The sequence below is a fragment of the Natator depressus genome, chromosome 4, assembly GCF_965152275.1.
Source record: "Natator depressus isolate rNatDep1 chromosome 4, rNatDep2.hap1, whole genome shotgun sequence".
NCBI lineage: Eukaryota > Metazoa > Chordata > Testudines > Cheloniidae > Natator > Natator depressus.
The window spans coordinates 50,959,072-51,015,502 of record NC_134237.1 but is presented as its reverse complement, the minus strand read 5'-3'; the positions used below and the strand labels follow the sequence as shown (position 1 = coordinate 51,015,502).

The window sequence follows — 56,431 nt, the reverse complement described above, 5'->3', positions numbered from 1 at the left end:
CTCACTCTTGTTGCATTTTTACTTTTTGACTCTTGAAGTCCTGATTAAATAATCTTCACCATAATAAAGACTTTTTCCCTTTCTCCTCCTTGTGATGATTAGATCTAATACACAGTGTGATGATATATGTAGGGAAGTGGTGGAAGACCCATTGCTTAGGACTTCTAAAGTGAGACAGCTGATTGAGTAAAATATAGTAGGGTACAATCCTATATTCCCAGAGGGATGGAAATAGGTAATTTAGTTGGAATTGTGTTATCGTTGTTGCTGCTCATCCTTCCCTTGATGAATCCCTGTGCTCAATGAATGATCTTTGCAGAAATGGGTGAAATGAGAGGGCTGAAAAACCATTTACACTGGTAATATAGTTTTTCAGAGAATCTTTTATAATACAGATCAGACAGGACTGTCATGAATTGGTTTGATAATCTAATAGACTTGACAGAAACTAATGTGTGTGTGTGAAATTCCTATATTTTAGCATTGACTCGTTCTGCATTCATTGCAAGAAAACCTGACCATACTAAACCAAACTGGGGAAAGGTTGGACTGACTTTTGGCACTGCTGCAGCTCTGTGGGTCCTAGTAAGTATTCTCACATTGTTACACTATACTTAACTAGTCACTAGAGAAATCTTAAGACAGGGGCTACTGTTAAGAGAAGGTTTCAGAGTAGCAGCTGTGTTAGTCTGTATTCGCAAACAGAAAAGGTGTACTTGTAGTCTCTAGGGTGCCACAAGTACTCCTTTTCTTTTTGTTAAGAGAAGGTTGTATATGAATACCGATTCATTTGCTGTAATGGATAAGATAACCGAAGGAAATGTCGAGATTTCAGAAATACACGTAGATCAGATATGTCTCTCTGAAGCCCCAGGTAGTTTGTAATATTCCTTTATAAACTAGAAATTCATGAAGCTATTCCTCTTTGCTACAACTTCCCAGACAACCATACACTGAAGATTTGATTTTCTACAGATCTACCAACTTCTTTCCCAGACAAGGGGTGGGCATGTATATATTTGTGTAGATGTGTTTAACAGCATTTTCTTTTCTGCTCCAAGAAAAACTAGACATGCTTTAGGGAGGGGCCGTAATAAAACCTTATTTTTCTTTTAAATATATTAGGAAAATCATAATTTTATGACTGGATCAGACACTCCTATTTTTTGCTACTTTAAAGCTTTGTCCTGTCAACTATCAGGGCAGCATTGTGCAAGGCACTGCGCAAATTCTTAAATAAAATTTCTTTCCTGAGAGGCATCATGGTCCAGGATAGTGACAAGACATAGCAGGTGGAGGGAGAATGTAGTAACGGTAAAATGAACATGTTATGCAGAATAAGCAGCAGTCAGAGAAATGTTTCACTGTTACCAATTTGTCCAGTATCCGGTGTCTTGTCTATCAGTGACCAGCACAAGATGATGCTGTGGAAGGTGTAAGAAACCTCCCTGTGGGTAGTAGTGGGATAATCTTTCATCCCAGGGAGTCTCCTCCTATCTTTCGATTGTCAAATACCTACTTACATCCTGAATCAGGAGATTTTATCTCTTCTAAAACTTACTTTTATTTATTTTTACAATAATGCTGGTTCCAGCTTGCTGCTTCCCCGTATGGCTTTTTTAATCATATTGTCACCTTCTAGCTCTTCAAGCAACATAATGAAGATGTAATGGAATATGAAAGGAGAAGAGAAGAGAGGGAGAAACATGATGCATGTACAGGATGTTCATAGTAAGTATACAAATACAGACTGGTAATACATAGACTGATATCTCTTTTTAGACAAGCCTACCTCCTGCAAGGTGCTTACTGGCCTGTCTTGCCAATTAAACAATGAGAGTTGTCTGTTCCTCTTCTTTCCTTGTTTCCTACCCGTTACTCACTATCCCCCATTCTCTAACTCAACCCCTCATTAAGAATTTTAAAAAAGAAAAAAAGTCCAACACAATAACTAAGATACCTGTGCCAATTCATCTGTGTTTGGCTTTTAGACTGTAAGCCCACCAAGTCCTGAATTCTCTTTGTGCATGTATGTGTGTGAGCGTTTGTATGATGGTCAGGACAATGGGGCCTCAGTCCTTATTGAGCCCTATGGCCAGTACCATAATATAAATGTTTTGATAATAAGGTGTCCGAAGGAGCTGTTCAGCTTATTGTAGGATCAGGCCCATAATAGAAATCAATATTTTCTTAATTTCACATATCAGAGAATTTTCCTGTGCCTTGTATTTTATATAGCCTGGTACATAGAGGATACCAAAACTCTAAATCAATGCATATTAATTGGGCCATTTGATTTTTTTTAAATATAAAGGTAATAGCCCTCATAATGCTGATCAGAATATTTCACTCATAATCTGTGTTGAAATGTAATTTATTTACTTTACTGTTACAAAACACATAATTAACTGACAGCTATGGGTTCAGAGCAGTTAATATGCAGCTTTAAAAGAACATTTTTTGTTGGGAAACCCCACAGCTGATGGTCACTTTTTCAATTTTCTATAAATGCCTCTACTGTACAGCTAAAAATGGAATGAACATAGAGAAAACGTTTCATCACACTTACTGAACGTATTTAATTTTTCATGTCAACCTTACAAGTATGTTTTTTTCCTAGGTTGACAATATGCTCTAAGAAGCGATTGAGCGATAATTGTAATCCACAAGGAAATGATGAACAGGGTATCAGAAAATATCTGGATATTTATCTGTTCTCAATGTTTTGTACAGAGCACTGTGAAATAAACAGCAATTAATATGGAAGAAAGTGGTTGAATCTCTTTTCTTGCTGTATGTGTTTTATTCTGAAGACTAGCAGAAAGTGTGTTCAACTGATATTTCACCTTTGCATAAAATCAGTGTTACTGTTTCAGAGTTAATGATTTTTAATTTTTAAGAAATCATTGTGCTTTTGAGATTATCTCAGTTATTCTGAAAGGTGGAGTTCAAATAGCACTCTCTCTGAATTTTTATATGTAGCAAATTGCTGAAGTCATTAACTAAATCATTTCAGTCAATAACCTTTAAAAGTATAGAAATAAACCATATGACTTTCATAAGTGTCAGGGATTCACTTAGAAAAAGTGAATCATGCTTCATGAAAGAAGAGCACTAACAAAGTTGCAATCTGTATATAAATGCTAAAATGTGCATTTCAGGGTTTTTACCTTGTGAATATTGTACATTGAAAATAATTTCTTCTTATAAGTCTTGTTTGAAATTCCAGTTGGCCTTGGAAGAGTTGCTTCAGGAGCTACTGCAGCTCACATTTACACATCTGCATACAAGCTTGAAGTCATTCTTAGAGTACTAGTGTGCTTCTCCAATCTTGTCTGCTCTGCAAGATGCACACTGGGTTCATTGCCCTATAGCAAAGATGTAGACCTTCATTTAGCTAGGAGAGAAAAACCAGAGGTGTAGTCAGCCTTGGGATTTGGTGTGGTGGATGTTTGGAGCTTTTGCTTTCTAGGGCTTTTTGAGAAATGCTATGTAAATTACAGAAATGCTATGTAGTGTCTCTTTTGAAGGTCAGGAAATATGGAATGAAGGGTTAGTCTTAACTTTGAAGTTAGTCTGATCTGCTCTACATCCCCTGTTTTAGAAGTGCTCCTTTGAGAATCACGAAAGCAGAATTAGCCTTCAACAATTCTGTAGGGGAGGAAAGGGAGTTGATGATTTTTTTTACACTAATTTTTTGGAGACTGATTATAAATAATATTTATCTTGAATCATAAAATTTGAAACACACACTAAATCAAGCTCTTAAATTAAAAGTTTAATAGTGCAAAGAGAAACATACTTCCATGTTTTTCCCTTTCATGAGTGTATATAGCACAGGGGTGGGCAAACTTTTTGGCCCGAGGGCTGCATCTGGGAATAGAAATTGTATGGCGGGCCATGAATGCTACAGTATTGGGGCTGGGGTGTGTGAGGGGGGTCAGAATTGGGGCTGGGGTGTGGGAGGTTGTGGGTGTGGACTCCGGGGTGGGGCCAGAAATGAGTTTAGGATGCAGGAGGAAGCTCTGGGCTGGGGCGGAGGAGTGGGGTGTGGGAAGGGGTGCAGGCTCCGGTTGGGAGTGCGGGCTCTGGGGTGGGGCTGGAGATGAGGAGTTTGGGGTGCAGGAGGGTGCTCCAGGCTGGGACCAAGGGGTTTGGAGGGCGGGAGGGGGATCAGGGCTGTGTGGGGGGGTGGCTCAGGGGTGTAGGCTCTGAACAGCGATTACCTCAAGCGGCTCCCAGAAGCAGCAGCATGTCCCTTCTCCAGCTCCCACACCGAGGTGTGGCCAAGCAGCTCAGCAGGCTGCCCTGTCCGCAGGAACCGCCCCTGCCGCTCTCATTGACTGCAGTTCTCGGCCAATGGGAGCTGCAGGGGAGGCGCTTGGGGCGGGGGCAGCATATGGAGTCCCAGACCCTTTAAATTGCCCCCTGGGGAAGCCGGGCTGCCCCAGTATGGCGCACTGGCTCTTGCCGGTACGCCGTACTGGCTTACTTTCACCTCTGCATACCAGTCCACCCCTAAAGATATCACATGTTCTCTGAGATAGGATGGTGACTCAGAAGTCTTAAACTGATATTTGGTGGTCTGTAATTGTTAACATGTTCTTGCATTAAATGATAAAACATTTCAAGACCTCTAAATATTTATGTAAGAGAATGGTTTCCTCCTATTTAAAGGCTGCTTAGGGTAAAAATGGGTTTGTGAGGGTTTTTTTATTTTAAAAAACTTATTTTGATGTAGAGAAAGTGTGACATGCTTTTTTCATTTAAAAGAGAAAAAAGGAATGGGGTTATGGTTTCTACTTGATTTTTCTTTACTGTATTAGGTCTTCCCTCCCTTTGATGACTAAGGGATTGTCTTTCTTTGAAAAATTACAGTAGGGTAACTACATCAATTTTTAATTTATCTATTAGACTGGGGTGCAAATGGTTAGTATACCTAGACGTTTTGCTTTACACAGTATCATTATCCGCATTTTTCAGATGGGGAAACTGGGGCTGAGAGGTGAAGTAATTTGCCCAAGATCACCTAGGCCAGAGGCAGAGTAGGGAATAGAACCCAGCTCCAGGGTCCTAGTCCAGCACCTAATCCAGTGGATCATGCTGCCTGTAGATGCATGTAACCATTTGAAATCAATGAATCTGTTTAAGCATGATTTAAACTGGTTAAGTGCATCAACATTATTAAGGGTTTGGACCAATGTAACTAGATAGATTTTAAATCTATCTGGTTACACCAGTGCATACATCTAATCTAGTCCAGTCTTAAAAGAATTGCAGTGGAAGCCCTTGAAGGAGCAAGGATGCCAAGTCTCAGAGAAAGCTGTTATTCTAGCTGTTTGAGTTAAATAGATGCTAACATTAAGAAATTAGACTGAATTAAAATAATTTCCTGTTTCAACTAATCCAGTTATTTCCTTTAAACCTGTGTTGTCATAAACCTACTATTTTTGCAGTCAGCCACCAAGCCTTTTATGAAATTAAGGTCAGACAAAACCTGAATTTCTGTAAGTGGAACAAACCTTTTTGGGGATATGGAAAGGGCTTTAAGTTTGCTTGATTAATCACAGAGCAACAAAGGGTACAGAGCTATTTTGTTTCCTTTTCAGGTCATAGTTAACGACCTTATTTGTGTGAGAAGCTCTATTGCCTTAAATGAAGACTACTCAACCCTACTGAAAATTCCAGCAACTCCTTTGTGATTAGCTGGATAATCTCTTTCTTCTGTGCCCTGTTTCTTTCAATCAGATACGGGTGTAGAAATCAGCAGCTGTTACCTTGTTCCTAACATACCTCTGAACCTGCCAAGACCCAAACTTGGGACACTATGTGACAAAGACTTGCAATATAATACTTATGCATGAAATTTAAAATGCTGTGGGATTTTTTTCTTTACTAAAACAACCTTTATTTTAATGTAAATTTTCTACAAATAAAGAGGACACCAAATCTGTGTGAAATATAGGAAATTGGGACTAAAATGAGTGCTATCACTCAAAATGAGGGACACTGGGGAAAGATGATTCTCCAGTGAAAAATCTTCAAGGGACCTTCCTATTTGGGCCATTCGCAAGGGCTGCTGGATCAACCCCTAAAACTGATCATCACATGTCTTTCAGCATTCACTGAAGCCTGGCCTAGCAGAGATTAATCTTCTATGCATTTGGGAGTTATAGATCTAGATCATGTTCTATTCCTTTTAACTACAGGTCAGTGTTCATGAAGCAGCATTGGTCCCTACACTAAAGTTATAGAAAATTTTTCAGATATTTGACTTCTCCAGAAGGTGTGGAGTTCTCAGAGGGTGACAATAAAAGTTTGACCACGAGAGTTGAGAATTGGCAGTATAGGGCCCAGCTTGAAGTTCTGCTGTGACAATATTTAGCTCAAAGGTGGTTAAGAAGAAGATTGGGGGCCAAATCTGGATGGACGGATGCTTTTGAATGGACCATGAAATCTTTTAATTTTTCTGAGTCTGGACCTTGACAAAAAATAGATTACCCTTGATTTAGCTGATGGAACATAGTACTGCTCAACCTAGTGTGGCATAAATAGCAATCATAGTGTGGGAAAATTTCAAACTATATTTTGTTTCTCTAGCACTGACTGCAACAAATTGCAGCAGAGGATTAAAATAAAGTAAGATAGGAAACTGGAAAGACCACAAAACCCTTATTCACAATAAGTGAACCTATGGTCTTCAAAAATCTTGCATTCCTGGCTTTTAAATCAGCTAGACCTGACTAGCAAAATCCTACATCACAAACGTGAGAGATCCCTTGTGTGCTGGAGGATTTGTGTGTGTGTGTGCGCGCATTATTCAGATTACAACTTTTTAAAAAACCTCTAATCACCCCAGCCCTTTAGTTATATAAAGGACTCCCAATGGGAGAGCTCCCGATCCCCCAGGGACTGGTAGGTCCGCACAGTCCGTGCGTGGCTCGTGACTCAGCCGTCTTGGGGTCATTTCACGGACAGCAGAGAGAAGGAAAGAAGCCGAGGTCCCGGTCAGAAGGAAGGGAGAGGTGACGCCCTGCCCCGGGAGGAGGAGAGTGGCCCGGGTCTGCTCTCTCCCCTCCCACCTGCTCCCTCCCACTCGCGCGGAACCGCTGCCTCCTTCCCTCGCTCAATCCCGCAGCTTCGCTCTGCCCAGTCGCTCCGTGCAGCCGCCGCAGTGCCGCCACCATGTACGTCTGCAGGGCTGCCTGGCAGGCGCTAGCCGCTCGCTTGGCCAGCGTGTCCTCCACGGCCACCCTTCTCAGGAAGCATGGTAAGAGCGCCAGGCAGCCGGGGAGCCGCGCGCATGGGGACGGGGCGCGGACGGGCTGAGCTGCGGGGCAGGTTGGGGTAGCGGTCAGACAGCAGCGATTCATGGTCACGGCTCCGTTCGGTCATCTGCAGCCCCGGCTGGGCGAGGAGGTGAAATCGTGCTGGTGAAGGGCGCCCCGCGCGTGCCTGTTGGTGAAATGCCCGGGGAGAGGAGAAGTGAAGGTCACAGGTGGGGAATGGAGCCCAGCCGGGGGTAAGTTACAGCTCAGCCCCGCCATCCTCCTGCCAGGTCCTGCAGAGGAGGAATGCCAGGCAGAGGTAGGAACGAAACAACCGGCTCCAGGCCTGGAAGCTGCTCCTTTGACATATCTAGGTGTCGCCCGCCTCTCCCTGTACCGTTGCTATTTGCCTGACCGAGAGGTGTCGTTCAGTCTTGAGCTACCGGATCCTTCTGCGCTGATTTTAATTTCTATGTCGTGCTGAACACTGAGGGTAGGGTGGGTTGGGCTATTTTTTGCTGAAGAAGAAAAGGGGGGACACGAGTCTATAAACATGCCAACTGAGCATTGTGAGGGTGTTGTGCAATTGAAGCCAGACGTCCTCAGTCTGCGCCCTATAGGGATCCTCAGTGTGACCAGCTGACACAAATACAGGAGATTGCAAACAAGGTCCAACGATTTTGTGAATAATTTGGAGCTCTGAATGTGGCTGGGTTGGAATAATGAGCAAGAACAGAATTTTCATGTGGTTCAGCACCAAAACCTGTTGCCTCCAGCCAGTGTTGATCCATTTCATTTGTTGTTCCTGAAAATTTAGATGCATTGCAATAAGCTGTGTGTTTATCTGAGTGTATGCACTTGCTATGTTAGGTTATATTTTGGCCTTATAACCTTATCTTTCCCCCATATGTCTCTAAAGTCCATGTAAGGTTATCTTGGAAGAACAAAACTTGTTTTAATTTTTTAAAGGTAACGATTAGCAACTCAGTGATGACACCTCAGTGCTTGCTTAGGGAAGGAGAATAAGTGATAAGGATAGAAATTTAAGATTCAGGTAGCCAAAGGTGATAGCAAAAGTTTGCTTTGAAAAATACATTCCCCTAGTCTTCTCTAGTAATGACAAATATTTTGTGTAGAGTAACTGCTGTGTTTAAAAACAACTGGTCTGTTGAAGATGACCAAGTCTTCATAAAAAACAAAACAAAACTCAGTTTATTCTTGACTTTTTTTCTATAGTGCACTTCGCTGTTTGATCTTCTGAGTCAGTGGTTCAAATGTGTATTCCTCCTCTTCACTCAAAAGAAAATGCATTTATATATTTAGATTAGAATGGTTTTTGTTTGTTTTGTTGTAATTTGAATGAAAATAGTCAAGAAGAGGCTCTGAGTAGTGTCCAAACTTCAGCTTTTCTCTCTGAATATGACAATACAATTCAGTCTGGTACATAGCAGTGATACTTTTTGACACTTCCGGAAGTGTATAACCCGTAGCAGTGCCTCTCAACGATACTGACTATTTTCATCCTAACTGTATACTTTCATACAAATAACACACAAGCCACACTGAGAATCCCTACCCACAGAACACTGCAGCAACCGCTTGCAACAGAGCTTCATCAATATTTATGCACCAGATTCCTGCACCAAGAGAAGAGTCAGAATAGCATGTGATGAGACAAATGCTGCTAGACATAATCTGGTACATGATGGTAATAGTTTATTATAGAATGAGGCTATTGATTCTTCTTCCAGCCACTGGCGAGTATACAGCTGCAGAAATGACTGGACAATATACATACATTTTGAATTGCAATAGACCCTGTGAATATATGATTAAATTGCTTGAGTCCATTTTGCGGCTTGAGTCCATTTTGCCTCCCTAAATACCCTAGTTACAACTCTGACGACAGAACAGCTTTATATTTATTGAAAGATCGTTAAGGAACATAACACTTAATATATATTATTAATTTGGGGTGCAGTTACTGAGTGCAGTTAAAATCTTCATTAGGTCACACTAGTATGTATGGTTTTTTCTAAGCTCTATCTGACATTTAAACTGATGTGCAATAGAATTCCTTGGCGGTGCCTGTTGGATCTACATCTGGGTGAGCATCAAACCACCAGAACCAGACAAAAACAAACCCAGCTAACAACGCTACTGTTCCCCCATAACAAAATAAATTTCAACCACTACTGATAACATGGTGTAATACCCCACCCTTTCTTAACTCTTCCCAAACGCCTGAGAGACAAGGCCTTGCGGGATGTCCCAGACTAGGACTCTTGGAGTGACCTCCAAGTTTGAGCTATTGGGACCAGGAATATGTAAATCTAAAGCCAAGGACTCCTCCCAGAGAATGCCCAGCCAGTAATCCTTCCTCTTTAAAGTGACAGGGCCAACTGCCTCTGTTGATTACAACTATGGCAGAGTCACAAAGGGACAGTCATTCTCACACATAGGTATGTTCCATTTAGGGCTTTATAGCTTAAATTAAGCCAGTGCACATCATGGACCACACGTGTAATGTTCTCATAGTGAGATACTCCTCTTAGCAAGTGTGAAGCTACATTTAGTTAAAGTACTTGCTTAATTTTCTTTGTTTTTGCCAGCTGACTTTGTTTCAACTTTCTACAGATTCATCACTCTGCATCTCAGATTAGATATTTTCTGTTATTTTATTAGCACTTTATTTTAACATTATTTTAATGTTTTATACAGCACCTCTTCGCCAGATGTCATCTGGCAGCGTCCCTGGCTCTTCTGGAGAGAACCTGATTTACTATCTGTTTGCTGGTGTGGCGTGCACTGCTGGTGGATATTATGTAAGTGCCTTGTGTTTTAGGAGTATATGAAAGACGCAGTTAACATCAGTGGCATGTGGGGGAGATGTGGCATGATCACGTAATCAAACATGGACTTAAAATATGAAAACAGAGCTCCTTGGTGAATCAAGTGCCTCTTCTCTTTCCATACCAGGGAAATGAGATGATGGGTTCTGGATAATTAAATTTCAAGTTGGCGGGGGGAAGGGAGGGAAATCCCTTGTCCCAAAGTAAAGCTGAATTTCTCTTTTGGAGATTCTTGAAGTGGGAATTTCATACCAAATGATGCTGTTCTACATCGGCAGTGAGATAATGTAAAAGAGGTGTACAGAAACAGAGAGACCAAGCTTTTTCCTCTTTCTGTGTTCTTGGCTAATAAGAAAACAGGTATAAAGATTACAGGCATGTCTGAATGAACCATGTTTGGGCCCAGTTCAAGATCCATTCTCCTTTGAATAGATTGCTCCCTGAGGACATATTTTTTTTGAAGCACCGATGTCAGACTATAACAGTCTTCTAAATACTTCAGTTCTGTGAATGTGTAGCATTTTCATGGTGGAGTGATGCATTTTTTTATTCCCCCTTTTGCAAAGTCAGTCTCCTCCCTCCCCCTCAGTCTTTCACGCTTTTTTTCTTCCACTTCATCTCGCTAAATCCTTCATTTCTCAGTTTCTTCAGCCACTAATTGCTGCCACCAAATATAACAGCTTCTGGTGGGTGAATGGAATCTATCACTCAATGAGTATTCAAAAATATACTCATTTTATTATTTTCATTAGGCTTAATTTTCTACTTCAAGTGGTTTGTAATGATTTCTACTGCTGATTGACAAGTATTTTTTATTAAATGAAGACTGAGTCAATTTTGACCCCCACATTTAGCGTTTTTATAAAGCATAAAGATTAACAGAAATATTTCCTTGTTTTTAAATAGTCACCTCCAATTCCTAAACAATGCAGTATTGTGTGAACGTGAGACTGACTAGTTTGGTTCCACTTTGCAAGGGGAGAGAAATGCAAAATTTAAAACTAAAAGTTTGTATGATTAACTATTTAAAGCCGATTTACTTTTTTTAAAAAATAATCTAAGGTGGCCTTTCAACATAGGGAAGAACACTTGGTTAAAGTATGATATATTTTTTTTAACTTAGTAGTAGAGCTGTGGAAATAAGTGCAGGTATGTAATTTTATTTTCAGGCCTACAGAACAATCAAGTCAGACAAAAAGAGGTACAACGAACGTATTCATGCTATTCAGCAGAGTAATACAGCTGAGTGGAAACCAAAACCCTGGCCACCCCAGTGTAAGTTGTCATGTTTTTGTTTTGTTTTAGTTTTTACCATGTTTCTTTCAGCACACAAGAATTCTGCAAGAAATGGAGCTTATTTCTAGACTAGACAGTCAGACCTCTACCATACTCTGTCTCCTCCACAGTCCGTAGCTTTTTACTTGCTTTATCAGTTTAAATCATTCTGCTGCTGTTTAAATTGCAGAGAAAAAAAACTTAATGAGAAGACAGTGAATCTGGTAGGTACCCCATTAGAAGAAATCCATTTGAAAGGAAATGGTTAACAGAGGAACCAGTAATAGCAGACTGGGTGATAGAACTTGATGACTGAAAGCTTAATTAAAGTCGACTAAATGAATAATGCTGTCAAAACCAGTTCTGTCCTTTTGTTTGTTTGTGAAGCAAAATTATATCTTTGTCCTGGTCAACAGTTTGGCTCCAGGCCATACATTAGTGAACACAATTGCTGTACAGTCCAATCTCAGCAGGCTGGGGGGAGGGAAATTTGTTTAAGTTTTCAAAATACTATGTATAAAACCCATTTCTTCCTCCTGCCTTCTTGCCTCCCAAGCATTGGCTTAATCTTAACATTAAACTAACTGACATAATTTAAATTTACAGCCAATTTAAGTGAACTAGAGGATTACAGAGGTCTGTTAGGTTGAGCAGAGACATCATTCTTCTTGTTCTTTAACATTATTATTGTACAGAGCTTTACAGTCTTTTTTCATTAATCAGTTAGCCTAATATAGATGGAAAACTATGTTTTTCCCCTGGTGTGTACTTTGCCCATATTTATATGTGCTGTTTCAGATATTGGCCTATTTGTACATGCCAGGGTTCACACAATGTATATTGCAACCTAACACTACTAAAATTAAAAAAAAAAAAAGATGGTGGGGAGGGAAATTAGGCTAAAAATGACCCGAGGGTTTTAAATGCAGTTCCATTATGAAAAGTAACTGTAAAATGGTATTGTAGGGATCCATATATATATTGCTTCAATTGCCAAATGGGCTCAGTTCACAAATAGAGAGATGGCACTTAGCTGGTATATGTGATTTTTGTGGCTAAAGTTTGCTGAATACAACTGAATACATACAGGGAGCAGATTTCTGGAGTAAGAAAGCACCATCTTGAAAGTCCCATTTCAGAACAGAGGCATTCTTGAAACTGATTGCTTCTGTAAAGGTTGATTCCCTTCTTGAATTGTACTGGATTGCTATTACTTTGCGAGGGAAAGTTATATCCTACTTCCTTCACTAGTTCTAAAGTTTAAGAGTAAAGGATTTTAACACTACTCTTATAAATGATCAAATATGTATATTTCTTTCCTATTGTTAAACAACTGGAAATGGTAAGTTTTTAAATTTCCTCTCTAGGTGTTAGGACTTGTTAGTTTAAATACAAAAAGCAAACAAACATTGACGGGCTCTTCCCAAAATGTAAGTCTTTATTTGATAAATGTGTGAGAATTTAAAATACTTCTGTGATGAGACCAAAAAAGATGTTGCCTTTTCCTGACAATATTGGGATGGTCTTAGAGTAATTTTATCCTGAAAAGCCTGATATCTCTACAGAGGGGTAGACAGTCTAGCAGTGGCAAGTAGAACTTCATAAGGTAGTTAACTGGATTCTTTCTCTGAGGATTTGATTTTACAAGGTGCTGAGGTTTGTGGTCCTAATCCAGCAGAGCATGCATGTGCTTAACTTTCACCTTGAGTGTGATCCCACTAAAGTGAATGGGCCCACTTCCATGCTTAAAGTTAAGCATGTATTTATATATGTATTATGTATTTTTGGATTGGGGTCAGAGTACTTTATACCATATAGGATCAAGCCTTGATTTTGTAACTATCTTCAAGATCCTTTGCCACAGCTTTAAATCTGTACTATATAATACCTAATATCTTTCATCTCCTGGATGTATTTCACAAAGATCTGATGAAGTGGTAAAGTGACCATCAATGGAGGATGCTCAGATACTTCTCTTCTATTTTTTGTCAGTTCACAACTGTCCTCTTCTTTAATGACCATGCCCATTAATAAATTAACTTACATTCTGAAACCTCTCTCCAACCTCCTTCCCAGGATCACACTCCTGACTCTGAATGTCAGCCTTGGGATTTTCACTTTTAATTCAGCACTCAAATAGCGGTAACCTCAATTTATAACACAAATCCACCGTTGAATCAGCTCTCGCATTTCTATCCTTTCTATAGCTTTTAAAATTGTTCCTCCTCTTCCATTCTCCATGCCCCCCAAATTCTTCTCCCATGTTCCCTAAACTGGCTTCTGTTCCCTTCTATCTTAGAATCCCCTAGATTAACATTTTTCATTTTCTCAAATGTCTTTGCTCTTTCTTATTTTTTTCTTCTACGTGTAGTCCTAATCCTGTAGTTAGCATGTGTCTCATCACAGAGCAGTGCTACATGGCTTCCCCTCCCTGCCTCCACAGAATCAGCGCCCACAACTTCGCCACCCTCACCTCCTTTGAGTGCAGTTAGTCATACTTATTTTTCACAGTGCTTGTTGTGGAAATAACTAATTAGAGAACTGGTGAATCTGCCACTCAGAAGAACATAAAATCTAACCCTTTAAAGCTAGATGATGCTACGGGTACTGACTTATTTGAGAAATTTCTGCTTTTTTTGGGATGTTGGGGAACTGTACAAAACAGTGGACAGAGGTAAACACATCCCGGTACACTCTCTTAGCATGATACAAATAATAGTTATATTTACTTACTATTATTAATATAACATGGAGAGGGCAACCATGTGGCTAGAAGGACTGGAATTTACAACCAGAGAATGGATGGGTTAGGTTAGAGGGAGAATTTTCTTCACTTTCTCCCAGGCATTTGTCTTTTCTTTTCCATAAAGTAACCAATGGCATTTTCCCTGTTAAATGTTTTTTTTCCCAAAAATACTCAATTTTCAGACGGCACGCAGCCCTCCCAAAAAGAATTTGTACAAAAAAACTACAAAATGGTCAAAAATATCAAATGCTTTTTTCAAGTTCATTTTTAATTTGGTTATTTGAAAACTTGAGAAATTGCAACCAGCTCTAATAACAAACCTTTTAAACTCCTATTGATCTATAAACCAAACTTTAACAAACACAGAATGTAATAGTGGGTTTTAAAGTCTCTGGGAGGAGCATGAATAGAAATAGTGGTGGAAAATCTTAGGGAATTAACTTATTGTGAAATGAATGTTTGCTGCAACGGAGTACACTTCATTTTTTATCCTCTGAGTGCATGTATTTGCTTATGTGTCCTCCTTTCTTGTTCTAATGTGCCCCCCTCTTCAAACTTGTTTCTGATCTGCTTTTTAGTGGTAATTTTCTCTTAATTTAACTTTTAATTGTAAAAGCTGATTCAGCCTTTCTAATCATTACTCTACTTTTACACTTTCCAGAATAAAATACAAGGGAAATCTGTCTTTCCAAACCTGAGGATGTAAAATACAAACAAAGAGATAATCCTTCACCATTGCATACCTCGCAGCCTACCTGGGGATGACTTTATGCCTTCTACTGTAAAACTTCACACTTGTGAGACTTAAAAAATACTATCTTTACATTTGCAAGGCCAAACCATATTGAGCTACTGAATATATCCTGTAGAAGGCAACTTTGAGATTGTTAAAGAGCTGGCTGTTTTGAATGAATGCACTTGTATATTTGACTGTCCAATAAAGTGTTGAGCTTGCCTGTTACTCTGGTCTTTGTGTGATAAAGCTTAGTTTGTTGGAAAGATACTGAGGGACACTTAAAGGGACACAGTCAGGTAACTTGATCCTATTTAGTGTGAAGGGGTTTTTTTTGTCTTGTTTTTTAACCAATGGAATCAAATTTTGTTTGAATTTAAACCCAAACAATGCATCCCTGTGCAAGTGCATGAGAACCAGGGAATGAAACTGACTGGTCAGTTTCATTCACCCCTTCCCCCGCACCTGTTCTCATTCTCCTAACTGAGTGAAATGCAAAGAGTAAGTAAATAGCATATGGTCCTCCCTTTTACTCCAAAGTACTAACATTTTTAAAAACAGGATTATTTTTTTAGCCTGACAATGTCTCTTTAAGCTTTTTTATTTTTTCTCTCTCTTCCTGCTTGTAACTATTATACAACTCTTTCCAGTTCTGTTCTGCACCTGATGAATTTGGTGTGAGGGTTAACTAACAACGAACACATGGCATACTTTTTCATTTTGCCAACTTGTGTGATGTGTATGCATGTTTGTGTGGTTTTTGTGCATGTACGTGTGTGTGTTCTCCTTTGCATGCCCTCCTACCTTGGACTGTATTCATTTTAATTATTTTTTTTAATCCCATTTGAGGCTGAACTAGTTCATTCTATGAGACAACATGGGGTTTCACTGCTTCTGAACAATTTTATATGCAGAGATGCTGGCAAACCTCAAACAGAGAGAGCTCAGGTTTGCAAACAAGAAAATGATCAGTTGTAAGTAGCTGCATGCATCTCCAGTGTCTCTGGATGATCAACTATGGTTTAGTGTTTACAAACTTTTCTCTATTTTACACACCTAGTTTTTTAATAAGTGTCTTTTGTTGTTTTTGTTTGTCCCATATATATAGAGTGGGCTTTACTTTCCTTAATTATTTATGAATGCCATTCCTCTTGAACTGAAACTCTGAATGGTGCTAAACTGCATAAGAGCTTCTAAGCAGGAAAGTTAATGTGTTGTATTCCATGTTTAGATAATTTCATCACTGGGTTCAACTGGAATGTGGACTCTGATCCTAATCCCAAAGAAGTCAATAACCATTTTCCTATTGAGTCCTTCAATGAGAACAAGTTTGGACCCATAAATCTTACATCCCTCTGGCATGGTTTCAGTTTGTGTGTGCACACTCATTCTATTATTTTCTTTGTTGTCAACCACTTGCTTTAAGCCATATTTTCCTTTTCATTATAGTGACATGGTAGTAAAGCTAAGCTAATGATTGAGAATATGGCTTAATGATATTTTAAACATTATCTGATGTGGGGACCATAACTTTGAGTTCCTTGACTTTTATATGGAAAATCTCAACCACAAAACAAACAAAATTTTTTCATTTTAAGTTTAAATAAGATGGCGAAAGCAATTGGTGAACTTGTTTTCCTGTTGCATGCAGACACTTTACACTTGCTTTATTGTATTAAATAAATCCTTAAAAGGTGATGAACTGGAGACGGCTGAAGTCACTGAAGCAAGCGAGCAGGCCACAGAGGTACCTACAGAAGAGGCTGGAGGACTAACTGCTGATGAATCGACAGAAGAGAATGAAGGATCTATGGTATCCACAGAAGCTGAAGGGGAAAAAGAATCACCAGTTGCAGATGCATCCTCTGCTGTGGAAGAAGCACGGCAGGAAGCCACTGCTAGCTTGGAGGCTGCCCAAATGCAAGGTTAATTCATTATTATTTTTTTAAAACAAAAAAAATTTTACTGCAGGGAGTTCTATACTGTTTACAACAAATAGTGTAGTATTCCTAGTGGAATTAACCTGCAGTGAAAACTAATTCCATCATCTGCTTGACAAATCACGAGCTTGAAGTTAATTGTACTCTCAAGAAGTGTACTGCAGTAATCTTTTTTTTTTTTTTTTTCTAAAAGCATAGCACCTGGGGCACCAGAGTTGGTGCTTAAGACCATGAGAATGAATGGTCCTTACTATTTCTTCATTCCATGTCTCTTCCACATGTTTTTAAACTATCACTGGCAAATAGCGTGACAGGAATACAGGTGTGTTAGTGCTCCCTCATAAGGAATTTAAATACTCCGTTGGTTACTATTTAGGCTTCCACATGAAGCATCTAATTCTTTTTATGTAAATAAATAACTATATTTTTAGGACACTGCTTGTCATCCAAAAATAAACTTCTGCCTCATTGACTTAAAGAAAATACCACCTTAAAACATTCACAAGAAGACATACAGCTGTCAGTTTGATGATCATATTTTACAGTGCAGTAAAAAAAATCAGAATTAGGTATTTAATGACTTTGCTGCAGATGGCAAAAAACAGTTTGTTGGAGGCTATTTATCTAGTTAAGTTTCAAGTCTTCTGAAGCTTTTCCCTGTTTGGGACATAATAGTTATTCACTTATCACGTTTTGTTTTCTTTATCATAAAGCAATACAAATGCAAACCAACAAGTACATTGTTGAAATGCAATGATCTTAAAATGAGACTTTATTTAAAAACTCCAGAAATAATTTAAATTGATTTTAGTAACATAAATCTTGTGATTGGGCTGGAAATATAGAGCATCTATTCGTCCTGTTCTTCCATAAAGGAACAGCTAATATCAGTAGGGAGACATAAAGCAATCATGATTTCATGATGGATAGGAAAGTAACATCCACGTAAATCCAAGGTCTTTTGTAAAAAACAGACATATGCACTTGATCTGCTGTGCAGTGTCTCAGTTCCTGTCTTGAAGGGAAGAATTTTTTTTTTTAGTCTTTAGTGTGAATGTAATGTGGGTGAAAAATACATCGATACAGCTTTCAATATGATTTGCAATGTAGTCTAGGAATATCTTGGGTGGATAGGAGAAGTGAGTATTATTGTACTATTCCTGGAACTTATCTTGTACTGTTTTCAGAGTAGCAGCCGTGTTAGTCTGTATTCGCAAAAAGAAAAGGAGTATTTGTGGCATCTTAGAGACTAACCAATTTATTTGAGCATAAGCTTTCGTGAGCTACAGCTCACTTCATTGGATGCGATGTGAGTATGCATGGTACCTCTTCAGCCAAACAAGCTAGCATCAGCCTAATGGAATACATTAAAGCAGATTTCAGAGGTTTTTTTTAAATGACTGCCATGTTGTCAATTGTGGTGATTTGAAATGGACTTTTAGTAATGACTATGAAAAGCCCTCCATAAATTAGGTGTGTCGGCTAAGTCTTGCATTCACAATACTGAAGTGACTAGTATAAGACCAGGGCTACTTTCAGCCTTGCTATAAGCAGACACAACTTCATTTGACCTCGCAAGTTGCATCTGCTTACTCACTTTGGCTCAGAGCATTTTTTACTGACAAACAGAATGCTGAGTTGTGTGTGTGTTAACTGCCTATTACTAAATAAAGCAGGGAGGTACATTTTGCACAGGATTTCAAATTGCAGACTTCTGTAAAATCTCTGGATCTGTATGGATTTTTCTTTCATGTTTGAAGAGTGTCTACAGACAATTGTTTGCAAAGCAATCAGTTATGAAGTATATGTATAGAGTAATAAATGTAGTTTAAAACAAAAAAGCAGTTTTCTATTACTCATTCATCTTCAATTCAGTGGGGTAGTCAAGCTCTCAAAATAATAGTGTACTGTTAGATATTACCTGTGTCACTGAGATGTGGTGGCTTGTCTTTAAGTTTTTTTCTCATCTGATGAATATGTCTGCAATGATTCTTACGTTCTGCATATGAAGTAGCAAGTTAAGGAAATCATAAAGCAGAATTAAAGAATAGCCGAGAATCTTTCAAAATCTCCATTGCTATACAATCCTAGCAGACTGGTATTCTAATTCCGTGGGAAATACAGTCCAACCTATAATAACGTAGGCAGATTAGAGCTCGAGACACACAGGGTTCAGCAAAATATTTACATAGCTCTTCTTAGAAGTTGTATAACTTTTTTCCCCCCTTTTAGCATATGCCCTGTCCTGTTGCAGAAAAATTACAGAACTTCTCTTAAGTCTGTTCTGCTGTTTCCTTTATCTGGATGTAGTGCATACATTTTCCTGTTTTACCTACCTATGTATAGCTGTAGACATCTTAAATCCTGTGCATCTTACCTATGGTAAATGTAATTGCCACTGTATTATAGATGTGGAAACTAAGATCCAGGTACTTATCTGGGAGGCATTATTCTCTAGTGAATGGGGCGTGAGACTGGAATTTGATGGTCTAATTGTGGACATAGTAATTTTGGGTTCCTCATGGTGTGTTATGAGACATACTTAAATGTTTAAGTACTATGTAAGTGCAAATTATTATTGAAGTTGATCAGAGGCAGGTATAGTATTCTTGACTTGCAGCCCTATCTTTTTCAAGAGGCCTAAAGCGGAATGGTACAAATGCAAACCCAGCCTTCCAAATGTTTGATTAAGAGGGACTGAGATCTTGTTTAATTTTGGAAAAAAATGTAATGTTTTTGCAAGGGTTTCAGAATTTGGGATGTGAAACTGCATGAACCAATCAAGGGGAAAAAAAAAAGCCTTTCACCATTTTCAGCCCTTTCTCTGCTAAACTCTAGTCACAGAATATTACATGGTAGCTGAAGGTTTAGCTCACCACCATGTTCTTACACTCCCTATGAATAGTGTCATGCTCTCATAGAAGGGTATATCCTGTCCAATGTAGCAACTGCCTGTCCCCTCTTGAATCTGATACATTATGATCTTTACCTTTACTATAATTTGGCACTGAATGCATCTCTAGAGACCAGTTTTATCTGCAGACTGTTAAATAATGCCAAACTCCACTGGTCACCATGTAGAGCCTCAGCCAATATAGCTGAACTATACACTGGATCACAAGGATATTCAGTGGTTAAATATTAGTTTCTTCTTTGAGTACATAACATGAAATTGAAATTGTATAAAAACTGCAATTCCCTCTTTCCTGGCAGAAGATACAGAAAACACTGATCCCTTATTTGAAATGTTACAAGGAGAAAGTTTTTTCTAACTCATGTTGATAGCTGTCAGTTTCAAACAGATCTCTGATCAAGGACTGGGTAATGACGTTATTGCTCAAGGGACTTACCTGCAGTAAACAAACAGTTTGCATTTTTTTAAATTTAATTTTTCTTTTGCTTTATCAAGCAAGTTCTGGTTACACCATCCTCTGCAGTGTTTTAATGTAGCCTCTTTATTTAAAAACAAACAACTTAGGTTTTGACAAGCTTTCGCTGAATCGGATATAGCAATATTTTCCTTTCAAATGTTTAGGTGTCTACTACTGATAATGAAAAGGCAGACTTACTAAAATACTTGCATATTAAAAAATTATTAGTAAGAAGTACCCTTTTCAAAGCTTGTGTTTGGTAGGTCGACATGCCTCTGCAGAGTGTTGCAAGTATTTTTTTTAGGAGGTTAAATACAAACCAACTTTCACTACTTACCATGGGATAAATCAAGTTCTTCTGCCATATAATTGGAAATATAAAGAATCCAGTTGGTGAACATCCATCTTTTAGTCCAGGGTGTAAAAAGGGATATTTAAGGGGCTAGATTCAAGTGATTAGGATAATTACAATTTTACCAAGTAAATCAAAGCTAGTTACCAGTCAGAATTCTCTCCACACCCCCAACGTAACCCTTCAGTGGTACCTGTGATACATGGAGACTGGACAGTCAGTCTGTATATTGAACAAGATAACACTATGAAGTATGTTGCCTCTAATTTCACATTGCAAGTGTTGCTTTCTCTGGCCCTGTCCTGCAAATGGTTTTGGCCACAATGAAGAGCTGATTCTGTTTGATTTAAATCAATGAGAGCAGGATGCGGGCCTTAGTTCCACTGTAGTCAAGAGGAATCTTTTGGGGTCTGGGCCTAATGTTTTAGAGATGCCATGATCGCTCCTCCATGTTACTCTTCTGAGATTGAAAATTACTCTGAACTCCAGTTTTCTGCATAGTAATGGCTGATCATAGAAGTTGAGCTATCAAAGTGCCATATTGTTGTGTGAAACTTGTTAGTATCAGTCTATATTACAGTTCATGCATTAGGTGTTCAGAGGCCATTAAATAAGGTCCATTAGTCTTGGGGTATAGATATTAAACAATGCATGAACTGATAGGACACCATTTGTATTTAAAAAAGGAGGACTTGTGGCACCTTAGAGACTAACAGCTCACTTCCGAAAGCTTATGCTCAAATAAATGTTAGTCTCTAAGGTGCCACAAGTCCTCCTTTTCTTTTTGCAGATACAGACTAACACGGCTGCTACTCTGAAACCTGTCATTTGTACTAAAAGTCTCATTATTTATGAGAGCATTTGGACTGCTTTTATGCAATAAATATTTACTCCCACTCTGGTATTAATAGCACAGGAGCAGAAACATGTTTTGTTAACTCAGAATATGAATTAGTTACTATGTATTTTAGGCTTTGACATACCTACTTCCTTCCCATTATTTATCTGTAGATTCAGAGTCAGATAACTAATGTTGGCACAGCTGCTTGTAGGCATACCCGTTTAGCACCACTTTTATTGACAGATAGTACAAAGCGCTTCCATATATTTATTGTGATGGTATAAAGAAAAATATTTACTCTTATCTAGCACTCTTCATCAGTGGATCTCTAAGCTTTATTTTTTTTTTAATCAAAACCTGATTCTTAAACAGATTTGAAAATCAACATAAACTGAAAGCCACGTAAACAGCGTGCTGGACTTTAAGATAACTTATTAAAGTAGCTAACTAAAAATGTAGACTTGAGTACTTTCACAGTGAAACAAAAATGCAAAAAGTTGATGAATAAAAAGTGTTTTTTCTTGTACTTTGTTCTTGGCAGCTGTTGCAGACCTAAGTATAAGAGCTCTTAACCTAACTTCCTGATCTTGCACAGAATTGTAATCCTGTGTTTCAGGCTTCTCAGTTTCTTACCATAGAAATGATTGTGATATCTGTAACTAAGTATTGTTAGGACAGCTCTCAATCTGGAATCAAGTGGGAGGACAAGATTAACTATGGGCTATGGGGCAGGAAATGCTTGAGAGCATATGTCTAAGAATTGGCAAAAGTGGCGAAGGTAAACTACAAAAGATAAATGTTTTAATCTGAACCTACCTGTTAAGATTGAGCAGTGTTATGTTCTTCATGAAAGGTGAGTACCCTAACAGTCTTAAATGTCTTATGGGTTGTAGGCTTTGGCGTATTTCAAAGTGCTTGAACTGGGTTGGGGGAGGCTTGTAGGTAGTTATCCTATAATCCCTCTTACTTTCATTGACTGAAAATAGGAGGAAAAATTCTAAAAATTGCTTATCATAATTATTTGTACAGCACGCAAAATATTTATGAAAGTACAAATGAAATAGGTACATCACACTTATGTTTCCTTCCAATCTGAGTACTGTTTAATGATAACTTACTGAAAATATTGCCCAACACATCTTGTTTATACACTTTTTTTCTTGATCTCTATGTGCTTTGTGCTATTCAGGAATTGTAGAGCTAATGACCGCAGCAACAAAACCATTTCCCCTGGAACAGGCATTTTGCAGAATTTTGTGAGTTCTAAAGCAGTAAATTAGGCCAGTGGTTCTCAACCAGAGGCATGCGTACCCCGTGGGGCATGCAGAGATCTTCCAGGGAATACATCAACTCATCTAGATATTTGCCTAGTTTTACAACAGGCTATATAAAAAGCACTAGGGAAGTCAGTACAAACTAAAATTTCGTACAATGACTTGTTTATACTGCTCTATATACTATACACTGAAATGTAAGCACAATATTTATATTCCAATTAATTTATTTTATATATGGTAAAAACGAGAAAGTAAGCAATTTGTCAGTAACAGTATGCTGTGACGCTTTTGTATTTTTGTCTGATTTTGTAAGCAAGTAGTTTTTAAGTGAGGTGAAACTTGGGGTTAGGCAAGACAGATCAGACTCCTGAAAGGGGTACAATAGTCTGGAAAAGTTGAGAGCCACTGAATTAGACAGTGGAAGTTATTTAATTTTCAATCTTGCAAACGTTTGAGTACAGACTCTCGTCAGTTTGGTGTTTCAAGTACTGTCCTGTCATGAAGAGGTTTAGGGAGGGTGAGTAAAGTGGGTTTGGAGAGGATTAGTGTGTGAATGTGCCAGTATTTTCCATGTTAAATGTTTGTGCACTGATTCCATTCAAAGCAACGGGGCTAGATTGCAGTAGACAGGAGAGTCACTTCTTTTTGTAGTAAGGTTCAGCAAAATCTCTGTACACAATGGCCCAAAAAACCTACCTAAGTAAATGTTATCCTTTTGTTTGGTGTGATGTCAACCCCGTGTGCATGTCCACCTTTGTTTTAATGTCGACCCTAATAATGGGAGAAGGATAAACTGGCATTTGAGAACTGCTTGAAGAATATTAGTTGATGAAACTATTGATGTCTTTCATAGCAATTTAAAAAAACCCTCAGTCTACTCAATAGAGTGAGGATGTGTCTTCCTAATCAGGTGAGTGTGACTTGGAGGAAAACCCAGTTGCCTGCACTTTGGGATCTCTTCTACATTGGATGTTATGGTGAGAGGCAGAAAGGGCTCTGGACTGGACTCAGGAGACCTAGGGTCGATTCCTGCTATCTGACCTTGGGCAAGTCACTTCCTGTCTCTGTGCCTCTCTTTCCTCCCCCCAAAGGTCTTGCCTAGGCAGTTTCAAGCTGTTTCAGGTGCCCCCTCTCTTCTCTTGCCACCTCTGTACTTCATCTGTGCTACTGCAATACACTGACCACTGCTTACCTATTTCTTTTCTCTCTTTCCCTTGTAGTTGAGCCACTGAGTAATAGTGATTGTAGTATAACGAAGTTCCAAATCCTTGGGGGAGGACTCTAGGGAAGGCTTTTTAAAACAAAGAGCTTGTTAGAATTTGAAGTTATAAGTTGGATGAATGGTGGCCCAGAACTGAACAGATCTCAGAAAAGGATGATATAATCGAATGTGAGAAGGGTCAGAGAGAAGCAATACAAATATTAGATGAATGGGGAAAACCATATGTGAGGAAATATTAAAAAGGCTAGAACTTTCTGGTTTAAAGAGAAGACCAATAGGCACTACAATGATAGTGGTATAAAATCATGACTTGTACAGAGATGGTGGTTTGGGTGCTTCTATTTATCTTTTCTTATAAGAAAAGAACAAGGGGACAGGCAGTGAAATTAAAAGACGATAATTTAATTCAGATGAAATAGCTTTACAAAATGATTTAACATGTGAAACTCATGGCCACGAATCATACTGAGACAAATGGCTTATAATTAATGATAAAATGATCATCTGCAGTTACATTATCTAGGCTAACAAAACTATAAAAGATATAGACACTCCTGCCAAGTCTGAGCCTGGGATAACTGTACTATTTTAAAGAATAGAAAACAGTTTTATCCTGGATGAACCTAAACTCTGCTAATGTCTACCTTACACTGAACAGTACATGGGCTACATCTAGGGACACTACTGCACTGCAGTGTTTGGGGAATATTAGTGATGCTACTTTTTGAACAATGTTAAAACCAATTCTTTTCTGCTCATTTCTAGTGGCTGTTCAAATGCAAGTTAAAATCCCATGATATTTCTTCTAAATAATTGGGGGGGAAATATTTGAGGCCTACATTTCTCCTTGCAGTAAATGTTATTTTCAAAACTGCATGGGAGTTACTGTAACAAGTGCACATTGGTTGCTCCTTTGGAAACAGTCACCACATTAGTATAATTCAGTGGATTCACTTGTATATCTTGAGTCTGACTGGTACTATAGAAAATAAATGCATCTTGGTGGGAGGGGAAATATGGTATAAAAACTTTTGAAAGATTTCATAAATCCTATTATTTCTTACTGACCACTTTCAGATGTAAACTATGTAACATTAACTTGATTGTTAGAGCCACATGAATTTTAGTTAATAGTTTTAGATATTAAATTGTCAGTAATAGATCAGAATAGACCACTATGGAAAACATTTTATTAAAACAGGAATAGTTAAGATGTGAGTTCTCTCATATTTCTATAAAACATAACAAACCTAAAAACCTGAGTTCCTAACAATGAAAATACTTCCTACTTTTACTAAATTTGTGATAATATGAATTTTCACCAATAACATTAAACTACACTTATCAAATTAATAAAGTATATCTTACAATGCTGTGTCCTTGGGTTTTTAATTGCTCACTTGCTAACTCACAAAATTCACCAGTTTGCCATGGGTCTTCTGGTCATTCATGTGAATTAATGAGGGCTGTGTATGTGTGTAGGAGCTAATGACCTACCTTAGGGACTAATAACATGCAGGATGTTTGCTTGGAAAACCAATTTCATTGTTACACAGGGATTTAGGAATTCAAACTTTTAGAAATACAGACTCCTTGCTTGTTGTTTTTAAATGTACTTCTAAACTGTTGGAGTTAGGATCCAGAGATATTTGTCTCTGGATGGAGCCTTTCCTCAAGTTTCTGTTCTGAGGGTTTATGGATGAATTATAAAAGAAAAGGCTGGCATTCTGAGTTATAGGGGCACAAAGGATCAGGAATCCCAAACCTTCTCCATTCTGGTTTCACTTCCTCAGAACCCCTTGGACATTAATTGAGCATTGTGCTCAGGATGAGTTATGAAATTAGTGTGGTGCCAAAAGGAGGAGACTCCAAGTTTCAACTGTATCCAGAATTGGGAGGTGTTTGGGTTTTTTGGGGTTTTTTTTTTGGGGGGGGTCCCTCTACCTAAACTACATCTGGCATATTTTTGGCAAGAAAAGTAGCTTACTCTGAAAATAATTACTCCAGGGTAGATGCAGCTAGGTCACCAGAAGAATGCTTTCATCAACCTAGTTATCACACAGGGAGGTGGAGTTCCTACAGAGATGGAAAAAACTCCTTCTGTCGCTGGAGTCTGCATCTACGCTATGGGGTTACAGCAGCGTGACTATCTTGCTGTAGCACCCATAGTGTAGACATGGCATTACCCTTTAAAAAAAGAACAAAAGTATATTTCAAGAAAGTTGATTACCATAAAAGTTGCAGATCTTTACAATTCAAAGGGTGCACAAAAGTTTTCTTAATTTTTTTTGAAGGGATGGGGTGGGAAAACTTTCCCTTTTTTTTATGAGCTCTGCTGTAAATTTTATTTATACTAAATTTATATGTAGCTTTCATTCATAAATAGAAACTACCCTGAGGCTTTGCCCCTTTAATGTATTCGGCAAACTCGTATTTAAGGCATGAGATTAGACTGATGGATTGTTTTCTATGTTGCGCTAGAATGTGACGGTTTTTAGCTACAGTGTTCAACAATTGTTAACAGAATATTTTATCTTCTGTTGTTTTCATAAGTGTTTGTTATGAGAGAATCTTTTTCTTTTGCATTGCTCTGTGCAGCATGCACTGGATACACTGCAGGTAGATTAAATCGTGAAAGACATTGCATTGCACTCCGGCTCTTGTTCACATGCATAGCTCCAGGCAGATTCCTGTTGTATTATGCTGGCCAACTTGTATTATTTTAGCTTCATAAGTTCTGCAAAGAGTCTTTGCAGAACTATTTGAACATGACATTTTGCATTAGAAAGAGCAGACTTCTCTTGGCTGAAAAGTTAACTGATTAAATGGAAGATGTGGTTCTGAGTGAAGTAGTCAGTCTCTTTCATAGAGTTTCCTTTGCTTTTTAAACATTGCTTTAAATACCTAAGCAGTGTAAATTCTTACTTCTGAAAAGATTCCTTTCCCCCTCTGTGTCCCCTGGTTTATTTCTAGCTTAACATCACTTTTTGAGTTTAACAGTTAAACCTTGCTTCCTATTAAGCAGGAAGAAAACCTAGGAAGAATTTACAAGTAATAGCAGAAAGAACTTGTGAACTGAAGTATATGAGTTCTATTCCTGCATTATTTGCAGTCTTCCACTTCTGGCTGTTTGTGACTTCTCCCTATCTGCAAAAAAATTTCCCTCTCTTCTCTCTGGAGGGGGAAAATGTGTGAATAAGCCCCCAAGTTTTAAGGGGTGTGGGAGGAAGAAGAAAATACATAATAATCATGTTGTGAATATATTTATTCCTCAAACATTAAAACAGGCCAAATTGAAAAGCTTGCACTCCTGTAAGTAAGATACAAGAACACAATAACCAAGTTAAGTTAGGTAGTTAGGCCTATTGCTCTTTTGTATCTGGCCCTAGAAAGCAATGCTTTTAGCAACTTGTTTGCTTTTTTCAGCACCTACACTATTACTAAGTTTCAACCAAAGCAATCCCCATGTGCTATAAACATGCTGAACTGCTACCGAGCTGGCAGAGCGGTAAGTGCTGAACACTTCGTACACTATGACAATTCCGAATTCAATAGTCCTATTTTTACTTCCATCATTTTCCATCATTTTGCTGCAACTAATTGTGACACAACCTCCCCTGCCACCATCTTCCATCTTAAATGCTAAGAAGGAAAGGAATTCATTATTAATTCCACAGGATAAAGTGTCACCTTTATTTCTTTTTAAATTCAGGTCATGTTGTTGTTATAGAAGAAAGTTGAAACCTTCAAGTATTTGCCTTTTTAGTTTTCCTTATAGCATAATCAGAATTTTTTTTTTTGAGTCGGGGTATTTGAACATGTACAGAGCCTCCCCTAAATTCAGGTGCTGGTGTTGTTGAATAGTTGCTGCAAGGCTTAAAACAGTGTCTTAAATTAGCATCCTGGATACCTTTTAATTACAACATAGCTGTTGAAAACAGTTCACTTCCAGAACTGTCGAGCTCACCAATGTTCTGTTCTATTCTGCTTAATGGATAAAGCTTCATTAAACGGCACAGTTGACCTTGAGCACTCCTATTATTTGTGGTCTCTCAGGGCTTGTCTAAATGCGGACACTCAGGAAAGTTATTAATTAACTAAACCAAGTCCCTAACCGTTCTCAAATCCACCCAGTTCCAACAACATCCATTGAGAGTTTGTTCCACATGCTTGCCGTGGCCTTCACTGTACCCATCCCCCTTCACCTGTTACTTAATAGACAATTCTATAACTCACTGTTTCCCAGTAGGTAAAAGTCCCTTGCTGTCCTCACCACTTCCTTTTTTTTAATGCTGTAGAATAAAGTTTTTATTCATGGATAGAAATTCCAGCCTGTTTCTAATGTAAAAAAACTTTCACAAATATTACAATTCACGTAACTACTTCAGCGGGACAAGTTAAAAAAAATAAAGGGAGAAGTGGGAAAAACCTATCGGACGGCGTTGTTTCCTGAGAGAGAAGATTTTTCATAATCCTGTTCTTCTGTGAGCTTAAGCAAGTCAATTCACCTCTCTGCCTCAAGTTCCCATCTGTAAAATGGGGCTAGTATCTAATCTTTTAAGAAAGGTGAGGCTTAATTCACTGCTGTTTGTAAAACAGTTTGAGATCCTCAGAGGAAAGATGCTATGTAAGTGTTATTAAAAGACTGACACAGGTTACTCAGGAAAGAAATCTTTGCCAGTTTAAAGTATGTCTGTAACCTGAAACATGGCTGTAAGGATGTTGTTGGTATGCATAAAAGCTGACAATAATTTCCATATCTCATATTGTACTAATAAATTGAGTACATCTATTTCCAAACGGCTAGCCCTCAAAACTCAACCTTGACTCTAAAAGTTAGTTTGGGTTCTTTCTCTCTCATGTGTCATCACCCGTAATAAAGGTTCTGCAGGTCAGATTAGGCCCTCAGTCACACCTCTGCCTGCCATTCTGTTGCAATCATGGCCTGAGTCCCATTACTTTCAATAGGACTGCAATCGTGGCTGATGAAACAAATTAATTCTGTGGGTGCTACATAAGAGTAGAGCATCCTGTTCTGTCACAGTTTTAACTCTGCTGGTGCTCAATGATTCTAGGAGTAAAAACATCTTTAAATCCAGCAGATTTGATTCTTCATATATCCAGGGAGCAGATTGTCAATTGAGTAAGTAGGGGCATTTTTATAAACCCAGCTCTCAGGGTGGAAGCAGGCTTTAGATTCATACCATGTTCATTCCACTGGAACTAAGCTATTGGGAGCATCACAATTCCCATCTCCTAAGCATTCAGTCATAATCTGCCATTTCCTTTTGTTCTCATAAGCAATTTCCTCTCCTCCATATAACTACCTACAGAATTTTGTGTTTATAACAAATAGTTTGATATCCCCTGCTTTGATAGCAGTCCAAGGGCACTGATGGCACTTGCTCAGTCACGTTTTGTGTTTGCAATCCTAGGTTTATAAAATTAGCTTGGAAGGACATATTTCTTCCCAAAATAGTTGTCCTCTTATACCAAGAACAGGACAGAAATTAGTCAGCATGGACAATACTACAACAAAAAATGTGTCTCTCTTAAAAGGTATAGAAAATATCTTCATTAGATGTCAGCAGTGTGATATGTAAGCAACTAGCATAGTTTAAGAGTTTAGTTAAATTGTGAAAGACTGGAGAGGAACAGAGTAGATATCCCTTAAAAAAGTTTGAGCACTCTAATGGCCCTCACTATCTTCTGTGTTTTAAAAGCCACTGGAACCCTGCCAGACTGAGCAGCTGTGTGTAGAAGTAGGTAGGCCTTGTTTGTCGTTAATAAACAGATACTTGGACCCCGCTGAGCCCTGTGGTTCCTTCAGATTACATTTCTGTTCTTTAAAGCACACAAGTCAATTGGGGACAAGGACAGGCCCCTAGTCCAGGAATACAGTGAAACAAAGTATGACTACAGGGGCCTAATAAGTAATGAAACTGAGAAGGAAACTGCAGCTGCTGGAACTGTGAGTTAACTGCTCACTCAGAGAAAAATTGAAATATCTGGCTGTTTGAGGGAAACAGACTTCTTTGATAACTCAGTGGATGACTGGCCCAACTATACTGGAACACTATGATAGCTAATGAAATACCTGATGGGAAAACAGGTGGCAATTCTATGGTGTGTAATGGGGGGACTAAAATTTTACAATCTGCTGTGTAAGCTAACGCGTCCGGCTAAACTCAAGGACAAAACATTTGCTGAGATTGTGGATTAGGGAAGTGGATTGGACTGAAGAATTTATGGATCTAAAGGCAGAGGAGGCCTGGGATTACTTTAAATCAAAGCTGCAGAAGCCATCGGAAGCCTGCATCCCAAGAAAGGGGAAAAAATTCATAGGCAGGAGTTGTAGACCAAGCTGGATGAGCAAGCATCTCAGAGAGAGAGGTGATTAAGAAAAAGCAGAAAGCATACAGGGAGTGGAAGATGGGAGGGATCAGCAAGGAAAGCTACCTTATTGAGGTCAGAACATGTAGGGATAAAGTGAGACAGGCTAAAAGTCAAGTAGAGTTGGACTTTGCAAAGGGAATTAAAACCAATAGTAAAAGGTTCTATAGCCATATAAATAAGAAGAAAACAAAGAAAGAAGAAGTGGGACCGCTAAACACTGAGGATGGAGTGGAGGTCAAGGATAATCTAGGCATGGCCCAATATCTAAACAAATACTTTGCCTCAGTCTTTAATAAGGCTAAAGAGGATCTTAGGGATAATGGTAGTATGACAAATGAGGATATGGAGGTACATATTACCATATCTGAGGTAGAAGCGAAAATCGAACAGCTTAATGGGACTAAATCGGGGGGGGCCCAGGTAATCTTCATCCAAGAATATTAAAGGAATTGGCACATGAAATTGCAAGCCCATTAGCAAGAATTTTTAATGAATCTGTAAACTCAGAGGTTGTACCGTATGATTGGAGAATTGCTAACATAGTTCCTATTTTTAAGAAAGGGAAAAAAAGTGATCCGGGTAATTATAGGCCTGTTAGTTTGACATCTGTAGTGTGCAAGGTCTTGGAAAAAATTTTGAAGGAGAAAGTAGTTAAGGACATTGAGGTCAATGGTAAATGGGACAAAATACAACATGGTTTTACAAAAGGTAGATTGTGCCAAACCAACCTGATCTCCTTCTTTGAGAAAGTAACAGATTTTTTAGACAAAGGAAACGCAGTGGATCTAATTTACCTAGATTTCAGTAAGGCGTTTGATACCGTGCCACATGGGGGATCATTAGTTAAATTGGAAAAGATGGGGATCAATATGAAAATTGAAAGGTGGATAAGGAATTGGTTAACAGGGAGACTACAGCAGGTCCTACTGAAAGGTGAACTGTCAGGCTGGAGGGTGGTTACCAGTGGAGTTCCTCAGGGATCAGTTTTGGGACCAATCTTATTTAATCTTTTTATTACTGACCTCGGCACAAAAAGTGGGAACATGCTAATAAAGTTTGTGGATGATACAAAGTTGGGAGGTATTGCCAATTTAGAGAGAGACTGGGATATCATACAGGAAGATTTGGATGACCTTGTAAACTGGAGTAATAGTAATAGGATGAAATTTAATAGTGAGAAGTGTAAGGTTATGCATTTAGGGATTAATAACAAGAATTTTAGTTAGAAGCTGGGGAGGCATCAATTAGAAGTAACAGAGGAGGAGAAGGACCTTGGAATATTGGTTGATCACAGGATGACTATGAGCCGCCAATGTGATATGGCCGTGAAGAAAGCTAATGCAGTCTTGGGATGCATTAGGCGAGGTATTTCCAGTAGAGATAAGGAGGTTTTAGTACCGTTATACAAGGCACTGGTGAGACCTCACCTGGAATACTGTGTGCAGTTCTGGTCTCCTATGTTTAAGAAGGATGAATTCAAACTGGAACAGGTACAGAGAAGGGCTACTAGGATGATCCGAGGAATGGAAAACCTGCCTTATGAAAGGAGATTCAAGGAGCTTGGCTTGTTTAGCCTAACTAAAAGAAGGTTGAGGGGAGATACGATTGCTCTCTATAAATATATCAGAGGGATAAATACCGGAGAGGGAGAGGAATTATTTAAGCTCAGTACCAATGTGGACACAAGAACAAATGGATATAAACTGGTCATTGGGAAATTTAGTCTTGAAATTAGATGAAGGTTTCTAACCATCAGAGGAGTGAAGTTTTGGAATAGCCTTCCAAGGGAAGCAGTGGGGGCAAAAGACCTATCTGGCTTTAAGATTAACCTCGATAAGTTTATGGAGGAGATGGTATGATGGGATAACATGATTTTGGTAATTAATTGATCTTTAAATATTCATGGTAAATAGGCCCAATGGCCTGTGATGGGATGTTAGATGGGGTGGGATCTGAGTTACTACAGAGAATACTTTTCTGGGTAGCTGGCTGGTGAATCTTGCCCATATGCTCAGGGTTTAGCTGATCACCATATTTGGGGTCAGGAAGGAATTTTCCTCCAGGGCAGATTGGAAGAGGCCCTGGAGGTTTTTTGCCTTCCTCTGTAGCATGGGACACGGGTCACTTGCTGGAGGATTCTCTGCTCCTTGAAGTCTTTAAACCACGATTTGAGGACTTCAATAGCTCAAACATAGGTGAGAGGTTTTTCGCAGGAGTGGGTGGGTGAGATTCTGTGGCCTGCGTTGTGCAGGAGGTCAGACTAAATGATCATAATGGTCCCTTCTGACCTTAATATCTAGGAATCTATGAACCCCAAAGCCATGGGTGATTTCAGAGTGTTTCTGCTTTTATAAACTGATTCAAGAATAAAATGAAACAATTTCTGAATCTGGGGCTGGATTAAGGAAACTAAAGCACTGTCAGTTTGGAAAGACTGTAAATAATGAATTAAGGTAGCTGTTAGTATGTGATGTTCAACATGAAGAAATCCCAAAACACCAGCTGACCAAGGCTAATTTGACTCTAAAACATACAAAAATTGCTGAAGACAGCTATCAAAGATGCCATGGAGCTGTAACAGCATCATGTTATATGTGCAACAAATAAACTGAGGGTCACACAGAAAGCACAACAGAAAATGCTCAAAGACTGTGTGCTTTCACTGTGGGAAACAGTCTCACAATGAAAATGATTGTTAGTTTAAGGGGACAATCCGTAGAAACTGGAAGAAATTAGGGTGCATGCAGAAAATGTGCAGGTTTTGGGAAAAGCATAATCACTTCCCCACAAGAGCAATATCAAAGGATTTCAAAGTCATCAGCTGGCAGATGACAATATAGAGCCGGGGTTCTCATCCTGGGGATAGGGACCTCTCAGGGGGTCACAAGGTTATTACGTGAGGGGTCGCGAGCTGTCAGCCTCTGTTAGCCGATGGCCAGGGATGTTTAGTGAGGTGCCAGCTATGCCCGTTTATACCATCCGTGACTTTAACCGCTAGGACGCACTGTCCCTTCGCGGCGGGCAGCCCGGGCTAGGCTGACGGATGCCCCAAGGTCCTAACCACCCGTGACTTTAACTGCTAGAGCTCAGAGCTCCTTCGCAGCGGGCAGTCAACACTGACTGACAGGTGCCCCAATGGCAGCACTAAGAGCCTCTCCACACCCGTGACTTTAACTGCTAGAGCTCAGAGCTCCTTCGCAGCGGGCAGTCAGGATTGACTGACAGGTGCCCCAAGAGTTTGCCCCGTGGAGGCGGCACAACTCAACGCTAGGCTCTTAGTACTCTCACCTAATGGCCAGGCTTTATAGCCAAAACGGCTGAGGTTCTTTTAATTGTGTTGGCTGCTTCACAATAAACCAGAGAAACAAGTCAGGCTTATGCACAAATGGTTACCAAAATTTATTAAACTAGATTCTAATCATGTGGTTACAAAATTGCTAGTGCCTACTTATTTAAATGTAGAGATGTTACACACACAAACAAGTTACAAAACTGAAGCTACAATCCCAAAGAAAGAAAACAAAGTATAGAGCTCTATTTCAAAATATGTGTACACTAAAGATAGGAGATCAGGTGTGGGTGCTTCTTACCCTCCTTGCATCTCTCGATTCCAGCGGTGCCAAGCCAGGATCGGTCACTCAATTCCGCGGAAAGACGAATAAGGGACAAGGCTTAGGGACCCTCTTAGCTGCAGAAGCCTTGGGAGGCTGTCACTTATCTGACCAGCAGATAGATAGTGAAAAGCACTCAAAAATCATGGTGCTGTAGGTCCCCTACTTATACCTCTGTACTCCTTTATTCTCTTTCTCCTTTCTTATGCCAAATTGGGGCTGGTCTGTCTGGGTGACGCCAGCTCTCGCAAGAGTAGTTCACACTTGCAAGGGAGAGAAACAATAAGTTTCGACTACCAGACATTCCTTTTATTAGGGTAAATATTTTCCCACCTAGGATGTTGGTGTGTGTGCATCATGCTATTTAGTAGGGGCTAAGAGCCATGTCTGTCACAGCGCCTCTGCCTGCTGTGAGCCTAATCGTTGTATATGTTCCCAGAGGCACATTGTAGCAGCACACCTGTGCTTTTCACAGCTTCAAAGGTTGTGCTGGAATTTATGTTAAGTGCCCTGTTTTGGCTTCCGCAGTGCTGGTCTAAGAGGGGGGGGCTGGCTGTCTGGCTACAGCCTCCTCCGCAAACCCCGCTTTGCCGCCAGCATTTATAATGGTGTTAAGTATATAAAAAAGTGTATTTAATTTATAAGGGGGGGTCGCACTCAGAGGCTTGCTGTGTGAAAGGGTTCACCAGTTCAAAAGTTAGAGAACCACTGATATAGAATCCACAGAGAATGTTACAGCGTCACTACAACTGTTAAGACAAATGAAGTGTCATTTGGATTTCATTACAAGTGGAATGAGTAAGCTCCATTTTAAACCTTAACACAGGGTCTGCTGTTCCTGTAGGATTATCACAGGCTACTGAGAGGTAAAGTTGCAGAAAATCTCACTGCTACTAAAACATATACAGGGGAAATCCTTTCTTCCCTGGGTGTTATTACAGTAAAAAGATCACTTTTTATATTAAAGATGTGCTAAACCTTTATGTTGTGAAGTGAAGGGCTGAGAGAGATTCAGCTGGTCTAGAAACACCTGAATTGTCTGCCGGCTTAACAAAACCAAATCTAACTTTATAAACTCCAGCCCAAAACAAAAATTAGATGAACTTTTGGACAAGGCAGCTGATGTCTTTCAGTGTGGTATCAGAACCTTAAAACATATGAAAGCAAACATTTCTGCTTGAAGAAGGAGCAATTCCTAAATCTCACCAAGCTTGTCCAGTACTTTTTGCAATATAGCCAAAAGTAGAGGTGGAGCATCAGCGTTTATAGGACTCTGGAACTATTTCCAAGGAGAGACTAGAACATCACTGTAGTACCAGTAATGAAAAAGAATGTGGCTGTCCCTACCAGTAGTGATTTCAAGGTTACCACTAACCCAGTGTTGCATGAGGATCAACATCCTTTATCGCAAATAGAAGATATATTTGCCTCATTAGCTGGTGGAAAGCATTTCTCCAAGATCAACCTAGCCCAACTCTATCTACAAATGGAGATTGAACACAGTGGTAAGTACAACCTTGTGATTAACACACACAAGGGCTTATTTCAATATAACAGGCTAGTATGTGGCTTACTGCCAAATAGTTGGTTTGGAAGCGACCCAGGGACCAGGTATTACAGGGGATTCCTGGCACTCCATGTTAACTTGGATGATATATTGCTCACAGAAGCTAGTGATGAACACCTTGAGAATCTCCACTTGCAAGGCTGAGTGTGGCCTTAAAGCAAATAAGGGAAAATGTGAATTTTTCAAAGATTGTTACATATTGTGGCTGTATCATTGACAAAGATGGTTTGCATGAATCGCAAGATAAAGCCAAAGGCACTCCTCCGGGCACTACAACTACAAAACATGTCATGATTATGTTCCTTCCTGTGAATGATTACCTATTACTATAGGCTCTTGCCTACCATTGTAACAGCGTTACATTCTCTGAATGAACTGTTACACAATGGACAGAAATGGCGTTGGTCTACGCCAAACCAAAGCTCTGGATGAAGCCAATAAGCTATTAGCATCTGAAAGGGTTTTACGTACCACAGTGCATCTTTGCATAAAACATTAGCTTGTTACATTTCCCAACATGGAATAAGAGCAATAGTTTCATATGATGGAAGGTTGTACAGAAAGGCCTATTGTCTTTGCTTCTAGATCTCTAACCTCTGTCAAATGTAACTATACTGAACTTGACAGAGAAGCTTTGAGTTTTGTCTGGGGAGTTAAACTTCACCAATATCTGTATGGGAAACATTTTACTCTGAGTGCAGACAGAGCATAACTGCTGCTTTAAAATTTTAACCCAAAGAAAGGAGTACCGGCAATGGCTGCAGCACAGTTATGGAGCTAGGCGATACCTTGGGCATTCATTGTTACAATACTGCGTTCAAAGAACCAGTGCAGATTGCTCGTCACAGCTACCATTGGCAATAGCAGATAAGGATACTGAAGTGGAACCAGAGACAGTAGATATGACTTCTGTGGTACAAACTGAACCCTTGGCAGTGACAAAGGCCATGGTGCAACACACAACAAAAAATGATCCACTGCTAGCTGAAGTATATGACATTACAATGAATGAATGGACATATGCCTACAAACAACTCTTCCAGCTTTATTTTTTTAAAAAGAATAGTAAAGTGTACATCATGGTTCCCTAAGCTGTGGCACCAGCATGGTTACTTCTATGAATCTCAAGTCATAGGTATTCCAAGAGTTACATGAAAGCCATTTGGGAATTGTCAAAATGAAAGTCCTGGGCAGGAGTTTTGTGTGGTGGCCAGGGACTGATACACAAATAGAGGAAATGGTGAAAACACAGATGAGATTGTCAATACATGCCTAAACATGCTCCTTTGCACCTGTGATAAATGAAGTGTGTGTGTGTGTGTGTGTGGGGGGGACAGCTCCCTTTTATGGACACACTGAGAGCCAGTTAGCTATAAAATCCCTCTTAGTAGCTGTTCTCTACTTGCTTTACCTGTTAAAAAGCCCACAGGTAAAAGGAAAGGAGTGGGCACCTGACCAAAAGAACCAATGGGAGGGCTAGAACTTTTTAAAATTGGGAAAAAACTTCCCTTTGTCTGTTCTGCTGTTGCTCTCCAGAGAGAGGGGACAGAGCACAGACAGGGCTGCGACTATGCTGTAAAAAGCTTTTTGTCAGGTATGGAAATCATCAGATCATACCTAAAACCTACTCATAAATCAGAAAATGTCTAGAAAGATGCAATTAGGTTTATTTCTGTTTATTTCTTATTGGCTTGTGAACTCCTCTGTGCTAACCCCAAATGCTTTTGTTTTGCTTGTAACCTTTAAGTTGGACCTCAAGAAGGTTATTCTTGATGTTAATTTTTGTAAATGTGTTTTTTTTAATCTAGCAAAGCCTAAGTTCCAGATGTATTTTCTTTCTTTTTGTTTTTAATAAAATTTACCTTTTTAAAGAACAGGATTGGATTTTTGGTGTCCTAAGAGGTTTGTGCATATGTTGTTTAATTAGCTGGGGGCAATGGCTAATTTCCTCTGTCTTCTTTCTCAGCTGTTCCCCAGACGGTGGGTGAAAGGGCTTGAGGGTACCCCACAGGAAGGAATTCCCAAGTACACCTTCCTGGGTCCTCAGGGGTTTTGCATTTGGGTGGTGGCAGCATCTACCCACCCAAGGTCAGAGAGAAGCTGTAACCTTGGGAGTTTAATAGAAGCCTGGAGTGGCCAGTATTAATTTTTAGAATCATTGCAGGCCCTCACCTTCTGCACTCCAACTGCCAGAGTTGGGAATCAGCCTTGACAGCACCCTATGCAGTGGCAATGAATCCACATAGCCAAGGCTGGACAGTTTTTGGGACATCTATGATTGCAATAGATGCCCATTCTAAATGGCCGGAAGTCATTCAAAATCATTCAAAATGATCTGGACAAACTGGAGAAATGGTCTGAAGTAAGTAGGATGAAATTCAATAAGGACAAATGCAAAGTACTCCACTTAGGAAGGAACAATCAGTTGCACACATACAAAATGGCAAATGACTGCCTAGGAAGGAGTACTGCAGAAAGGGATCTGGGGGTCATAGTGGACCATAAGCTAAATATGAGTCAACAGTGTAACACTGTTGCAAAAAAAGCAAACATCATTCTGGGATGTATTAGCAGGAGTGTTGTAAGCAAGACACGAGAAGTAATTCTTCTGCTCTAGTCTGCACTGATTAGACCTCAACTGGAGTATTTTTCCATTTCAGGAAGGATGTGGACCAACTGGAGAGAGTCCAGAGAAGAGAGACAAAAATGATTGAAGGTCTAGAAAAAATGACCTATGAGGGAAGATTGAAAAAACTGGGTTTGTTTAGTCTGGAAAAGAGAAGACTGAGAGGGGACATGACAACAGTTTAAGTACATAAAAAGTTGTTACAAGGGGGAGGGAGAAGAATTTTCGTTCTTAACCTCTGAGGATAGGACAAGAAGCAATGGGCTTAAATTGCAGCAAGGAAGGTTTAGGTTGGACGTTAGGAAAAACTTCCTGTAAGGGTGGTTAAGCACTGGAATACATTGCTAAGGGAGGTTGTGGAATCTCCATCATTGGAGATTTTTAAGAGCAGGTTAGACAAATGCCTGTCAGGGAGGGTCTAGATAATACTTAGTCCTGCCATGAGTGCAGGGGACTGGACTAGATGACCTCTCGAGGTCCCTTCCGGTCCTATGCTTCTATGAGTCTAAGTATTCTGTCTGAATTCAACTAGATCAACATAGATGGTATAAGTATTAAGACTATTGTTTTCATGTGCTGGAGTTCCTGAACAGACTGTGACAATGGAATGCAATTCACATCTGAAGAGTTTCAATTGTTTGTCAAAAGAAATGGTATCAAATGTCTTACATCAGCTCCTTGCCATCTTACCACAAATGGATTACTGGAAAAGTTATCCAGACATACTCAAGCAAATGAACTGTGCTATCGCTTGGATAAAAGTACCTTACAACACGAGACTGTGAATTTTCTAGTGGCCTATAGGAATGCAGTACTTGCAATTACAAAGCAGATGCTAGTGATGTTTATGGGACATAAATTATGATCTTGCTTGAACTTGTTAAAGTCTTATCTACAAGGTGATGTTCTTAAGAAACAAATGTGATCAAATAGCCTCAAATAGTCACACCCAACTGCAGTTTCATGTGGGAGAAAAAAGTCTTAGTAAGAGACTAGGGAGGTAAGTCATGGAAACCTGGAATGGTTACATGTATTTTATCATTCTGGGGATGAGCCCATAGGGAAGGGGATGGAGACGGAGGGGAAAAGACACAAGGCTCTTGAGCTTTAAACATACTTTACCTTTCAGCAATCTGGCATCCCCATTTTCCATAAGGAACCTTTTCATTTAAGGTGTCAATACAGTGAATTAAGGTGTTTCAAGTTAGCTTATACTGCTGAGTTTAATGGTGGGTCTTTTGCCTTTAGAGCTTATTTTGTTAAAAATCTTGGTCTTGGTGTTTGTTTAAGTTTTGTAGTACGCACTGATGTACTGCTGTTTCAAACAGTAGGTCAAAGCACATGACAGAACTTTCAGTGCATGGCAGCAGGGTCCACATGGCGATTTAGTGCTTGACAGGCTGGTGTGCTGTACATTTACACCCTGGCTTGCCTTGCAGTAAGTCTCTCTGTGGACAAGCCCGAAAGAGGCAAAGGAATACAGCCCATCAAGTAAGGTTAAATAGCATTCATGCTATGGCAGATCTCAAACCAATCACCCAAGCATGCTGTTAAAAGGGCTAGTTTTACATAAAGAACTGCTCAACAGTATCTTCATTTTCCATAAAATATGGGAAAGTGGAAATACATCGTATATAATCCCCAAACAGTAGATTATCCAGTCCCACCCAGTTTGCACTGAAGCTTCTTCACCCAAATTAAGTATCAGCATTGTGCAATGTGGGTTAGAAAAAATTGAAAATAAAATATAAAAATGACCCACCAGGAGACACTTTCTCAAAAGGAAAAGGAGTACTTGTGGCACCTTAGAGACTAACCAATTTATTTGAGCATAAGCTTTCGTGAGCTACAGCTCACTTCATCGGATGCATACTGTGGAAAGTGTAGAAGATCTTATTATATACACACAAAAAGCATGAAAAAAATACCTCGTTCCATGAGGTATTTTTTCATGCTTTTTGTGTGTATATAATAAGATCTTCTACACTTTCCACAGTATGCATCCGATGAAGTGAGCTGTAGCTCACGAAAGCTTATGCTCAAATAAATTAGTTAGTCTCTAAGGTGCCACAAGTACTCCTTTTCTTTTTGCGAATACAGACTAACACGGCTGTTACTCTGAAACCTTTCTCAAAAGTACACACGTCAGGCTAGAAAAATATTATAAATAATTAGCAAAATAGTTAATCAATGTTTATATTTCTCTGCCCTAAGGGTAGGCGGATTCAACGAAAAACAGTGGATAGTATCTTAAATTCCAGTCCTGCAAACACTTATGAACATGCTTAAACTTTAAGCACTTGAATAGTCTTATCTACTTCAACAGCTTATGCTTAAAATTAGAACCATGCTTACTGAATTGGGGCTCAAATAGGGCTTCATTTATACTGGCAAATGGAGAAAAAAGAAGACAATTATCTCTCTAATTCACAGAAGTTGTGGGTGAAGGCTTGGATGTTGCAGCACCTTCTGCTCATGAGGACAATGTAGACAGTATTCAAGAAGGAACAGCCTCAGCAGCTCAAGAGATGCCTGACACATCCTCAAGGAACCAGGAGGCTGTTGAGGGTGAGTCTGGGCAGGATTCAGAAGGTGCAGAGTATTGTCTAATCTAAAATGTTTTATTTTAAAAATAAAGTCATGGCTGTTTACTTTGGGTTAGCTGCACTGTTGTCTAGAAAAATTAAGTGGAGCCATATATATGCTAACGAATATACCATACATTTTAAAATGTCTTTTGTAGGTCAATTTAATTTTTAAATCATCACCACAGATTGAAAATAGCTTTTATTAAGCTCTGGCTAATAAGTTAAGTTTTTGGGGGTAGCATACTGCAATTGCCTCATGACAGGTAGCAAAATTATTTGATGGAAAAGTTACTGCCTAAAGAAAACTTTGACTTTTGTCACATGCCATGATAAAGAATTTTTAGCCTAACTGAATTTGAAAGGAGGAATCTTCTGACATGAAGCTGATGAAAAGACCAATATGCTAAAGGGGTATTTTATTATTGTTTATAAGCAATGTAATGTTTAATACAATCATGGTACCTTTATTTTCTCATTTATCTTAAACAGTAATATGATATAATTAAACTAGAAGGAATGGGTCATGGTTGAGCAGTCTAGAGGGGTAAATACATCTCCCATTAAAATTAGAAACAAAATAAAGTTAATGACCAGTATGTGTCCAAATCCCCTAGATATCTTTGAAAATTTCAACCCATGAACCGAAAGTACCTCTCTTATTTCTAAAACAGGGTTTGCTTTATTCTGTAGCTACACTGTTAAACCACTGAACAGAAATATTTCCAACTGTTTGTATTTTGTCTTCCAGCTTCTTCGGCAACAACGGGATCTCAAGAAATTCTTAAGGATTCTTAAAGGTATATTGAACATTCAAGCATGCCATTTTCATTTTAACCTCCAACTTCTAAGCTTTCTCAGCTATTTGCAATTAGGCCATGTTGAAACTTTGCACATAGATATTGATTGTGAATTCACATTCCATCCCCCATAAAAGAAAATGGTAAAAAATAACTTAGTTGAAGTGTCTTGAATAGCTCAAGAACCACAGTGGTTCTATTGACATCTTACTGGAGCCAGAGGAAGCATAGCTTTATTACACTATCAATGGTCTCATAATTTTTTAATCTATTTATTTAGCAAGTTTTAACAGGTTTATAAATCATTGCTATGTATATGTCAGTGACAAAATGATATTTATTACAACAGTGAGTTTTTGTTTAGAGAAACACTATGCAGTAATTTAATCCATCAAATCTCCATTTAACATGGTGCTACCCTGTTATCGAATATGCATCATTACACTCCCCAGGAGATATTGCTTCTAGTGATTTTTATTAAAATGAGTGAAACTTCTGATTACACGTTTATCTGATTCAGCTCCCACTGACTTTCATGGGAGTTCGATCAAGCTCGTAGGAGCTGGTGGAATCCTAATTTCGTTCAAGATAATGAGTTCTTTAGATGTTGATTTAAATGGGAACAGATATCGAACCCCTGGATTATTACCTTATCAAACTGAGCTCCTCTCTTGTTATAAACACAATCAGGGCAAATATGTTCCTTTTAAGTACAGTCATTGACCAGGATCAATTTTTAGGACTCTTCAACTTGCCTTTAATACAACTCCTGAGTTTGTCTGATATCTTCCTCAGACCCAGTTCAGCAAGGTTACTGAAGCACACACCTAACTTTAATAATGTGAGTAGTTCTATTGGAGACAATGGAACTACTCATGTAGTTTGAAGAGACAAGGTGGGTGAGGGAATATTTTTAATTGGATCAACTGCTGTTGGTGAGAGGGACAAGCTTTCGAGCCAGACAGAGCTCTTCTTCACTGCATACAACATGTGGTTTAAACTTAGGCGTGTGCTTACGTACCTTGCTGAATTGGCTTTCCAGAAGAAAGTGTTACCATGCCATGTGATTTTATATAGACCTAAAGGAGCATGTAAGATAGTGAAATGAATCTGCAGAAAAAACTGTCCATTGCAAGATCTTTTCCATAAGGGTTTGTAAGAAAAATGTAAATGATCATAAATAGAAAAACTCTCAGCTTAGGATTCAACCCTTCCCAAAGTCATTTTCTGTCTCCCTACTAGTTTCTCAAGCAACCTTCTTCTAGCACTTCCCTAGTGGACCTGTGAAAGAAGAGGGTGAAGTTGAATAGAAATGAACTAACTGTTCACCAGGGATCTGTCACTGTGTGTGTGTGTGTGTGTGCGCGCGCAAAATGTTAAATAGATTTCTCTCCTCTGTTTGCTAATTTGCTCAGTCCATTACATGGCATTATGTAATATCACTCAATACCTGTCACCATCTTGTGATTAAAAGGGCAAATATTGTTTTGTATTGTACTAATAGAGAGGCCATATGTTCTGGTTTTTCATCTGATATGTCCCGAAAACCATTTCTGGATCATCTGAAATGTCCTGTATTTTTCCTTTAATTGATTCAAGCATTTTTTAATAACTACACAATGTTTGTTCAAGATATATTGCTGTTCCAAATAGAAATTGCTCTGTACTTACCAGGAATAAAATGGTGCAGTGGAACAGGTATTCTGTTTGATGCACATGTTGGGAGTGCAGAAAGAATCTGAATGAGTGTTGACACAGGCAAAGCCGTTCTTTTGTTCAAAGTGGACACAGTGTGTCATGACAAATTCATTGAGAATACGAACCTACTGGAATTTATCCTGCAAGCCGAGAAATGTGAACATATTGTTGAATCATAAGGCAACAGCAATAACACTAGTATAGATTAAAAAAGGAAATGTATTTTTGGTTTTTACATGAAGATTTTGCAATCCGAACTACTTGTTCCCATAAAGGTGTCCCAGGTTTTGATTTTGAAAACATAGTCACCTTAATGAATGTAGAGGTAGTAACAGTATTATTTCATTTGTTAAGGAATAATAAACGCACACAACTGTAAATGATCCATTTTTGAACTAACTGCAAATTTAAAGAAAAAATTATTCTGAGCAGTAAGGGAGAGTCTGTGCATGTGGTTGTTACCAACTAGAATATGGCTGCAAATATTACTCGTTAAAATGTGCTTCTACTCCAAAAAGCAACTTTTACAAAATAGCATCATGGGGTTCCAAATGACTCCATATATAATCCTGTTTAGTTTACAAATAAAAGGATGTATTTTTCTAACTGCCAGTGCTGCAAACACAGCATGAAATCTGAAAGGCAAGCTGGGTTTTTCTGCCCCACGCATCACTAGCAGTAAAGATTCTCCACTCGGGACATAGTTAACAAGATGGTAAGCTTTTTATTTTATTTGATGAAGTCATTAGCTATGGCTCTGAATAGACATTGAAATGTAACTTTTACAGTTACTTTTCAAAGTAGAGCCATGCTTCAATATATGCCTGTTGGGTGAGAGTTTGGCCCCAAGGTAAAATCATTCAGGTGTGGAAGAGGCTTATATGAGGCCTGTTTTTTAAACAAAGTTTGGGGTTTGTAATACAGAGACCTCATCCTGCATGTTGTCTTGGCAAACACATTATTACAAACCTTTTAAACCTTTTATTAAAGATTCTGGGGAGGCATGGGGAGGGGGAAAGAAAAACACTTCAAGCCTTCGAAATGTAAAGTATTAAGTAAGGCTTTAATTTTAAGAACATCCCCTGTTCCTTTTCCACTTAGCTGGAGACAGTCTTTAGAAGGAAAAATCCCCTGTGTTTGACCATTTTAGATGGTAATAACTATCTTTTTGGGGAAACGAGAAGAAGCCATTGAGATGGGCTGGAGTTGCTGTTGTTAAAGTCCGATCCTGTTTCCTAGAAGACAAAACAAGACAAACACACTTAAAAGGAGGAGGGCAAAGAACTGCAAAGATAGCCAGTGTGACTTCTGTCTCTGATGTTGACTCTCACTTGCAATCTCATTGCTGGAAAAACACAGGCACAGCACAGGGGTCTTATCAGCCACTCAGAGACCTGGCAAATTTGTACCAGCTTTGGGCTGTTTAGGGCATTGCATGTAGAAGCCTCTTTCTGGTCACAGGGTTTCAACAGTGTTGCACAATATACAGGCTTGACTGACTAAGCCAAACTCGTATTAGACAGAAGGAAAAAGGAGAGGGATAGGAAAGAAGAAATATGGTAGGGAAGGAAAAGAACACATGCGGGAGGTGTGTGTGTGCGTGAGACAAAGTCTCACATTCCAAGTGGTATTCAGGACTTAGTCAGAGCCAGTGAAGGTGGCAATGTCATCTGGTTCCCTCTCCCTGGTCTGGTCAGGACATCGTTCAGGATTAGGATGAAGAAGGTCAAGGGTCCAGGATGCAGTGGGAATGGCAGCCATCATGGTGGAGTTTGCTTCATCCTTTCTCCTCTTTGTCAGCCAGTTTTGCAGGAGTCAGTTTTCCCTGCAAAGTTTCTGAGGATCCTAAAAGGGAGTGATGTGTGGAATAGCTCATCTCCCTCATTATTTTGTTAACCAGTTAGGCCTAATGACAGACTTATCAGTTTTGGGTCATTGAGTTCCAGTATCACACTGTTCTGGTTTTTGTTATGGGGTATGATTTTAACACCGTGCTTGAGTTTTATCAGTAGGCCTTTTTGTTTGGACTAATTCAGGCTTTGTCTCTTTTCCACACCTTTTCCCATCAGCATTTATTATTATAAGTTATTGTGACAGTTTATGAACTTTCACTTTTTGCAATTGAACTCACAATCAGGGTTAATTTGTAGGCCCAATTATCACAACAGGCCCTTCACTCTGCTTAAGCCTTGTGGGTTGGATGGATCCATGCAGGACACCATTGGTGGAGAGGCTCTGGGGCAAGGCATGCATCCACAACCCCTCACACTGCAGAGGGAAATCTGTGTTGTCTTCCAATAGGATGATGCCAAAGAGGGTGTAACGGAGAAGAGCCTGTGGCTCCACACTCAGTGGTTCCAGTGGCCCAAAACTGTGCCTTGAGAGGTGGGGAAGAAGGGCAAGCACAGTGATGGGGTGGTGTTGCAGCACCACAGCCTATCTGGGGTCTGAGACTGAATCAGTCTCCCTAACCCTGTATAGGTCCTGGCACAAAGTCCCAATTACTTTAGCTTTGACAAGGGAAATGGTGCACCTCTCTCTTTTGTCCTTCACCAAGTGTCTCTCTTAAGTTAGTTGATGGCCCAACAAAAAGGGTATCATAATATCTGCTTTATCTAGCTTTGCAGAAGCACATTATAGAGACACAGCAGAACAGTAGCTTCACAACTGATTTTAGGTGTTAGAATCCACAAAGTTATTTTTTTAAAATAAAAATCTGGGGGGAGCGGTGTTGGGGGTAGTTTTACTGGTCACTGACTGGCATCACTGCACTGGGCTACTGCATAAGGCCCCCATCCAGCAAACACTTACATATATGTCTAATTTTACCCCATCAATAGTCCCATTGAAGACAATAGGACTACTTAAATGCTTAATGTTGTGTGTATTGCAGGATCTGGGCTTAAGTGGCATGCCCATAGCGTGCATCAAAATACATGAATGTCTTATCAACTTAAACATTCCTTGAAGGTCTGGCAGTTTTAATTGTGCTAACGGTCAAAGTATTTGTACAAATACTACTGCTGGATAAAATCCTCCTTATCAGATGATCTAAAACAGGGTTGACAGGAAGCGGTGGCTTGTAAATTCCGAAAACATATATGATGATTTAACACAATGCATACTGAATACCTGACTCTAGGCGTTGGTTACAACTTAATGACTATTATATATTATTTATATGTGTTTTTAACTAATTAATAAGATATTGTTATAAAATGAAAGCTCAGTTATTAATGCATGGAGTTCATTTTTGACAGGAATTTTTAATATGTGCTTTCATATAAGTCTGAAATAACTTTGCTAGATTTATCCATCCTTTCAGAATCCAGTACTATTGCTAAAACTAACTGTTTGCTTTTCAAACATAAGAACACAGTCTGACCCAGTAGGGCCATTCTTAAGGTCCATCTAGCCCAGTATCCTGTCTTCCGACAGTGGCCAGTGCCAAGTGCCCCAGAGGGAATGAACAGAACAGGTAATCATCAAGTGATCCATCCCCTGTTGCTCATTCACAGCTTCTGGCAAACAGTCTAGGGACACCATTCGTGCCCATCCTGGCAAATAGCCATTGATGTACCTATCCTCCATGAATTTATCTAGTTCTTTTTTGAACCCTGTTATGGTCTTGGTCTTCACAACATCCTCTGGCAAGGAGCTCTACAGGTTGACAGTGTTGTGTGAAGAAATACTTCCTTTTATTTGTTCTAAACCTGCTGCCTATTAATTTCATTTGGTGACCCCTAGTTCTTGTGTTATGAGAAGTAGTAAACAACACTTCCTTATCTACTTTCTCTACACCAGTCATGATTTTATAGACCTCAATCATATCTCCCCTTAGCCGTCTCTTTTCCAAGCTGAAAAGTTCCAGTCTTATTAATCTCTCCTCATACAGAAGCCGTTCCATACCCCTAATCATTTTTGTTGACCTTTTCTGAACTTTTTCCAAATCCAATATATCATTTTTGAGATGGGGTGACCAGATCTGCACATAGTAATCAAGATGTGGGCGTACCATGGATTTATATAGAGACAACATGATATTTTCTATCCTATTATCTGTCCCCTTCTTAATTATTCCCAGCATTTTGTTCGCTTTTTTGACTGCTTCTGCACATTGAGTGGATGTTTTCAGAGAACTATCCACAATGACTCCAAGATCTCTTTCTTGAGTGGTAACAGCTAATTTAGACCTCATCATTTTATATGTATAGTTGGGATTATGCTTTCCAATGTGCATTACTTTGCATTTATCAACATTAAATTTCATCTGCCATTTTGTTGCCCAGTCACCCAGTTTTGAGAGATCCTTTTGTAGCTTTTCGCAGTCTGCCTGGGTCTTGACTATCTTTAGTAATTTTGTATCATCTGCAAATTTTGCCACCTCACTGTTTATCCTTTTTCCAGATCATTTATGAATATGTTGAATAGGACTGGTCCCAGAACAAACCCCTGGGGGACACCACTATTTACCTCTCTCCATTCTGAAAACTGACCATTTATACCTACCCTTTGTTTCCTATCTTTTAACCAGTTACGAATCCATGAGAGCACCTTCCCTCTTATCCTGTGGCAGCTTACTTTGCGTAAGAGCCTTTGGTGTGGGACTTCGTCAAAGGTTTTCTGAAAATCTAAGTACACTATCTCCACTGGGTCCCCTTGGTCCACATGCTTGTTGACCGCCTCAAAGAATTCTAGTAAATCGGTGAGGCATGATTTCCCTTTACTAAAACCATGTTGACTCTTCCTCAACAAATTATGTTCATCTATATGTCTGACAATATTGTTCTTTATTATAGTTTCAACCAGTTTTCCCAGTACTGAAATCAGGCTTATAGGCCTGTAATTGCCGGGGTAACCTCTGGAGCCCTTTTTAAAAATTGGTGTTACATTAGCTATGCTCCCTCCAGTCATCTGGTACAGAAGCTGATTTAAATGATTGGTTACAGACTACAGTTAGTAGTTCTGCAATTTCACATTTGAGTTCCTTCAGAACTCTTGGGTGAATACCATCTGGTTCTGGTGACTTACTGCTGTTTAATTTATCAATTTGTTCTAAAACCTCCTCTAATGATACCTCAATCTGGGACAGTTCCTCAGATCTGTCACCTAAAAAGAATGGCTCAGGTTTGGGAATCTCCCTCACATCCTCAGCCGTGAAGACTGATGCAAGGAATTCATTTAGTTTCTCCGCAATGGCTTTATCGTCCTTGAGTGCTCCTTTAGTACAGTGGTCTCCAAACTTTTTTGATCGCGCACCCCATCAGTAAAAAATGTTTGAGCACGCACCCCCAATATATGTATATTTATTTATGTATAAATTATATACCTGTACTACTGTACTAATATTATGTACATTATAAAACATAAACAAAAATAGAAATTAAAAAAGGATGAGAGAGATTAAATAAACAATATTTTTAAAATATTTTTTTTATTTATTAACAGTACAAAAAACCTTTTTGCTCTCACTACAAAAATATTATTAATATTTTTAGTGAGAGCAATGTGATTGAATATGCTTCATTATTTTTGAAAATCTTGGTTTAACACTTTGTGATACAGCGATTCGAAGGTCTGGTTCTAAATTCAGTTTATTTCGCACCTTGGTTGTAATGGCTGTCATAGCTGAAAAAGATGCCTCACAAAGATACGTAGATCCAAATGGAAGAAGTGCATCGTTTGCTTCGCTTACTAATCATGATACTCATTTTTCAATCCCATCCACCAATTATGCAAAGGTTTTTGTTGAAATTCGGCTAGTAAATTTCCATCTTCCCTGATGTCAATCAGTTGTTCTTGCAAACTAATCGGAAGGTGTTGCATTTTTATATTTTTAACAAATGGGTTCAAACCCCACTGAACCTCTTCATTTGGAAGATTTTTAAACAGGTTAGAAAATTCTGTTTCCAAGTTTTTTAAGTGTGCAGATATGAGAGGTTTTTATAGGTGACACACTTACATTGTTTTCGGCAACAAAATCACATAACGATGGAAACATTTCCAAACATCTGTTTTCAAAATTCTTTCTCCATAGCACAAGTTTCTTTCGAAAAGCAGTTACTTTCTCACTCGTTGTTAAAACGTCCCCTTTACCTTGAAGGGACAGATTAAGTGTGTTTATTTTTTCGATAATATCTGCTAGGTAGCACACTACTGACAGCCACTTGTCATCACAGAAAAGGTCAGCAAATTTGGAACCCTTGTCTTTTTCTAAAAGAAAAACGCGTAACTCATCTTTAAGTTCGACAACTCTTTTAAGCACTTTGCCACGAGTTAACCAGCAAATGTCTGTGTGTGGTACAAATGTTTTCAAGGTCACTCCCCATCTCATTACAAAGTATTGTAAAGATTCTACTATTTAAAGGTCTTGTTTTTATAAAATTAACCACATGGATGACATCCTATAGCACTTTGTGCACTTCTGGCTCCAACTTCTTTCCTGCAATAGCTTGCCTATGAACGATGCAGTGAATGAATTTCACGTGTGGTGCTATCTCTGTAACCTTACCCTGGAATCCTTTCTTTATTCCAGTCAAAGCAGCCGCTCCATCAGTGGTTACACTTACAGTTTTTTCATAAAACATTGTTTTGTATTAAAGAAGTCATTTACTGTTGAGAATATATCTTCTCTGGTACATCTTTCCTTTAATGGCTCACAAAAAAGTAGTTCTTCATGTGTTTCATTATTGAACCAGAATCGAGCAAATACCATAAGCTGAGACATGTTAGAAACAGCTGTACTTTCATCCAACTGTATAGCAAACCTCCCACACTGCGTAATTTGTTCTAATACTTGTTTCTTCAAATCTTCAGCAATGTTTTCTATGCGTCTTCCAACAGTATTTGCTGACAAAGAAATGCATTTTAGTTTGTCGCCATATTGTTTTCTGTGTATTATTTCATCCATTTTTACCGCGGCAGGAAGAACAAGTGTTTCCCCAATGGTTTGTGGCTTTTTGTCTTGCTATTCAGTAAGAAACCTCAAAAGAGGCTTCTAAACATTTATCGTTAAGTTTAGTGAAATTTTGTGAAGTACTGGATTGAGTATCGCATGACTTTAAACATTGCTGAAAAAATGGTAGAGGTTTGTTTCATGTTCTGGAGGCTTAGTTTTTAAATGTCTTGCTAATCGTGAGGGCTTCATCCTATCATTAGCTAATATCTCAAGGCACAATACACTCTTAGGGAGAGGTTCATAGTTAATGATAGTGGATGTAAATCCATATTTCAAATAGTCTTCTTGATAATTTCAAATTTTTTTGGCCGACTTCTTGTCAGATCTGATTAGATCGTCATTGTTTTCACCTCGTAATGTGGCTGACGAAGAGCTCGTACTAGGAGTAGGAGAACTGTCAGCTCTGCCATTTTCTTGTTGTTTGCTTGTGCTCGCATTATTAGTATTATCTTCAATCCGCGGTTTCTTTGCAGGAATCTTTTTAAGCCACTTGTCCATTTTGTGAGGGTTAGTTTTAGTTAAAACTAAATAAAAATATAATCCGTAAATCCACTTAACTGGGCACATGTAAACTGCAATACGTCGCAATACGCTGAAAGCCAATGAACGAGTGAGGGCGCCACTGTCAACCCCTCTGGTTGTGGAACTCTCACTCTTCCCTCAGGATACCTCGCAGGGCCGTCTCCAGGCACCAGCGTAGGAAGCATGTGCCTGGGGCGGCACACTGTAAGGGGCGGCATTCCGGCCAATCTTAGGGTGGCGCTCCTCCAGCTGCCCCCCACCCCTCCTTTTTTCTCCAGTGGTGCCCCTCCTGCCGCACCGCCCTTTTTCTCTGGCGGCGCTCCTCCTGCTGTGCCCCCCAATGGATCGTCTTGCGCACCCCACTGTGGGGACCGCTGCTTTAGCACCTCGATCGTCCAGTCGCCCCACTGGTTGTTTAGCAAGCTTTCTGCTTCTGATGTACTTAAAAAAAAAATTTGCTATTACTTTTTGAGTCTTTAGCTAACTGTTCCTCAGATTCTTTTTTGGCCTTCCTAATTGTATTTTTACACTTCATTTGCCAGTGTTTATGCTCCTTCCTATTTTCCTCACTAGGATTTAACTTCCATTTTATAAAGAATGCCTTTTTGCCTCTCACTGCTTCTTTTACTTTGTTGTTTAGCCACGGTGGCTCCTTTTTGGTTCTCTTACTATGTTTTTTAATTTGGGGTACACATTTAAGTTGAGCCTCTATTATGGTGTCTTTAAAAACTTTCCACACAGCTTGCAGAAATTTCACTTTTGGCACTATACTCTTTAATTTCTGTTTAACTAACCTCATTTTTGTGTAGTTCTCCATTCTGAAATTAAATGCTACAATGTTGGGCTGCTGTGGTGTTTTTCCTGCCACAGTGATATTAAATTTAAGAATATTATGGTCACTATTACCAAGAGGTCCAGCTATATTCACCTCTTGGACCAGATCCTGTGCTCCACTTAGGGCTAAATCAAGAATTGCCTCTCCTCTGGGAGGTTCCAGGACCAGCTGCTCCAAGAAGCAGTCATTTAAGGTGTCAAGAAACTTTATCTCTCCATCCTGTCCTGAGGTGACGTGTACCCAGTCAATATGGGGATAACTGAAATCTCCCATTATTAATTACTATTATTATTATTGAGTTTTCTATTTTAATAGCCTCTCTAATCTCCCCGAGCATTTCACAGTCACTCTCACCATCCTGGTCAGGTGGTCGGTAATTTATGCCTATTGCTATATTCTTATTAGAGTATGGAATTTCTATCCATAGAGATTCTATGGTACAATTTGATTCGTTTAAAATTTTTACTTAATTTGATTCTACGCTTTCTTTCACATATAATACCACTCCCCCACCAGCACGACCTGTTCTGTCCTTCCGTTATATTTGGTACCCTGGTATTACTGTATCCCATTGATTATCCTCATTCCACCAAGTTTCTGTGATATCTATTATATTAATATCCTCATTTAATATGGGGCACTCTAGTTCACCCATTTTATTATTTAGACTTTTAGCATTGGTATATAAGCACTATAAAAACTTGTCTCCTTTTGACTGTCTGCCATTACATGATGTAATTGAATGGGACTCTTTTTTTTTTATTTGTCTATTTCTGATCAGACCCTGCCTGTATTTTATCATTTTCCATCCTCTCGTCCTCACTAGGACATAGAGATTCTCTCTTAATAGATCCTCCCCTAAGGGATGTCTGAACCATGTGCTCCTCCACACCTGTCGACTTTCCCCCAGCGTTTAGTTTAAAAACTGTTCTACGACCTTTTTAATGTTAAGTACCATCAATCTGGTTCCATTTTGGTTTAGGTGGAGCCCATCCGTACACCAAACTGTACACCTATTCTCTGCCAATCTTTAGTGTAGCTAGCTCCTGGTTGATACATGAGGCTCCAAGATTTCTTTAGTTATTGCTTAGTCAGTTAGCTTGCACAAGCTAACTCATGTTGATAAATGCAAAGTAATGTACACTGAAAAATATAATCCCAACTATACATACAAAATTATGGGATTTAAATTAGATGCTACCACTCAAGAAAGAGATCTTAGAGTCATTGTGGATAGTTCTCTAAACACATCCACTCAATGTGCGGCAGCAGTCAAAGAAGCTAACAACGTTAGGAACCATTAGGAAAGATAGATAATAAGACAGCAAATATCATAATACCACTATATAAATCCATGGCACGCCCACACTTGAATTCTGCATGCAGTTCTGGTTGCCCCATCTGCAAAAATATATATTAGAATTGGGAAAAGTACAGAAAAGGGCAACAAAAATATTAGGGGTATGGAACAACTTCCATATGAGGAGAGATTAAAAAGACTAGGACTTTTCAGTTTGGAAAAAAGATGACTAAGGGGGCATATGATAGAGGTATATAAAGTCATGACTGGTGTGGAGAAAGTGAATAAGGACGTGTTATTTACTCCTTCACATAACACAAGAACCAGGGGTCATCCGAAGAATTAATAGGCAGCAGGTTTTAAAACAAACAGAAGGAAGTATTTCTTCACACGATGCACAGTCAACCTATGGAACTCATAGCCAGGGGATGCTGTGAAGGCCAAAACTATAACTGAGTTCAAAAAAGAATTAGACGAGTTCATGGCGGAAAGGTCCATCAATGGTTATTAGCCAAGATGGTCAGGATGCAACTCCATGCTCTGTGTGTCCCTAGCCTTTGACTGCCAGAAGCTGAGAGTGGATGACAGGGTATGGATCACTCAATAATTGCCCTATTCTGTTTGTTCCCTCTGAAGCACCTGGCACAGGCCACTGTCAGAAGACAGGATACTGGGCCAGATGGACCACTGGTCTGACCCACTATGGCTGTTCTTATGTTCTTAAGCCAGTTTAATTAAACATACAGTGGTACTTCTAATAGCTGCACAGGAAGTGATGGTGCATCAGGTTTATTACCATTAAACATAAGTTACTCTTCTCTCTCTAAAACGTCAGTGTATTTTTTTTCTCTTTTCCCAGTGAGCAACAGTGACGCCTTTGAAGAGTTTCACAGAAATATGTATGACAATCAACCAGCTGATGTTCTGAAACCTAATGTTCTTCTTTGGAGATGTAAAACAAATCTTGAAGGTTGTTGCACCTAAAACTGCTTGTTCGGGCTAGCATTTGATATTTTGATCAGTATTCATTCCTTACAACAGATAACCTAACATGGTATAGTTTGTCCGAGAGCAATAGGCTTTTGCAGTGGATATGCTTCTTTCTGAATCAGAGACACAGCATACAGTAATATAGGTCAAGGTACCACACAGTACACACTAAATCTATTTACCAAGAAAAACAGTAGATTTAATGACAGGTTTCAGAGTAGCAGCCGTGTTAGTCTGTATCCGCAAAAAGAAAAGGAGGACTTGTGGCACCTTAGAGACTAACAAATTTATTTGAGCGTAAGCTTTCGTGAGCTACAGCTCACTTCATCGAATGCATTCAGTGGAAAATACAGTGGGGAGATTTATATACACACAGAACATGAAACAATGGGTGTTACCATACACACTGTAAGGAGAGTGATCAGGTAAGGTGAGTTATTACCAGCAGGAGAGCGGGGGGAGGGGGAACCTTTTGTAGTAATAATCAAAAATTAATGTAGTGTAGTCTACATGTGGAATTCTTCCTTCTGATTACATACAAATGTATGCTCCCTCCCCGACATCCTGCAGCAAGTTATCATAGAATATCAGGGTTCAAAGGGACCTCAGGAGGTCACCTCAATCCAACCCCCTGCTCAAAGCAGGACCAATCCCCAATTTTTGCCCCACATCCCTGAATGGCCCCCTCAAGGATTGAACTTACAACGCTGGGTTTAGGAGGCCAATGCTCAAACCACTGAGTTATCACTCCCCCCTCCATATAATGATGTCAAGAGGAATATATGGCCTCAGTCTCTGCACCCTGTATAATGCAGTGGCAGAGTGGAGCTTCTGAACTTCAATAATCTATACCCCAAACTTTCACTTTAAAACAGTGCTATTCTGATTAGAAACAAATACTATTGTGGGAAGACGTGTTTTGAATAAAAGTCTTAATCTGATATTTCTGTGGCTGTGATCTGTACCCTAACTTACTTCAAATGTTAAACATGCTGTACCTATTTTTAAACATTACATTTACTGTGTCCTCTTATCCTTTTCATTCATTCCCAATTTAAAAAAGACTTTATACTTTTATTTTTCAGGAAGTGCTGACTGTACTTCTCAAAAAGTGGGTGTTGGAGAATGCTCAGTTGCTTTCTGAAGCTGCTCTTTCACAAGAGTGAGAAGTCTGTCAGCCTTCAAGAAGAAAGGTCCTTAGAAGCGGGGCTCAATCCAGGACTTGTTTAGGGTTTCCAGAGGCTTTTTAACCAAACTAAAGAATCTAATCACTCCAGTGCAAATTGTGCAGCTGCTTCTTGTCATAGCTCTTTTTTGAAAATATGTCCACAGTACTTCTGCAACCTATGTGACAAGAAATCCAGGGTTGTACTGTAAAGTCTTGCTGTGACTACATGTTAGCACAACATACAGTACTGCCTACCAAAACACCTGGATAGCTATGGATTTGACGTGTGATGGTATTTCATAGTATGTAGAGTGGTGCTCTCTATAGAATAGCAAACTACAACATGTAAAGCACTTAAAAGAAGTTTCAGAATGTAAAGATAAAATGTATTTTTGTATATGATCACACCACTCTCTATAACAGCAAGAATAATAATTAGTGCTTATAATCTGAAGGTGGCAAAGTCCTTTACAAAGGATGGTAAATATAATTATCCCTGTTTTGTAGATTAGGAAAACAGAGACTGAGGTGGCTGAAGTAACTGAGGTGGTCAAAGTCACGCAACAGCTTAATGGTAGAGCAGGGAGTAGAACACAGGTTTACCGATTCCTGTTCCAGGTCCTCGTTGGTTTTGGATCATGTTGCCTCCAGATAAGACCCATACCTATTCTGAGTATGTGGAGGGTGCTCATTAGTGTAGTATTTAGGCATCAAGCGAAGCCAGTTAAGGGCTTCTCTTAGCATATAGGTAGTTCTCGTTGCATGAGATTAGTTTTGGTGGTAAGTATTACAGAACACATTTAGAGAAGAAGGAAGGGCTTTCCCCCCTCCAACAGAAGGCAGTGCTTTCATGAAAATGGTAATACCTGAGACTGAACAAATCTGAAAGGTGCAAAAAAGTTCTATTATGTCTGTAAACAGAGCAGTTCACAAAATCCTGTGATGCTCCCACAGCTGACTTTGGGAGTTTAGGATGACCTGTCTGGGCCCCCCTAATACACATAACTGAGCCATTTTAAAGAAAATGCTTTGTCTACTGTCAGAGAAGTGGGGCCCATACGCTTGTACTGGGGGCCTTGGCTAGCTGTCAGCATCTAATATTTTTATCAAGGGACAAATCTCCAAATAAGACAAGGGTCTGAGGGCTACTAGACCCTCACTAAGCAGAGAGCTGTGAGTATTCTGGTGGATTTATGTCCTGTATCCCCCGCTCTCCAATCTTCTACCTGTTAATAGAATCTATAGTGGCTAGCATTAGCAATATATTAATACACAAAACTTCATTGGGAAGCAGGGTTGCTAAACACACAAAAGGCAGGAAATGAAAAGATAAGCTACTTAACAGTACATACCCTCTACTCCTCCACCCACAAGCACTCACTTTAAGTATCATTACAACTGTCATACACCACAAACCATGCACAGCAGCTGTAACACTGCTCCATTTTCACATTTCTGCACACATCCTTACCAGCTTATTTTCCCACAACACAAGTAG

General features: G+C 39.2%; 1 protein-coding gene across 1 annotated transcript; it reads left to right on the top strand.

The window, feature by feature from the left end:
* Positions 1-6,975: 6,975 nt before the first annotated feature.
* On the top strand, positions 6,976-54,693 carry MGARP (mitochondria localized glutamic acid rich protein). The gene is made up of 7 exons (XM_074950870.1): positions 6,976-7,270; positions 9,990-10,093; positions 11,290-11,395; positions 16,569-16,799; positions 40,511-40,645; positions 41,414-41,462; positions 53,635-54,693. The coding sequence occupies exons 1-6, from the start codon at positions 7,186-7,188 to the stop codon at positions 41,458-41,460; spliced, it is 708 nt and encodes a 235-aa protein (XP_074806971.1). The 5' UTR covers positions 6,976-7,185; the 3' UTR covers positions 41,461-41,462; positions 53,635-54,693.
* The last annotated feature ends 1,738 nt before the right edge of the window (positions 54,694-56,431 follow it).

Excerpts from the sequence above, each read along its gene's own strand:
- MGARP (XM_074950870.1), top strand. The coding sequence starts at position 7,186 with ATGTACGTCTGCAGGGCTGCCTGGCAGGCGCTAGCCGCTCGCTTGGCC. Across the intron at positions 7,271-9,989 it reads CACCCTTCTCAGGAAGCATG|CACCTCTTCGCCAGATGTCA; the intron begins GTAAGAGCGCCA and ends TGTTTTATACAG. Across the intron at positions 16,800-40,510 it reads GGAGGCTGCCCAAATGCAAG|AAGTTGTGGGTGAAGGCTTG; the intron begins GTTAATTCATTA and ends TCTAATTCACAG.